We start from the raw sequence: 72,089 nt of genomic DNA, 5'->3' as shown, positions 1-72,089 counted from the left end.
CAGGGAACAACATGGAACCAGGGAAAGAAATGGCAAAGGGTGCCATTTGGAGAGACTAGGCCTTGCTAACAAACTATGGAATTGTATGTAAAAGCAGAGACAACCTGCTGGAGAAGGCTCAAATGGAAAGGGAGTTAGCTGGTTTGCAGGAGAAGCTTTTTATTGTGCATTGTTCAAACTGTTCTTCAGTAGAGGAAGATAGAGAATTTCAGGTGATGGAAGAAAAAGTTGTTGTTAGTTTGGCTCACAGGAGGTGAAAAGTTAACAATAGGAAAGTGAATGCAGCTCTTGCACAGCCTGGGCTTGATTTGGGGCTAAACACAGGCCAGGAGGACGTGTGGGAGGAGAACGAAACAAATGAGGAGGCTGAGGTTCCGCCAGTACTAAGAAGGAAGCAGGAGAATCAGGGCTCCCCACACTTGGGAGGGAATTGAGGATTTTACTCAGAAGGAGGTCATAAATACTTTGAGTCAGTTCATCCAACGGATTGGAGAATCATTGGTATCTTGGATGATGGGAATTAGTGAAAAAGATAAATTTCCTCAAGAGAGAAGAATAAATAGCCAGCAGATTCAGAGTAGATTGACAAGAAAAGAATTTTTTACTGCTCTATTGAGAGCAAGAATAGATTTTGGAAGAATAGATGGCATTCCAACTAATGAAATATATAAAATGCATTCTGGGAAGAGGATTGATTTTAGACTGAACAGAGAGGTAGGAGTTGCCTCTGCACATCATTCGGAAATATTGTATCCAGGTTCATCATACTTGCTGGGAGAATGGGGGATTGGCCAGGCCTCGGTTCAGATTAAAGAGGGTGTACCTCTAGTGAGAATGATGATGCCAGGACTGCAAATTGGAAAACAGTAAACAATGGTGAAAAGTGCTATGATAATGAATTCAAGGACTCCATAAGCATGGCTGACCCTATATCTACCCTACTTCGTTATTTTTTTCTGTTTCTTTTTGCCTTTTTCTCTGTTCACCTTGTTTGTCAGATTTGTTTTCTGCAGACCTAGTACCCTCCTCCAGTAGATACCTCATTGCTCAAGTTGGATGCCATCCCCTATCTCATGTGCTGTGTGACTCCCGGACCTAGTTGATCGACTCCAGATGCCGGCTGAGGAACTGACTCCTTGACTGAGACCTTTTGGGGCACAGACAGCGCTATGTCCAATATCAGCAGGGAGTAGTGATGGAAGAAGAGACCTTTACCCCTTACCCAAGATTCGAGGGGGAAATGATGGAGAGCTTGTTCTCTAGTTCCATACTGAGATATTATTCTATGTACTTATGTTGTGTGATTCCTGTTGAATTGCAAAGTTTTGTTGACACCTTGCTAAAATATTGCTTTATATGTTCATTTTTCTGTTATCCTGTTAAAGTTCTGTTGATACCAGTTGCCCCATGGACCCAACCTATGTATCGAATACAAAAGATCTTGGGGCAGCATGTAATGGGAATTTAAATGGAAAATCTTTCATATTCATTAATAGGCCCACATGGCCTGCCTGGGTCACATGGAAGCTTAAGTAGCCTGTGGAGGGAGGAGTTTGCTGAATGGGTTGAACAGGAAGAGGCAGAGCTGAGAGGAACTTAGTCTTGAGAGCAATCAGGGTGAGAAAAGATGTAGGCTACCAGCAAGCATGAAAGATTTTGTGATTGTTTGTGATTTTGCTTAAGGGAGCCTGCTTGTGATTTGTTTAACGGATCTAGTTCATGGGAAACCCAGCAGGGGAAAGACTTGGAAATGGTGTTGTCTTCTGCATTGTTATTGTGTATAGATTTTTGTTGCTTTGATGGATTTGGGTCTGAATAAATGTTTTGGTTCTGCCTTCCACGTGTAGAGTCTGTGGTATTTTGCAATCCAGAATTGTGCCAGGTTATTCACGGCTGCTGTAGGCACTGTGAACATCATCTCATTGGTGCTACGTGCCTGAGGACAATAATTTGTACATAAGAAAATAATGCCTAAGACTAAAAAGAAAGCTAAAAATCTTTGGTTTGATTGCAAACATAAAGTGGTTAGGCTTAATGCAATGGAGTCCACATTCTTCCAGATACTAAAATCAGTCAAATGGGGAGGAAAATTGCAATGTTACTTGTTCATAATATTCAGAAATCAGGTATTGAAAAACTTGAAACAAGAAAAAAATGGGATAAAAATTGGAAATTGCAATAGAAATCCATTAAATATCTTTGCATAGTTTAATTTTTCCCTTAAGGTGTTTTTTTAACATGTCCCCCCAAAACTTCTTTAATAAAAAAAGTTTGATTTCAATAATCTGACTCATCGACCACATGTAATAACATATGCCTCAGTGTAAGACACCTCTGTCACCACTCTACTCAGAAGGAAGATACATTTCACCTTTAGTCATCTGGAGACAATATTTGTCAGTGCATTATATAACTTCTGATGTCTCTTGGAGGTATTTTTCTTTATATTATTTTGGTCACTGTGTATATTCTGTTGGTTTTCCTAACTTTATCTTGAATTAGTTCATATATGCGTTCTCAAGAGTCTCTAAATTCTTCATACTCTTCATGACAAAGTTTTAATATCTACGTCCCCTAAAACTTAAATATCACAACTTGTTCAGTCATTCTGCAATCAAAAGGTATCCATCCTCTCCCCATTTATTTCATTCTTATTTTATATATAACTGAATTTATGGAAACTTTTCCTCAGTCTCTAACACACTTGGGTATACACACATACACATATATGTACACATATATGTATATGTGTGTATATACATATATATATGTATATGTGTATACGTGTATATATAGCAAACATATATGTATGTGTGTGTGTGTAAAATGTATATATGTAGGTATGTGTATATATGTATAGTGTGTGTCTCAAAAGTTAACATAGTTTTAAGTTGCCATAGCTAATGTTTTATAGGCAACTTGCATAACAAATAATGAGATAACAGAATCAAAATATCTGAACAATTTAGTAACTTTTTCAGATTAGATCCAAATTTTTTAGATTGGTTGGACAAGCTCACAGCTTTAGCAATCAATCAATAAGCTCTTAGGAAACATACAAGATCATAGATTTCTTGCTGAGTAAGACAACAGATGTCATTCAGGCTAACCTCTTTGTTTTATAGATAGGCTATTGAAGCTCAGAAAGTTTAAGTAACTTGTCTTAGGGTCACAGAGCACATCTGAGAAAGGATTCAAATGTTGTCTTCCTAGCTATAAATCTAGAACTCTATTTATTGCACCATCTAGCTGCACCTATTATGTTTCAGGCACTGTGCTAGGCACTGAGGATGCAAAGATTAAAAAATAATTTAAAAAAGAAAACCAGTCTTTCCTGGAATGGGCTTGCATTTCTCAAGAAGGAAATTATTTATATGCAAGAATGCTCACAAAATGAAAGATATGGCAACTTGTACCATGGTAAGAAAGGTATAAGTGTAGTCCTGATCTGTTTTCCAGAGACCAGTGTAGTCAAGTACAGAGAGAATGGACACCACTATGCTGGTCACTTGAGTGGGAAATATTTACCCAGTTTCTTCTCCTTGTCTTCCAATAACTCTCTTAAGCATCTCGTTTCTTAATACTGTTAAAAAGAGGCAAGCAGGTCTTCCTGAAAAAAAGCTGATTAAGTGGCTGTCTCTATGCCCATCTACAATCTATCATCTCAAAACATCTAGGAATATGCCCCTTTCAAAAAAAGGTAAAATTAAAAGAAGAAAAGTAAAGTTATGAAATTCTCAAAAGGAAATCCCTGTAGAAAAAAAAAGAAGAAGCAGAGAGTCTGAGGACATGATCAAACAAAGAAAAATCCCTTATACAACGAATAAAAATTATGTCGCAAAAGGGTTATAGGAGACATTCTGAGAATAATAGATACGATGGTATAGATAAAATGATAACTCCCTAAAAAAGAATGAAAAGATGATATTAATCTTCAGTGATTGCAATGTATAGTGGAATAATTGAAGAAAAAGATAAGGAGTGAAATTAGAACTCAATGAAAGAAATCCAAAAGAATACTAAATAAAGAACATAGAACAAAAATGAAAAGTCATCAGCAGGCAGAAGACACCTTGAAGAAGAGAAATGAGACATAAAGCAAAGGTCTAAATATAAGACTGACTAGAAGAAACTCACACAATAGAATTGGAAAATAGGAGTTACCTATACATTTTTCAAATTGAACTCAAAGACTCATAGAACAATTGCAAGAATTTGGACCCATCATAAAACATGATGTTGGACAAAAATGCCTGGATGCCAAATTTCAGGAAGTTATAAAGCAATATTGCCTGGAAGAATTAGAAGCTTCCATGTACTCCATTTTTCTCTTCATTAGCTTTTTGGACCTCTTTTGCTATTTTGTCTAGTCTATTTTTTAAGGTGTTACTTTCTTCAGTAATTTTTTGGTTCTCCTTTACCAAGCTGTTGGTTTATGTTTCATGATTTTCTTGCATCCCTCCAATTTCTCTTCCTCTGCTTCTCTTATTTGCTTTTCAAAATCCTTTTTGAGCTCTTCCATGGCCTGAGAACAATTCCTATTTTTCTTAAAGGCTTTGGATTTGAGAGCTTTGACTTTGTTTTCTTCTCAGCATGTTTTTGATCTCTTTTTTGTCACCAAAGTAAGTTTCTATAGTCTGCTGTTTGCTCATTTTCTCAGCCTCTTATTCGATTTTTAACTCTTTGTTAAGGTAGAGCGTTGCTTCAAATGTGGAGGGTGTACTGACCCAAGCAGCAAGGATTTTGTGCAGCAGTTTTCAGAGATACTTTAAGAGACCTCTAATTTTTCAGTTTTTCCAAGGTGGTATGATCTAGGGAGAGGTATTTATTCCTCTCCTGACCTGTGTGCTGCTCTGTGAGTGACCAGGAGCATTCTCTTCTACCTTGTAACTGCTGCAAGCTCTGCTATGCTAATGTCCCTCTTTGCCTCAGGACTGCCACCCAGGAGTCCAGCCCAGATCTAGGTATGGGCAAAATAACAGAGTCCTACCTCAGTCCTAGCAAAGAGATACCTGTAATCTTCTTCTGACCAGTCGTTCAGTCTCCTTACTGTCTGGACTGAAATCTCCAGAAGCAACTGCTGCTGCCACTACTGGTGCTGATTCAATCACTTGCAAGACCTGCTCCTAGTTTACTGAGGCCTGGATTGTGCTGGTACAGCCTGCACTGGACTGCCTTCTCTCTCAGACTGGTGCAACAATTTTCCTAATTTGAAATCCCACCACGTATCCAATATGTTGTTATGGGTTACCATTTATACCTTCTCAGCATTTCTCCAATGTCTCTCCCTCTTCACCCACACAGCTATTACCTTTCTACCGGCCCTCATCACCTCTTATCTGTATTATTACAATAACCTGCTAGTTATCTCTCAATTCTTTGCCCACTACAGCTCATCCTCCAGTCAGCTGACAAAATGAATTTGCTAAAGCATAACTCTGCCCATGCTACCTCCTATTCAATAAACTGTAGAGGCTATCTATTAATAACAGGATCAAATATTAAATACTTTGCTTGGCATTTGCAACCACTTACAACCTGGCCTTTGTCTACTTTTCCAGGTTTCTTATGGCACTGCCCTCTGTCCACGCTGTGATCCAGCTGTCCTATCCTATTTGTTATTCCTCCCTTATGACTCTCCATCTCTACTTCATGCATTTATACTGGATATCCCTCATTCCTAGAACCCTCTTCCACCTCACTTTCACCTCCTGAATTTACTGGCTTTTTTGAAGACTGAAGTCAAATCCTACCTTCTGCAGGAGATCTTTTGTAGTCCCTCCTACTTCTAGTACCTTCTGTCTGAGATTACTTTCCATTTGAATGGTATATAGGTTATATATGCATAGTTATTTGAAACTTGTTTCCCTCATTAGAATACGGGCTTCTTCTGGGCAGGATCTGTTTTTGCCTTTCCTTGAATTGCAGTATTTAGCACAGTGCCTGTTACAACGAAGTTAAAAATGTTTATTGACTGATTGCTAGATTAATTCATAAACATTTCAGGGTTTGGGGAAGCAAGACACTAGCGTCTTGAGTAAAATATGGCTCTAATATAATCATGACAGACATGATGGTCTTCCTTAGAGGAATGGTTGCAGGAGAGTATATAAAGCAGAACTCTCTACCACCACCTCCATTGTTGGTCCCTGGGTCATCCTTGCTCTACCTTTCTTCTTCTTTCCCATTCATGATAGTGTATTAGTACTGTTATAATGGAATATATCCATCTGCGTTTAGATCCCATGGTTTGTCTCTGTAAATTTTGGTAATTCAGGGAGCTGGAAAACTGACTTCAATAAAACAAATTCTGAGAACTCATCACCATTGAAGAAAGCTTGATGCAGTTGCTTTTCATTTTGCTTGAGATTTGTAACTCTGAAGGATTGTTTATTTCTGCTTTATCAGTTAAGTATCTGTGTAAGGCATCAGCACCTTCATGAAAGCAACTCTCAAGGTACTTTACAGTTTTTCTCTACTCTAAATTGAGAGATTTCAGGTGAGAACTGGTCTAAAGTAGGTTCAAATCTACCAATGGTTAGGTTTTGATGAACGTTATTTGGTGAATGTGAAGGCCATATTGATGTTTGTTGTTCAGTTATTTCAGGAGAATCCAACTCTTTGTGATCTTATTTGAGGTTTCTTGGTCAAGATACTGGGGTGGTTTGTCATTTCCTTCTCCAGCTCATTTTATAGATAGGCAAATTGAAGCAAACAGTGTTCAGTGACTTGCCCAGGGTCACATAGCTAGTAACAGTGAGGCCAGATTTGAACTCAGAAAGATGAGGTTAGGGACAAAGTATGCATGAATCTAGTTTGGTATGGACTCCTAAGCTAGTGGAGCATATGTGAAATCCAGTAGTAGCTAAGCGTCCAGGCATGAGGATTCATCATGGCCCTAATGAAACATGAAAGTTAGTAGATATCAGCTTGTGTAGTTGCCTGAGAGCCCTGGATCTAGAATAATCCCTACCATGGCAGCATTTAGGATGATGGTATATGATATTGATAAGCCTTGTATAGATTTGATAAATGTGCTGGAATAATTCTGAGCTACCAATCAATGGCAAAAGCAACCCAGAAGCCCCCAAAACAGCCCATTAACACAGGAGATGAATGTGATATGGAGTAACAATATCCCTAGAGGCTTAACACTTTTTAAACATAAAGAGACTGAACAAGGCACTCTTTAAATCTCTTGCTCACCTGGAAATATTTTGGAAGGGGACTTTGGCCTTTTTAAGTTTGGATCTTTCCCAGGTCTCAGTTTGACAGAGGCAACTCCCATTCAGAGATTAAGTCAGCTGTTGCTTGTCTTTTATTCTAGAAGTGAACCTTGACATTAGCAAGGTGAAGCCATTACTTGTCTTTAAGTGAGGGAGAGCTGTGCAAAGTCACTAGCTTCAGTCTCTCCTCCAGAATCATCTGGGTTCAGTGGCAAGATATAGAACAGGATAACTGGAGATGACCCTGGATGCACTACAAGCTGAGACCTGGGAAAGACTTAAAAGAGGCCAGAGTTTTTCACTACATCCTACCCCTGGATCCAGATGGCTCCAGAGAAGAGAGTGAGGTTAATGACTTTGCAAAACCCTGCCTCACTTAAATCTAATTCACTTGCAAATCATGACATCATCTACCTGATGCCATGATCGTCTTGGAGAACAAAGGAGAAATAACAAACAAACAATAAATGATACTTAGTAACCCTTAGACCATACTGTCCATGGAGATTTCTTAGCGAAGAAAATATCAGTTGGATTATAGATTTATGTCAGCTGTCATTAAGTTATGAACCTTGTCCTTTGTGTAAAATGTGCCTTATCACATTATTCAATGGTGATATGAAGGTATTACCATTGACAAGATATTCTAAAACTGTGATCACTTCTTTTCCAGTCCCCTCCTGACTCTTTAAACTTTGTCACTATGCTTTACGTGCCTTCTCAATCAAGAAGATTCCTCTACCTCTATGGTTCCCTCCTCTCAAAATCTCCTATTTGAGGAAGTGTCCAAGTAAACCACACTTGACTACCTTCCAAGATTCCCTTTCAATTCTCCTTATTTTATCACTTAAGCCCACTACCTTTTCACCCTGGAAGTTCCCATCATTCCTACAGGATACTCCCATCAGCAAGTTCTTCCTGGAATCCCTATTTTGAGGAATTTCCCAGGCTAGCCATGTTTCACTCCTCTATAGGCAACTTTCCTGACTCTCTAGACTCCGCCATCATGCCCCTGAATAGATACTTCTTCTGCATACATTTTCAAGTCCTTTATCTCTCAGATTTTTGCATTAGAATTAAAATTTCTTGAAAGGGGGCAGGATTATCTTTATTTTGTTTGTATTTGCGACACATCATTAGTACAATGCTTAGAATACAGTAAACATTTAAAAATGCTTGTTGACTTGACTTTTATGGTTGAAAACATATTTCACTTAATTTTAACTCTCATATCTATACAGGTAAACAACTTGGAAACAACATTTTCTAACCTATTTAAGGATTTCCCAGCTCATCAGTGTCATTGGATGTTTAAATCCATTTATTTTTAATGGAAAAAATGCAATATCTTTTGATTAGTTTATAAGAACATTTGGTTTATATCAAGGAAAATTTATATTTTATATCAGGAAAAAAGGAATTTATTAGCTAATTTCAATGAAAAAATGACCGTTGGCTAACTCAATGACTATCCTCCCATAACAACATACTCCTTCTTGGTTAGCTAGTGGTGCAGTGGATAGAGCACAGGGTATGGAAACAAAAAAACCTGAGTTTAAAACCAGCTTCAGACACTTGCTGCATGACCCTGAGTAAGTCACTTGTTTGCATCACATTTTCCATCTTAAAAATGAGGATGATAATAGCATGTATATTCAATATCTGTTTTGAGGATAAAATAAGACAATTTTAAAGTGTTTAGCACAGTGCCTACCACATAGTGGAAAGCTAGGCAACTCAGGGAATAGAGCACCAGCCCTGGATTCAGGAGGAACTGAGTTCAAATTTGATCTCAAACACTTATTAACTATGTGACCCTGAGCAAGTCACTTAACCCTGTTTGCTTCAGTTCCTCATCTGTTCACTCTAGTATCTTTACCAAGAAAGTCCTCAATAGGCTCATGAAGAATTTGAAACAATTCAACAATTACTATATAGTTAGCATTATGCTGATAATAAGAGCTAACATTAAAAAGATTGTACTCTATGTTTCTATAAATATTAACTCATAATAAATATTATGACATATTTTTGGAGGCCTATTTTTCAGCTATCACTGAACTTAGGTCCATCCATTTGAATTACAGCAATCCACCATGTTAAACTAAGATTTTAAAAAATAACGAACCACAAAAAAACCCACAGTTTTTACAAAATAGAAAGAAAATTGATTATAATAAGTTATACAACAAATTTGAATGTCATTTAAATTATTTTTTGTACTGAAAAGAATAATAATTACTTTAGTGCTGCATTCCTTAGCAATTTTTATCATGGATCTCTTTTGCGGTCCAGTGAAGTCCACTGACCCTTTCTCAGAGTAATATTTTAAAAACAAAAAATAAAGTCCATGAGATTGCATACAAACCAATTATATTGTATCGTATTTATCACCAGACTCTTTTTAAGTTCATGAGGCCCTGCTTAAGAACCTATTTTCTATTGAAAATGCAAAGATAATTTGAATGGTTAAGACATAAAATAAGTTTATTTTAAAATGTTTATTTCACTTGTGTCTTTCTTCTTATCTGTTGTATAATATGCACATTATATGTCTAACAATATATTTCTATAGTAGTAGATTAGAAAAGTTATAAATAAATAATTGTATGTATATTGGAGTAAATGTACAAACATTTTTTACTGACAAAAATGTTGGAACTTCACTTATCTTGATCACTCCATGGTGACAATCACTTGATTTATATAATTGCAACCTGAAGACTTTGGACCACAGTCAATTCAATTCAATGAAATTTTCCTAAATATCTTCTATATGTGAATCCCTGGGCCAGATGCAGGATATTCACAAGCAACAACAATAATAAACAATCCCTGCCCCCCAAAGAGCTTCAATTCTACTGAGAGAAAAGAACATGTGAACAGATAGGCAAATACCAAACAGATGTGAGATAAATACAAAATATTATGGGATGGGCAGAACATAGGCCGCATGTCCTCAAAATGAAGAAACTTGTGTGCTTTTAAGTGTTTTACATTCCAAATACCATTTGGCCTAAAAATACTTCAAGATTTTTTTTCCCTAAGTACTAAGACTTTTCAGTGATCTAGAAAATAAAAAAAAGTCATATGTTTGTGAAGATCAATATCCTAAGAAATTATGGTTGATATATATTGTATATATGAATTATTACATTGTAAATCACTTCTGTGGAATAAATGGAAGGAGTTTGTGATGTTTTAAGTACTTATACATACATGCACGCACATACACACTCACGAAACTACGATCATCCTTTATCACACAAATCTTCCATTATAGAACAGAAGTGACATTAGCAGATAAGATTACGTAAAATTATATATACTTTCTCAGTAATCTATATGGTGATACTATTTGGAACTGGAATTACTTTTAGATTTCTAACCCACCATTTTAAAGTTGAGGATATGGAACTCAAAATCGAGAAAGAGTAAAGGTTTTGCCACAAGATTATACAGTTAGAAAATAGAAGTATGAGAATTCGAATTCAGTTCCTCTAATTGTAACCTTAATGATTTTTATGATTTTTGTCTATCGGCTACTTGCTGGAAGTTATATGTTTTTGTCAACAAAATGAGGGTGATAATATGGGTAAAACCTAGGTCACAGGGTTGGGATGAGGAAAACACTATATAAACCTTATTGTATGACAGAAAAGGGAGCTGTCATGATTTGTACTATCTTATTTGTCAGTGGAGTATTTTATAACTAACATCCTAAATCCTGTTCTTACATATGATTTTTGCACACATATAAGAACCGAAACATCATTGGTTCAGAGTACCTCTGGCTAGATTGCTAAACCTCTTTCAGCCCATATTAGTATATTTCCATCCTGAGATTTCTTTTCGTGGAAAAAAAAGAGGATTTTTTTTTAAAAGCAAAAACTTGGATGTTTCCTAAAGCAGCATTCAAAGCAATTAAATGGAACCTTTTAAACAGCATGATCTTTTTCACTCTCACAATCTCCTCTTTAGCCTTAAGTAAAAACTAAAAGAGACCTTTGAAAAATGATGATTTTTATATTTAATATGTGATCTTTTCATGTTTCTGCTGTTGTATGCTTTTGAGCTGTCGAACAACTATAGATATGTACCCAGCAGAAGGGCAAACTTGTCTTATATCCCGTGAAGAGGTGACTACCTGAAGTGTGAGTATGAAAGAAAGCAGAAGCATTCTCTGAAAGGTTTTACTACAGAGAATATGGGGCCAGGACCTTCATCTAACCCTGGATACACATTATTCTTAATAATGCATAGTGGTATAGTTTTTGCAGACTTTAAGTAGTGAGCTTACTAAAATTGACAATATTTTATAGAAACAAGGGGGAAAAAGTCCTATTTCCTGTATCTTTCACAGTTCTTTAATTTGAGACATATCACTTTTATCTCTTCTTGCTTTAACACCAGATTTGGTTTAATTAAATTTATGTCAAATGAACACATGAAACGAAAGGAAAATCAGAAAGCCTGCAGTTGCCCATTAGTGAGTCAGTGACTGCAGAGTGAAAGGCTTTTGAAGCCTGGCTTACCGCCAGAACAAGCTTGCAATGATGCTCAGAGACATCCATGATGCTTTGAAGGAAAGGACTTAGCTGACCTGAACCTGCTCAATGGAATCAGTCCAAATCCTCCTGGGCTGGATGTAAAATCTATAATAAGTCTTCTGTCTTCAACCATTTACCTGTCAAATGAAAACAGTAGGGGGTGTGAAATTACAAGTTTTATATAAAAATTAATTAGAATAGATCTATTCATTTTTATTATAATTAACTTTATTGGTGATCTTCACATTGTTTGGTTTATCTTTTTAAATACTATACAAATTTTTAAAAAAGCTATGCCATGCTTGTATCCCTTTTGTGAACAGCTGTACATGTATATGTGATATTTAACTTAAACTCAGCTAATTGAATGATCTGTCATCAAGACATCCATAAAAATTGTAAGCCTTAGGAATCTGCTCTTTGGAGGTCTGCAATCATCTTGTGACTTAAAACTCAGAGGGTATATATCAGATTGCACACCATCTTGGGGTGAACGTAAGGGTGTGAGGGGGAGAAAACTTGGAACTCAAAATTTTATGGAAGTGAATGTTAAATCCTAAAAACAAATAAATAAATATATTTTTTAAAAAAACATATGGTAAGTGACTTAATGCACATGTGTTTTGACACAGTAAACTATAAGAATCATGGATTCTCTTAGCCTAAGATTCTGTTCTCACATACTTTTTTTGCTGGCAAACACTAAGTCCTACTCTGAATACTTTCACATATGAAGGTGCTAACTGAGTCTTCCAATCAAAAGGTAGGCTTTTCCCTATCTCCCTTTAGACTCAAACATTCGCAGTTCCCTGAACAGAAATATTTATCTATGAATCCTTATAATGGATTACCTTAACCAAAGTGTCAAGCCTTTGCTGGAGCTCTAATTTTCCCATTTGTTTACTAAGTTTATTCCTTAGTCAACTATGATCTCATTTGGATATTTTTTATTATTTAGGCATGAAAATGTATGGGCAAACTTTTCACAAAGAGAAAAAAAAAACAATACAGTGGTATTCCAGCAGCTTTGCCTGCTCTGTATCCATGCACTAAAGAAGTCTTTATTTGGAAATAGACTGGGGGTTAGGCATAGAGAAAAGAGTAGAAGAAGAGGAGGACTTACAATTTTGATAGCACAATCTCCATTTGAGAAATCAAACAAGAAAAGGAAAAATATGTTCTTAAGAGATATTTAATTTTACTTAAGGTGGTAGGAATAATTAAATGATTTCTACCATTTGAAAGGTGGGAGTATTGGGTGTGATCTGATTTTATCAAAATAATTTCTTTTCCCTGACTTTCCCTGCTTGGTATAGTTCCCCTTTTATTTAAGTTTACCTTTTGCATCAGGTCATCCTGGACATATGCAAACTATCAGTCTCATGCCTCTGTAGTTACTAACCACTTGCAGTTTGCTGGAAATGAAAACTCAATATCATTTACACTCATTTTATTATTTCCTACTAAATATTGTACAACTCAAACCCCTATGTTGAAGAAAAACAAAGGTTAGAATGATTTCCTTTCACAACAGTATGTGTTAGGGATTTAAAATGGCCTTCTCTATCCCAAATCTTTCCAGGAATGGCATTTTCACAGCTGACTTTAGTAAAGCAGCATCTTTGAAAAGAGAATACAATTATGCACACAAGTATGGATGTGACATCATGGCTCAGCAACAGAAAAGTCTTTAATATCATGAAATCTATGAAACACACTCAGCAAGATTCTGCCACTTGCATTTAGTCAGATTTTCATAGTCTTTTCATTTTCAGGAGATCAAATAAGATATGAAATTACTCAGTATTTCCATATTCCATAGGCTATTGCACAATAATGTTATATAAAAATAAAAAGATGGATTTATTTTGCATTCACATGAAGTTTGATGAGGCCAAGAAAATGGATTTGTTCCTTAGCAAGATATAACTTTCTTGAAAATATTTTTAATTTTTTGTGGATCTAAAATAATTTAAGAAAAGTATAAAGGAATTATTTCAGGAATATTATTTCCCCAAATAATAACAGCTATAATTAAACAAAAGTGATTTTGTTAGCTTTTTTTCTTTCCCTTTTTCAATATCATCTACAGTCTGAGTATGTGTACATGTATGTGTGTGTGTTTGTGTGGATGTTTAATATTCTTCTAAATTCTCCAAACCATTCTCTGGGAATTCTTAGGGAAAGTTTAGAATTTCTAAATTCAGGGTCCATTGCAGAATAGTTAATTTACTGTTTTTAATGCTCTGAGTATCTAGGAGGGGATGGGAAGCTTAAGTAAATATTACAAAAACTTACATTTGCATAAATAACAAGGAATAAGGACTTTGGATTTGTTTTATGATGTCATTTTTGCTCAGGGATTTGAATTTGGAATATTTTGGCTGAATTATAAATATTGGATAATCCTAGGTTCATCCGCTAAATGTGCAAAATCAGACTCACTAAAATGGTGAAAATATGGTTATATGCTCAAGAGTTTAAAAAAATTAAATCATTTTTTGCTGGCTGCTGAAAAATAGTTTTCTACGCAACTCATTCCAAGTCAATCTTTACTGTATGGAAAACAATTACTGGTCAGTTCAGGCAAAACCTCCTGTTTTTGCCTCCATTATTGCAGGATTTCAGTAATTGTACAGCCCTGCATTTTCCTTTCGTTTGGCACTGTCCACCTGGCCCCTTGGTTCTACATTCTGAAGCAAAATTGCCAGAGGTCTAGGAAAGGCTATGCTTCCAGAAAAAAGGCACTTCAGGGCCAGGGTTTTGTGAGTACACTAAGCATTTAAAGATAAATAAGGGCCATAACAGAATGCTGTGGGCACCTTCTGTGCTAGAATCAAAGGCATTTCATAAGAAGTCAGTGTTTTACCTAAAGTTCATTTTTCTGGTTTCCCACTCCCTGGAATGAAGTCTCTAAAAAGGAATATAGAATATTATTGCACTAAATACTCTCATTTTGTTTCTCCCTGAAGAATGTTATCTGCAGGGAGAAATATTTGAGGAGTATTTTGAGCTCAGTACTACAGAGGTCCATCCCCAGAAGGATGCTTTCATTCTCCAATTAAGAAATAAACTTAGGATATTTTCAAAATTCTGTGAGGGTGTTAAAATGCTTATCTGAATATTCTCAAATCAATATTTGCCTTTTAGTTGTCTAAAATGACTCAAAAGACTGCTAGTGGGTACTATATTGGGGAATTCTAATTTCACTGTGGTCTGTACTTTGAAGTTTGGGGTATTGAAAATAAGTGGAAATAATAATTTCTATTATTCAAGGTTTTTAAAAAGTGTAAGGGAGGGAGATAAAGACCTTCCTTAGTTATCTGATTTGTACTTGAACTCCATAAAGATTCATAGGAGCATAGATTTAAAGCTAAAAATATTTGATGTCAGTTTATTCAGTCCCTTTATTATGTACATGTATGTATGTATGTAGGGCAGCTAGGTGATGCAGTGGATAGAGCGCCAGTGCAGAAGTCACAAGGACCTGAATTCAAATCTCACCTAAGACAGTTGATACTCACTAGTTGTGTGACCTTGGGCAACTCACTTAACCCCAGTTGCCTCATCCTGGTTCATCTTCAGTCATCCTGATGAATATCTGGTCTCTGGATTCAGATGGCTCTGGAAGAGAAGTGAGGCTGGTGACCTTCCCAGCCCTCCTTCACTCAAAACAAAGTCAAGTGTAAGTCATGTCATCATTTCTCTGATGGCTTGGTCTTCTTCGGCAATGAAGGATGAACACACACTAAGTTAATAGATAAAAATATAAACTCAATTTTATATGACACTTTTAAGATTTGCAGAGGACTTTTGTCAAGACTCTTCTGTGAGGTAGATATTATTATATCTTTTGTTGGGAAGGTGGGAAGAGAGAGAAGAAGCTAAGCCCTCCAACACCAAACCGAAACTACTTTCCATTGTCTTGACTTATCAATTCCATTTAATTAATGTTTATTAAGTTGTACTCTCTGCCAGCTAGGTGTTGGGGAAACATAAATAAAAGTGAAATAGCCATTGTCCTCAATGAAAAATAGAAAATAAATATCAAGTAGTTTTAAGTCAAGAGCTCATTTTATTCAGCTACCACCACAAATAAGGGTGTCTGATGTCAAAGTCTTGTCAAAGAAAAATATAAGAAATTCTGATAATGTGGTTTTATAAACTAACAAGGATGATTCTTAACCCTCATCAATGGAGCAAAACATATTCAGAAAACATATGAAGTTGCCTATTGTATAAATGGCACTGTGTCAGGTGGGGAGCAACAGAACATAGTTAAGATTAAGCATCTTTATCTTCTATAAAGGGGTAATACATCAATACACATACTACATAATATTATACATACAGTACATTAAAGAGAAATAAAACACAGTGCTATCTAAGAACTCAGAAGGAAATTTGTTAGCATATGAGGTTGATTGAAGGCTCCCTAGAGAAAGCAGCGCTTGATTTTGGTTTAAAGCATGGAAGGAATAAGCATTCATTGAATGTCTACAATGTGTCCTGCATTGATGTCACGAGTTTTGCAAAAATCTTATTTGATCCTCACAACATGAGGTAGTTTATATTTATATGCTCATTTTACAGTTGAGGAAACTGAGGCAGACAGAGGTTAGATGACTTGTCCAGGGTAACATAGCTAGTAAGCACATAAGTCCAGATTTGAATGTGGGTCAAGTCATCCATAGTACCATGTAGCTGCTTCAAAAGATAGACAGGAATTCAATGAATCAAAAGAATGAGGGAGGGTATTTTAGGTTTAGTTACTAGACTAAAATTGACACAAAGAAGGATAGGACTGAAGTTTCAATCTGATGACAGGAGAGTAACAGAATCATAGCTGGGATAGGAGAACTGGAGCCTAATCCCAATGAGCAAGATTTGAGAAGATGGTAATAACATTTGAAGCCCTTTAGCAGTATAGAAGTATCTTAACCTAAAACTTAGCAAAAATAATCAGTAAAAATAGGAAGCTACCAGTTGGCATATTAATGCATCCCTGACTCTCTCTTCCTAACACTCCTCAATCTCTTCAAACCTCTCCAGTCAGCAGGATTTGTAGGGGACATACCATGCTGTTGGCCTCAGGACAGCTTTTGCTCCTGAGTCTAAGTGCAAAATGTGACGGTACCTGCTCTGGGGAGTAATATGATATAAGGGTTTTGCCAGATCATAGAAAGTATGGAAAGAATACTATGGAGTACAGTTTGAATGTTGCTCAGTGAGTAATAAGGAGTCATTGTAGTTTTTGGATAGAAAAGAAACATGAGCAGATCCATGGATATGAAAGATTGTTCTAGCAGCAATATGAAAGATGAATTGAGGAGGTAGTGGTAATGGGAATAGAGAGGAGGGAATTGGATTCAACAAAATCATTACAGGGTTAAGACTAATGGGAGCTTTTGAACTCCCCATGAACTTCAATAGTTGATTTTTACCATGAAAATGAAGTCAACTAGTCAAGAAATCAGCTTAAGCATTTGAAGTCTAGTGAGAGCCAATTTTTCTTTTACACTAGTTGCTTGCCAACAGACAGGAAAAAAAAAATATATCCAAAGTTTTTAGACAGATACTAAATTGTGGAGGCTGTATCCTAATCCCAGGCATCTTTTCAGTAAGGGATCCTCCGTTTGAAGTTAAAATGAGATGACCTGATACAATTTCCTCCTAAAATAACAAACAAGTTTTCTACCTTACTGTTCAAATGTCGGTTAAAACTGTGCCAATCAGCACAGATGGTGAGGGGTAAGAAAGAGAATTTCAAAGATTCTGTTAGAAAAAACAATTTCCAATAGAACAATATGTGATCATTTTAATTAGAGGAGATTTTCTTTTCATACCTTAAACTTAAAATTGTGAAATCATTTTACCTGACTAAAGAAATTCTCTCTCTCTTTTTTGGTTCTATATTTTTTTTCTTCCACAATTTTAGTTATCTCCAAGGAAAGGCTACGTAGTGTCTCTAGAAATTTAATAATAATAGCTTGCTTAACACGGATAACTAAGTTAGTTAGAGGTAATTTGAGGAAACAAGGAGTATTTCTTTCTGCCTTCAAACATCTCCGAATGTATTATGTTAAAGCAAAAGGAAATAAATTTCAGAGTCCTTTCTGCAAATAGGAGGTTGTACAGTTTGACAACGTCACAGCTGCCCCCAACACAAAAGGACTGGGTCAAAAGAGAAGGAACACTTTGCGTGTTCACTGGCAAATTCTGGAATTTCTCACAGCAGGGTAATTACAACTTAAAACAGGGATGGACCAAAGGGAAGGTATGGGGGAGCGGAGAAAAGAATCCAGTTAACACAGTTTTCTTGATATAGATCCATATTTTAAAGACACAGTAAGATAAGAGAGAGTCTCATCTAGAATGCCTAGCATGTTTTCTGGAGTTAATATAGCTCTGAAAAGATGAATGCTTGTTTTTCAGTGAAGATGTGGCAAATTTATAACTCCCTACTTTTTTACATCTTCAATTTTCTAGTGCTGGGATTCGGGAAGGAATGGGCGAGTAAAGTCACTTACAGTTTGCAATTCAGCTGTCATGGGGAAGCTTGCAGTAGGCATGAGCAAAATGCATGGTGAAGAATATTATGTGGCTCAATATTATACGGCAAAATCGAACTTTGCAACTGCTTATGCATAATTAACTACCTGGGACTAGCTTACTCTGGTGTTCCACTTTATAGAGTAATAAAAAATTAAACTAAAAATACAGACTCCTAGGTAACTGTAGCCACAGTAAAACTCTATCTTCCTTTGCAGGCTTATTATTTCCCATCACCGAAGCTGACATCCTCTGTGAACACACATTTTTGCATATATTTTGTTTATGGGAGAACCATGGCATTTTAGCCATCTCCTGCTGAGGGCCCTCTATACCATATGTTTCTGTTTTTCCTCATCGTTGTGATGTGATCTCTTTTGACTGTTACATGCACGTGAAAGGACAGTGGGCTTTTGGGGGAGAAGAAGCCATGCTTTAAGAGAGTACACGTCAGTTGGCCTTCAGCTGTTTGGAGATGATTAGATCTGACAAGTGTTGTAGCTACTCGTCGTAATGGATGTCTCTGCTTCAGCAGAGGAGAGGTGAAAAGGATGTAATTCCCAGTGAAAGAAAGCAACATGAACTATTATTTAATTACTGCCTAATATAAAACTCCCTAGGAGTCCCTTGTTGATTTACAGGCTTGCTTCTTCCTTTATTAATGAACAATCTAGGCTTTTAATGCCTTACAATTTAGCCACACCTGTTATAGACAGGGGAGAAGGGGAGTGTTGCTCAAATATGTAATGTGAAGTAATCCATTTTTGCTAGTGCTTTCAAATGTATATTTCTGAAATTTTCAGCATTTTCTTGGACTTTAAACATAGCCGTTTTCACTTAATAAAGGATAGTGACTAAATTCATTCTCTGAAATCGTAGCACCTTTCATTTTGTTTCTAAACCTAGTTTAAGCTTATCCATGCAAATTCTTGGTTATTCCCCATACTGACCTTTTCAAATTCCTCTGTTGCCAGGTTTTCTTCAAAGAATGAATCAAGAGTACCACTCACCTTCTTCCAACTTGCAAATGGATAAAACGACACACGCAGGAGGAATGGACTTGCCTGTTTGGTTGATTGTTTTTACAATGTGCAGTTTCTCTTGGTGTTGAAACTGACATTTGTCAACAACACACTGTCTGTACAGAGAACAGTCTCAGATGAGGAAATTCCTGCTTCAATCACAACCTTAAAAACCCAGGGGAAAAAGTAATGTACACATGCTTCTCATTGCCAAATGATAGATTTGCTTGCCATTTAGAAATAAGATATTTTTCCATTCCTTTCACAACTGAAAAGGATGAAGCCACAGTTTTACTTGTCCAATTCCATTTACACATTAGGCTATGGTGCATATTCATGATAAAAATGCTGAATTGTAACTATCTCTCTCTATATTCATGTGTGGGTGGTACCTGTGCACATACTGAATATATGTAGATTTCAGGCTACAAGGATGTAACCTGTGAGCCATCAAAGGACTTTATTGCTTCCAGTGCTGTTTTTATTTTGCAGTATGCAGCTTGACTCAAACACCATTATAGCAGCATCCATTTGGTTCCATTCTCATCTCAGTTTGTGGGGCAATAGCTTCACAGAATTGAGAATTCTAACTTTTAGCAGAATATTCGGTATTTGTTCATGGCAATATGTGGGGAAGGAATGAGTATGTCACTTATAACCCATGTCCTTTGTGTTCTCTATTCCATTTTTTCTTTCATCTAACCAAAAGATCATTTTATTTAGCATTCTGTAACCTCTCTGCTTTTTTTTTTTAAAGTTAGCCCTAAACTTTTTTTCCCTCGAGATAGGTTAAGTTTCTAAAGTTACCTGAAATTTTATTATGATTGTGGCAGAACTCATTGCTGTATAATTTTAATAATATGGTTCTTTGTTATCTCTACTTAAAAATAAAACATTAAGCCCAAGAAAGAAATATGTATAACTATATCTCTTTTTGTTAGAGTTTAAGGAAAAGGCAAATGAAAGAAACCATTTCTGAGAAAACTTTACCTATGTCCCCTGTATTCAGGGTTTTCTGAAACTTTGGTCTTTTTAGTTACAAATTAACACTGTTTACATAGGCAAATTCAAGTGGAAATTTGAATTGTTATCTGATAATTCATACCAATATAGTCATCTGATTTCTAGAAACATATTTATTTACTGATTTATTTGGTCTGGACCTACGATTTTGTCACTGAAGGAAATGCAGAAACTCCCTACAATGATGAACTGAAATGATCAGTTTCAAATGCCGTTTCATAACTGATAATTGTCTAAGGACCCTGAGAGGTTGTAACTTGTCCAGCATCATACAATTAGTATGTACCAGAAGACAGCTTTGAATCTGGGGCTTCCTGACTCTGATGCTGGCCCTCTATCCAATGACCCGCTGTCTCTCAATATTAGGACAATCTTTTTTTCCAGTAAGAATCCTTGATACTAGGAGAAATTTGTTATATATTAAAATGAGACAGACAAATAATTATAATGATATTACTTTACATTTGGCTGTATAACAATTAGCAGGGTCATATTTTTCTAAGCGTTTTCATAGTTTTCTTATTTAACTTTTTTTTTATTAAACAGAGGTTCTTGACTTGGCATCAGTGATTTTTATCTGTCAATCAATAGATATGTATACATATTTATATATAGATATATGCATATATACATATTTGTGTGGATACCTATATGCTTATATGGATATATCATATAGTATTTCCTTTGTAATCCTATATATTTTGCTTTATTATTTAATGATATCATTCTGAGAATAGGTCCTGAGGCTTCATCATACCGTCAAAGAGGTACATGGTATGAACAACATTAAGAAAGTCCACTTCATAATAACCCCATAATGTAGATAGAATGGTAAGTAATGTCCTTATTTTACAGATAAGGAATGTGTCACTCTGGCTGTGTCCCCTTGCTCTCCACTTCCTCCCCACCTTTCCACACAGGATCAGTAAATACTAGTAAATAAGGAAATTCCTGGTTAGAGAAAGAAAAATCTGGGAATGGATGGTGCAAAGAAGTCACCCAATGGCCAGTTAGACTGTTACCAAAATCCTGTAGTGTGGGTGATAGCCAAAAGAAGAGGGATGATCTGTTGGGCTATCAAAGTTCAAAGCAGAAGGAAATTACTTAAGGTAGGGTGAGTAGATATGCAACGAGTACAGAAAACTCCATGCTTTTGTCTCAACTGCTTCATCAAAAACTAAGGCTTTATATTCTGGAGATGTGCCTGCCTCCATATGACGATAATGTCATTTCACATGGGCAGATCTCATCCTTCTTTCCCAGCTGACTCATCCTCCTTTGATGAGTGTGTATATTTCCTAACGTGCTATGTCAGCTCAACACTCCATGTCACTCTGTTTTTGAAGAAACAGTGTGGGTGAATGCCCACAGGAAAAAAAAAAGTTGTTGTATGGGCATCTTAGACAATTTCTGTTACGGGCAGAAAACATGCCACATTAAATACTTTGAGCTAACTTAGTGGGTTAAAAGCTTAAACTGAAAATAAAACTTTGGAAAATATCTCCTGATGAATCCTATCTTGAAGTAATACTTTTATTCTCCACAATGTTCTGGAACACACAAACAAACACAACACATATGCATATATACATACATGTATATATGTACATATATACATACATGTGTAAATATACATATATATATATACATACACTCATTTCAATCATCCATGGTCTAAATTCAAGTTTATATAGTCCAGTACAAGACAAAACTATAACAGGTATGGAAGTTTGTTCTTTTCCAACCTTCATTTGAATAAATTTACAGAAAACAGTAAACTGGCAACATAAAACTTGGGAGATGTAGAGTTAATTTAGCCTTATTCTCTTCTTATTCTCTATTGCGAACACATTATTTTTGCTATTTTTCTCTCTAAATGTTTTTTTGCAAAACCCATTTGTAAGAAGAATTACTGTCCTGGTATGGCATCTGTGTTCATTCACAGTGAGAGGTTGGCATAATCCATTTGGAGTGTAGCATGAACAAAGCTTACTTTGATCAATGATGGATAAAGTCCTCTTCAGCTCTGATGTTCTATTAATTCTAGGATCCTCTGATCCTACCTACATTTTCTTATATTTTGCCAATCCTCCCCATGTCTTTCCATAAACTCCCTATAAAGGATCCAAAAAATATACTTATGACTTCCTCTAGGACTTTCCTATTGAATGACCCCATGAGCACTAGTCAAATACTGAGGTTTTCCATCCAATGTATCCCATTCTTATTACATGACTGGCTTGCTTTCTTTCCTAATTGTTCATACACTTGATGGATGATGCCTTTTGTCAAAATACCACTGATTAAATCTGAGGGGAAAACAGTCAACACTTTGACTATAGGAAATAAAAAAGTCAGATTTTTTTTTTGAGATAAGCATCTTAATAATAATTTGATTGGGGAGAATGAGATCAACTACTTAAAAGACACTGTATTTTCAATACAATTCATCTTCTCTCCCTTTAAAGATTTTCCTTGCATGATTTATGGCATTATACATGTTTAAAAGAGGAGTGAATAATGAGATTCTCCTCTGAAGATGGATATAAAATTACCACAACCTGACATCATTGACAATTCAGCAGAGATCCCATCACTTACAGCCTGGAAGAACTCACTACTGACACCCTAGAATCTTTAAATTCCCTTTCTGCCCACATTTTCCCTCTTTAAAATGGAGATTCTTTATCATGGTTCTCGGTATTCAAATGGTATAAAATAAAGAAAAAAGTGATCAAAATTTTCAGGGACAGGACAAAATCATGATGTTTAAAGTGGATATCATAGCAGGAGTTAGAATCGTTCTTCTACTGTGAGTATGTTCATAGTCTGAGGGATTTTTTAAAAAATTAAACAAAGTTTGTTCTATATAAATATAATTTTAGAAGAGGAATATCATTTTCCAGCAAAGTGGAAAAAAGCGTGATTTACACTGTTAACTTCATCAATCTCCAATTATCTCTAATAATCTTATTAAATTATTACACACATGCATTCTAAAATACATATGCAATTTCAGTGGAAGTGTGGTATAGTGATGGGAAAATTGATCAAACTGGAGTCAAAACACTTGGTTCCAAATCACAGTTTATCCAGTTTTGTGACCTTAATCAAACCACTGATCAAGGCAGTGTGTAAAATTGGATAGAGAGCTAGATGGGGAGTCAGAAAGTAGAGGGTTTTAATCTTGCCTCAGTTACAGATGAGACATATGATCCTGGATAAATCACTTAAACTTAGAGTCAATTTCCTCACATGTAAAATGTGAAGATTGTATCATATAACACCTAATGTCCCTAAACTCCAAATCTATGATCATACAAGTTACTTCTCTTCTCTCAGACTCAATTTCTTCATTATTCCTTATTATTTTCTCCTCATTCCTGGGGATAATAGTCCTTATATTACAAATATTTAGATACAATCTGCTTACTTCTGTATAACATTTCATTATAATAGAATTGAAATAATATTCCAATATAAAGTTCCATTTATACTGTCTTTCTGAATTAATCAGTATTTTCAGTTAAAACAACTAGATAGTTAAGACCAGCTTGACCTTGTTAAAAACAAAGAAAAAGCACCTCAATTACTGTGTTATTTATTTCTCCTAAGGATGAATCAACCTTCTCATTGACCACATTGTGAAGAGTGCTTGAAATGCACTAATTTTCAAAATCATATTTAAGACACACTTGAGCAACCAATATGCATAGAGGCACTTTGCTTATGCTTATAAGAAAACTATGAATATATATCAACTGTCAATATTCCTCTTTTGCCATGATGTCAGTCTATCACTATTTGTAATATATACAACATAAATACTTATTTCTGTACTTCCTAAGTGGACCAACCTCCCTCTGTAAACAAACTATATTTTCAGTAATATCTGGGGAATTGCCCAGAGGTAGGGGGAGGTGAAATAAATTAATCAGTCAATAACCAAACTTTTTAAAGCACGTTCTATATGCCTGACACTGCAGCTTGGCTTTGGGGATACAAAAGCAAAAATGAAATCACTCCTCTTTTCAAAAAAAATTTACATTCTAAAGAAATGTATCAATCAATAAACACATTCCTAGAGAATATATAAGAGCAGGGACCGTTTTGTCTTTATCTTTCATTAAACAATAGATAAATTGCTACACAATTCAAGTTCATTAAGAAGACAGATTGTTTGCTCCTTCTTTGTCTTTGACTGATTGATTAATAGAGGTACTTTTTCTTTTGTACACTAAAAAGGTCATTTCATGACTACTTCTTAAAGAGGCCTGTTCATTCAATGAACGTTACCTCCCTATAAGTGAGCACCTGAAAAGTTCAGACTAAAAAGGCCAAGGTCTCCCATTGCATCCTGGGCAATCTCCACTTATCCTGATGAATACCTGGTCAATGGACTCAGATGGCTCAGGAGGAGAAAGTGAGGTTGGTGACCTTGCACAGCTCTACCTCACTCAAAACAAAGTCAAGTGCAAATTATGTCATCATTTCTCTGATGTCATGGTCTTTTTCAAAAACAAAGGATGAACACAGACGGACAGAATGGAAATATAAGTGAAATCACTTGTATCACTTGAGCAAATGCTCAAGGTCATATGGTAATGTCAGAGGCAGAATTTGAATTCAGATTCTCTTGAGTTTGACCCAAGCAAAGCTGTCCATAATACTGAGATGTCCCTCTTTAATTAATTTGCTACCCTTAAGCTACAAGAGAGTTAAAACTTCTAATGATGAGTCTCTCCAGATTTAACTTGCTGATATCTGGATAGGCAGAGTCCATAACCAAATCTCTACTATAAAATATGTCGTAATTAATACAAGCTGACAGAGCTAAAGCTCCATTGGCATAATCCACTGAGAAGTTCCACACAACAATGAATATCAGAACACAATATAAAATAAAATGAAATTATAACTACATATATATATATCAAATGTGTGTTTATGTGTATGTATATATGTGTGTGCATGTGTATGTATGTGTGTGTGTTCTGAATAGAGTCCAAAAAGAGAATTTATTTGGAGTTTCTAGTCCAATGTGATGCCTAATATTTGAGGTACTTGAATGTTTCTCTTCCTTTACTCAACCAGCAAGAATGTCTTTCTGTTCACATGTTAGTGATGTATTTTGTACAATTGTTCAAAGATAGCTTTAATGCCCAGAAAAGGCAAGAGGTGGCAGTCAAAACAGTTATGAATGACGACCCCAAAAGCAACCATAATTTGTTCATCTTCAATGAAAGATGCATGACTAGTTCCTCATACAACTATAACTAGCTGGGAAATAGCAAGTTATAATTTAACATACACTACTGCATGAGCAAAAGAAAAACCTTTGAGATTTCGTGCAAATTTTTCCCTCTCTTAATCATGGAAAGTACAAGAACGTGGTTTCTTGTTTCATTTGTGGGTCCACTCAAACTCCAAACAGATCTGCAACCATTACAAGCACATGGCATTTGGTCAATAGTGTGGAAAAACCTCATTTACTGACTGGCCAGACAGTTTTAAAACCTTCAGATTTTTCTAAGTCTAGGTTATTAACTGTCTGACTGTAATCACATCTTCACCATAGGGAGCTTCAAAAGCTTTTCATTTGCATTGAATCAGTTGCCTTCCTCCCTGTCTTTTTCCCCCTGGAAATAAGCTTAAATAATTCAACAAACTGCACACATGGCTAGTGATTATTGAACCATTCTGAAACACTCGAGGCAAATAGACCATTATGCGGTGGGAATTAAAACTTTCCTCACAGTCACTGGGAGGGTATTCATATACAGTAAATATTTTTAATTTGTAGCACTTATATAATGTATCCAGTTCTATTATAACGTGAACTCATCTAGAAATGGAACACCAACAGTGTCCAAAAGCTATCCTTGGAGGCCATCTGAACATCCATTCTAAGTGGAAATCTCAAAATTGATTGAGGTTGGCTGAAAAGAGTTTACAATCCAGCTAAAGGTAGACCGTGAAGTAGAGCACTACATAATCAATTTATTTTTGAAAGTAATTCATGGCTATTTATTGCCATGATTATGTTATGATTCACATCTTACCAAGAGATTTGACATCTTGTGTAGTTCTGGCATAGATATATATAGATCTATATCTATATCTATATCTATATATGTGTGTGTGTATATATGTATATGTAAGTATATGTATATATGTATTCATATATACACACACATCAAATGAAACTCAACTAAAAGAGGGTCTAGAAATGTCCCTGTAGTTATATCCACTTGAAATCTTTATATTATTTTCCTAAAACTGAGTGCATTTTATTTTGTATGATCAATTGTGTTAACAGACTATGCTTTTGTAATATGAGCAACTTGAAGGCAGGACTTTCTTTTTATCTATAGCACTTCAGCACCATGTTTGGTGTGAAGTAAATGCTTAATAAATGCTCATTGATGAACTACAGATGCTGAATGAAGGAGAAATTCTTATTATTAGCATTCTAGTAACTACCACTGAATGCCATAATTTTGCAAAAGGGAATGCTGGTCTTGAGAATATAAAATCCTTTATACAAGAATATCAGAGAATATTTAGACAGAATATCAAGAATCTCATGTTTGTTTTGGTTCAGTTACGATTTTATTGGTATAGAGAACTCTTGCAGTTAAAATTCCTTCCCTTGATGGAGATAAACTTGCCAACAATTTAGAACTCTATTAGTATTACTAGGGATACTGGGAAGTTAAGTGATTTGTCTAGAGTTATGCAGACTATATCAGAATCGAGACTTGATTCCATATCTTCCAAAATATAAATCTTTTGCTATCTCCATTACACTAAGCCATACTGCCTTTTAAATCTTTATGTATGAGAAAAATAGAAAGAATGAATGTGAATATGTTTTTGTTATAACAATATAAATTATTGCAGTTCAGTATCACACAATTTAATAAAGTGTGTCCACAAAATTGGAAGAACCAGCTAAAAGTATTTTCTATTAACTTTAAAGTCTTAATCATAATTATACTTTTGCTCCTGTTATATTAAATGGTATAACTGTGGCTTTCGTTAATCATGAAGCTATTAAAAGCTTCTGTATAAGCTAATATTCACAAACCATGATAAGGATATGAAACACTAACAATTCTATAGCATGATTTTATATATAGAAATTAAAATATTCTCCATACTTATTTCTGAGTTGCTGCTTATGATCAGTGCATGCTATTTGCTAATCTTGTGATATATTTGTCCATATTATGTTGAAAGATTCAGATGTGACTGAAAAAATTGGTATGTAAATAATAGGATTTCTGTGGCAAACGCCTCAGACATCACTGATACCTTTATAAAAGCCTCTTCTTTATTCAATGTTCTTTCTGGATACATTTTCATCCAAGAGCCTCTTTAAGTCTATTTATTAAATACTAAACTGAAGCCTCATTCACTTTTTCCTCACTGTCCATAGCTAGCCATCAATCTTTCACCTCTTAACACAATTCTAGCATATAGTAAATGCTTTAGAAATACTTATTGACTGATTTTGAAATTCATCTTCTATTATTTCACCTATTCCATTCCACTTAATTTAATTTAACATATTAAGATTATTATGCTAATTTAAGTAGAGAGGCAGGTTATGGAGAAATGAAAGAGGAGGAATGGAGAAAGAATAAGCTTCAGAATCAAAACAACCTGTGTTCAAGAATACCTCTAATACACATTGATTCTAAGACTTTGCGTAAGTTACTTAACATCTCAGTGCTCTAAGTCAGCTCTCTAAGACTATGTTGTAGAGCAGGTACTGGATTGGCATTAATATAGGGAAGACACCATTGTCCCCAAGTCTCTACTCTTAGGTCTAGTTTCTAATAACATGTGCTATAACAATATTAAATGCTAGGAACAGAAAGATAAAAAATATGTATTTGCTGTCATCACAGAGTGTAGATTTACCTGAGTAGTATGGTTTGGAAATAACATGATTATTGATAAGCAAGCATAAAGTATGTAGAAGGCAATACAAAGTAATTTTGAGTTGGAGAGAACATTACCAACTGAAGTATAAGAAAAGGGCTTCTATAGAATGTAGAACTTGAGCTTAACTTGAAAAACGTTAAGAATTCAAAGAGATGGTTAGGTTGCTCCATTCCTGTTCATCACTTAGATGGTACTGGATTGTCCCATTCCCCAGATATGGATGTAGGACAGCAATTGTGAACCACTCATCCAAAGCAAAACAAGGAGGGACTGTAGTCAAAAGGGAAAAAAAATAGTTTAAACTGGTAAAGCGGTGACTAGGACAAAGTTATACATGTGGGACTAAGGAATAATCTGGAGTGAATATCCAAAACTGAGATTCAAGCAGTGAAAGCATCAGGACTATTTGTAGACACACAAATCTTGATGGATCTGGCAAGTTTTAGAAGCAGAATCAGGCATCAGTGAAAAGTTCATGCAATCAGATATGAGGGATTAGGTTACCAGGCACAAGATATTCAAATGTAGGCTAGGGGAACAGGCAAACATAAGGTATAGGACACAAACAGTAAGAAGCAGTTTGATACTATGTCAAATGTCAAACAAGACTAGAGATCTTAAAATACTTTTTACTAAGGGCAAAATTGGTCCCTGGATGTGAATGGAACTGAATCTGAAGGTAGAGACAAATTGGGTAGATCTGATTAAAGGAGAGATTAGGAACAGAGTGAGCAAAATGTGGCAAATCTTCAGAGATGAGAATATTAGATCATCTTACTTGTCTCCTGAGTAATCTGTTTGTGGGCCTAGAAGCCATAGTTAGAACCAGTTGATTCATTTAAGATTGAGAAAGAAGTAAAAGGCTGCTTATTGCCACCTGATTTATTTAACTTATTTATATTTAATTAAATTTGCATACATTTAATTTGTAGGCATTTATATACATTTATATATACATACACATATACATTTACACATACAATTATATATGTCTAATTTAATTTATATACATATTATATTAACTGTGATTCCAGGTTGTATGAATCAAAAGCTAGAATTAAATGCTCCAACTATCCAGATCATAACATTGTGATGGCACAAAGTGAAGAGGAATTAAGAAGCCTCTTGAACAGGGTGAAAGAAGAAAGTGTAAAAGTTGGCTTGAAACTTAACATAAAGAAAGGGGGCAAAAAATCCTAAGATCTTGGCAACTGACCCCATCACTTCCTGGTAAATAAAAGGAGATGAAATGGAAGTAGGCTCAGATTTTATATTCTTGGGCTCAAAGGTCATTGCAGAAAGTGACTGCAGCCAGGAAATTAAAAGATTGGACAGTATACTAAAAAGCAGAGACATCATCTTGTCTACAGAGGTGTTTATAGTCAAAGTTATGCTTTTTTGTTTTCCGGTAGGAATGTAGGTGTGGGTTAGACTATAAGGAAAGAGGAACACTGCAGAATCCATACTTTTGAATTATGGTGCTGGAGAAGACTTTTGAAAGTCCTTTGGATAGCAAGGAGGTCAAATAAATAAAAACTTAAATTAATTCAGGTTATTCACTGGAAAGTCAAATGTTGAAGATGAAACTTAAATACTTTGGCCATATAATGAGAAAATGGGGCTCACTGGAAAAGACTCTGATGTTGGGAAAGATTGAAGACAAAAGGAAAAGGGATAGCAGAGGATGAGACTGATAGATAATATTATGGGAAAAAACAAACATGAGCCAGGACAGACTTCAAGACAGAGTAGAACATAGAAGAGTCTGGTATGCTTTGATCAATGGAGTCACAAAAAATGAGACATGCAGAGCTGTCTGCTGCTGTTTATCTTTCATTATGAAAGAGGACCATGACATCAGGGAGGTGATATGACATGCAAGTGAATTTGATTTAAGTGAGGGAGGACAGCATAAAGTCACCAATCTCACTTTCTCCTCCAGAATCATTTGAGTTCAGTGGCTGGATATAGATCAGGACAATTGGAAATGGCCCAGGATGCAGTGGAGGATATTAGCATTTTCAAGCCAAGATCCTTAACACATCTCAGTTTGACTGAGGCAAACTCCATTCAATGATTAAGGCTTAATAAGAATTAAGGCAGAGAATGACCTAGTCAAAAATTAATTAATTAAAAAATCAATTTCGGAAGGGAAGACCCTCAGGGTTTCTGGCCAAAACCAAAACAATTGCTATTTTCAGTCAGGGCTCAAATAATGACCAAGTAGGGATTTGTCTGGGAATTGTTGTCCAATCTATAAGAAGCTGAGTGATTTGAGATTAAGGCTGGTGTTTAAGAAAAAAAAATGTTTCAGAGATTAAAATTTACATTCTCTTTGGGCACAACACTCACAGGTAAATGTATGATGCTCTATGTGTACAGTACTAAGGTAAAGGAAGGAAGGAAGGAAGGAAGGAAGGAAGGAAGGAAGGAAGGAAGGAAGGAAGGAAGGAAGGAAGGAAGGAAGGAAGGAAGGAAGGAAGAAGGAAAGAAAGAAAGAAAGAAAGAAAGAAAGAAAGAAAGAAAGAAAGAAAGAAAGAAAGAAAGAAAGAAAGAAAGAAAGAAAGAAAGAAAAAGTCATGTTGCCCATTGGTCCAGTTCTAGTTTGGTCTGTAGCTTCTTTTCTACTCATGGAGGACACTGTGTGTCCTTCTTTTTCAAAGATGACCATGACAATAGGGAGGTGATACCATAACATACAGTGAATTGAAGTGAAGAAGGGTTGCCTAAAACCACCAGCCTCAATTCCTCTTCCCCAACCATCTCAGTCCAGTGACTATATATAGATCAGGACAACTGAGATGGCCTAGGATGCAGTGGGGGACCTTGGCCTCTTCAAGCTAAGGTCTTTAATAAATCTTGCTTTGACTGAGGCAGTACCCATTCAGTGATTAAGGCTTAATAAGAATTGTTAAAATTATAAGAACATGAACCAGGGCAGACTTTAAGAGAGTGTGTAAAATGGAAGGGTAGTGCACTATGGTTCATGAAGTCATGAAAAATCAAACACAACTGAACGACTGAACAAGAACAACAAAGAGCAGCATCGTTTTACTTGATAACTTCATAACTGATAATCTTGTCTTGCTAATGAAGGTGACGCTGATAAACTGAACAAGAAGACTGCTAGAACAAATGTGTCAAGCTAAATACCCACTCGTAGAGAAGGTGAAATGCAGGTAATACTTTGATAATTTTTTCAGTAATTACATTTTATTTTTAATTTTTTTAATATTTATTTCTTCTCTCACCTACTTCCTTCTGCTCCACCAGAAGTGAAAATATTTCTCATTCTGCATCTTCACTCCATTATATTTTTGTCAGGAGATGGATAGCATTCTTCATCAATGGTCATTTGAAAATCTAGCACAGAGTGAATGTAATTACTAAACAGTAACTATTTCTCTTTTACCCAGGAACGCTGAGTGTCTTGCCCTCCCAGTTTGATTTTTTTTTATATTTTCTTTTCTTAAAAGGGACCATCCCTTGAGTAACTACTTAAAGAGGTCTATTCGTTGAATAGGTGTATCTCACTCAAAATGAGAGTCTGATAAGACCTTAGTTTAAAATGGCCAATGTCCCACATTGCATCCTGGGTCATCTCCAGTCCTCCTGATGAATATCAGGCCACTGGACCCAGATGACTCTGGAGGAAAAAGTGAGGCTGTGGACCTTGCACAGCCCTCCCTCATTTCAAATCAAAGTCAAGTATTAAGTCATATCATGATCTTGATGTCATGGTCTTCTTCAATAACAAAGGACAAACACAACCTGATCGTTGCTTTGATAAAAATTCTTAAGTCATTCAAAATTGTTTATTTTAACAGTGATGATCTTAATAGAATTAATTGTTCTTGTTTTTCTTCACTTTAGGTTGAGTATAAAAAACATTTATTAATCATGTATTATGTGATAGGCACTAAGGTTACAAAGAAAACTAGTCCCTGCTCTTAAGGAGCTCACACTTTAATAGAAGAGACAACATGGGGGAAAAATTGTGTACAAACAATATGTATGTGTGTACACACACATATAAATATACACATATGCATACATACACTTATCTATATGTATATATTGAGATGGGGGAGGAAGAAGAAGAGGAAGAGGACAGAGAGACAGACAGACAGACACAGAGACAGAGAGACAAAGAGAGAAATGGAAACTAATCTCAGAGGGAAGTTATTAAGGAGAATTGGGAAAAATTCTTGCAGAGAATGGTACTGTAGCTAAAACTTGAGGGAATTCAGGAGGTGTACATGAGGAAGAAGACAATTTCAGAGATGAGGGACAGCCAATGAAAATTCAACGACTCCCATGTTGGAATGTAGTTTACTAGAAACAGCAAGGATGCCAGTGTCTATGTGTAATAGAATACATGGAAAAGAGTCAAGTTTACAAAGACTGGAAAGGTAGAAAGGGGCTAAGATATGAAAGATTTTAGAACTCAAACACAAGATTTTGTATTTATTCCTGAAGGTTATATGGAAGCATTGGAGGTTTTTGAATGGAAGGAACAGAGGGGTGACATAGTCGGACTTATGCTACACTACACATTAGTCCAAACAAATATTCCTAGTTTTCTTTGAAATAATCTGCATTTTCATTTCTTACAGAGCAACAATATTTTATTATATTCTTATAGCACAAAATTTTCAGACTTTTCCAAAGTGATAGACATCTGCTTAGCTTCTGTTTCTTTGCCCCTTCTATTTCAAAAAAAAAAAAAAAAAGACCTGCTATAAATATTTTTCTACATATAGGGCATTTTATTCTTTCTTAAATTTTCTTGGAACTCTGCTAAGTGCTATGAATGCATAGAAATACAAGCAAACAAAGCTAGTCCTTGCCCTGGAGGAGTTCACTATCTAATGGGAGAGACAAGATGAAAATAAATATATAGAAACATGTTATATTCATGATAAATAAGAAAATGAAAAGTAAAGGGAAGGTGCTAGAATTAAGAAGAATTGAGAAAGTCTTACTACTGACGGTTGGATTTTAGCTGTGATTTGAAGGAAACTAGTAAGCAGAGAAAAGGTTGGATTGCATTCCAGGCATGGGGAATTGGAAGAAAATACCCGGAATTGAGAAAACAGAGTACCTCATCCTCCTAGGAGATCAGGGTCACTGGACTGAAGATTAAAGGGGAGGAACAGTGGACAGTGTCAAAACACTGGAAAGGTAGGGATGTGGCAGATTATAAATACCTTGAATATCAAACAGATGATTTTGTATTTGGTTCAGGAGGCAATAGGAAATCACTGGAATTCACAGAGCAGGGAGATGACATAATTAGACCTGCACCTAAGGAAAATCACTTTGGTGACGGAATGAGGAATGGACTAGAGTGGTGGGAGACTTGTGGCAGGCAAATCAATCAGTAAGCTCTTCTAAAAATCCAGGTTAAAAAATATAAAGAGCTACACTAGGATGATGTCAGTATCTGAAGAGAGAAAGTGAAATATTAAAGAGATGTTGAAAAAGTGAAAATAGGAGGTGTAGGAGGAGAGAGGAAGGGCTGAGAGAGAGTCAGGAGTAAAAGAGGACACCAATACTGGAGTCTGAGTGACTAGGAGGATGGTGGTGCCCTTAATAGTGATAGAAAAATTTGTAAGGGTGAAGTTTTTAGGAGACAAGACAGTAAGTTCAGCTTTGGATGCACTGAATTTAAGATGTTTGGAAAATTAAAGTTTGAGATGTCTGAAAGGTAATTGGAGATAAGACACTAAAGGTCAACAGACTGATTAGCACTGGATAAGCATATTAGAAAGTCATCAACAAAAGGATGGTAATTAAATCTATGGGAACCAATGAGGTCGCTGAGTGAAGTATAATACAGGGAGAAGAGAGCCAAGGACAGAGTCTTGTGAGACCCCCAAGGTAGAGTTAACAACAGTGTCAACGTCTGTCAAGAAGTCAAGAAGGAGGAAGACTGGGAATGTGTCATTGATTAGATTTGGTCATTTTGAAGAGAGTGATTTTGGTTGAAAGTTGAGGTCACAGGTCAGAATGCTGAGAGCTAATAATAAAGTGAGATGAGAGAAAGGGGAGTCACTGTTGTAGAGTGTCTTTTAAGAAGTTTAGCCAGGGGAGGAGACAAGATGGTGGAGTAAGACAGACCTGAGCTAGCTCTCTCTGCATAGCCCAAAAAATACCTGCAAAAAATGACTCTAAACAAATTCTAAACCAGCAGAAGCCACAAAACAACAAAGTGAAACAGATTCCCAGCCCAAGGCAGCCTGGAAGACTGACAGGAAAGGTCTATCGCATGGACTCAGAGTGGAGCACAGCTCAGCTTTTGCTGGGCTGCAGGGCAGGGATAGGACTGGAGCAGGCTTCAAGGCATGGAATCACAGGCAGCAGTTGTTGTTCCCAGATTTCTCAACCCATAAACGTCAAAGACAGCTTCAAAATTCAGTGAGCAAGCTATTTCATCAGGGTGAGAAGGGGGCAGGGTCTGGCCCTAGCCCTGGCCCAAGGGCAGTGGCAGTCACTGCAGCACAGTCTCCACTTTTCAAGCCCTAGGTTTTAAGACCCTGGGGGAATTGCATGGCTTATCTGGATCTCAGCCCTGAGTGGCAGCCCTGGGGTAAGGAAGAGCACTGGTGTGGTGGAGCCAGTGGAGGCTCTGGAGAGGGAATACCACTCCCAAGTAATAGCCACAAAAGCTTGTGACTGTTTCCAAACCAGAGCCCAGGCCAGGAGAGGAGTAAACTTCTTTCCTTTGATTGTGCTACCTTGGAAGAACAGAGAGTTTTCATGCCCCTAAAGTATATACCCTCCACTTGACAGAAGACTCAAAGGTCCAGCAACAGGATGGGAAAATGCACCAAAAAGGAAAACAAATAAGACTATAGAAGGTTACTTTCTTGGTGAAAACTTATATTCTTCCATTCTTTTGAGTGAGGAAGAACAAAACATATTATAAGAGAAAGACAGAAAAGTCAAGACTTCTGCATCCAAAACCTCCAAAAACAACATGCAATGGTTTTAAGTCATGGAGAAGCCTAAAAAGGATTTTGAAAATCAAGTAAGAGAAGTGGAGGAAAAATTGGGAAGAGAAATGAGAGTGATGCAAGAAAATCATGAAAAGGAAGTCAACAGCTTACTAAAGATGACTCAAAAAAGTGAAGAAGAAAATAACACCTTTAAAAATAGACTAACCCAAATGGTAAAAGAGATCCAAAAAGCCAATGAGGAGAAGATTTCTTTAAAAGGCAAAATTAGCCAAATGGAAAAGGAGGTTCAAAAGCTCACTGAAGACAATCGTTCTTTAAAAATTAGAATGGAGCAGATGAAATCTAATGATTTATGAGAAACCAAGAAATTACAAAGCAAAATCCAAAGAATGAAAAAGTAGAAGACTGTGAAATATCTCATTAGAAAAACAAACCACCTGAAAAACAGATTCAGGAGAGACAATTTAAAAATTATGGTACTACCTGAAAGCCATGATCAAAAAAAAAAAAAAGAGCCTAGACATCATTTTTCATGAAATTATCAAGGAAAACTGCCCTGATATTCTAGAACCAGGGAGCAAAATAAATATTCAAAGAATCCACTGATCACCTCCTGAAAGAGATCCAAAAAAAGAAACTCCTAGGAACATTGTAGCCAAATTCCAGAGTTCCCAGGTCAAGAAGAAAATATCGCAAGCATCTAGAAAGAAGCAATTCAAATACTGTGGAAATAGACTCTGTATAACACAAGATCTAACAACTTCTACATTAAGGGATCAAAGGGCTTGGAATACAATATTTCAGAAGCCAAAGGAACTAGGATTAAAACTAAGAATCACCTCCCTAGCAAAACTGAGTATAATACTTAAGGGGAAAAATGGGCTTTCAATGAAATAGAGGACTTTCAAGCATTCTTGATGAAAAGAACAGAGCTGAATAGAAAATTTGACTTTAAAACACAAGAATCAAGAGAAGCATGAAAAGATGCACAGGAAAGAAAAATCATAAGGGACTCACTAAAGTTGAACTGTTTACATTCCTACATGAGAAGATTATATTTGTAACTCTTGAACCTTTTCTACATATTTGAGTAGTTTGAGGGTTTATATACATATAAATAGTCAGAGGACACAGGGGGAGTTGAATAGGAAGGAATGATATCCAAAAAAATAAAATTAAGGGGTGAGAGAGAAATAAATAAAATATATTTATTGGGAGGAGAAAGGGAGAAATGGAATCGGGCAAATTATCTCTCATAAAAGAGGCATGAAAAAGATTTTTCAATAGAGGGGAAAGGGGGAGGCAAGGGGGAAAAAGTGAGGCTTACTCTCATCACATTTGACTTAAGGAGGGAATAACATGTACACTTAATTTGGTGTGAAAATCTATCTTACACTACAGGAAAGTAGGACAAAAGGGGATAAGTGGGGCCTGGGGGGATGATAGAAGGGAAGACAAATGGGAGGAGGGAGTAATTGGAAGTAAACACTTTTGGGGAGGGACATGGTCAAAAGAGAATAGAATAAATGGGGGGCTGGATAGGACAGAGGGAAATATAGTTAGTCTTTCTCAACATGACTATTATAGTAGTCTTTTGCATAACTCTACATGTATAACCTATATTGAATTGGTTGCCTTCTCAGTGGAGATGGGTGGGTAGGGAGGAAGGGAGAGAAATTGGAAATCAAGGTTTTATGAACAAATGTTGAGAATTGTTTTTGCATGAAACTGGGAAATAAGAAATGCAGGTAATTGGGTATTGAAATCTATCTTGCTCTACAAGAAGTGAGAGAAGACAAGGATAAGGGAAGGGAGTGGTGTGATAGAAGGGCAGACAGATTAGGGGAAGGGGTAATCAAAATGCATGGTGTCATGCAGTGAAGGTAGGGTACAGATGGGGAGAAAATTTCTTATGGAAATGAATATTGAAAACTAAAAATAAATTTAGAAATCATTTTAAAAAAGAAGAAGTTTAGCCATACATGGCAGAAGAGATATGAGTCAATGGCAGAAATGGAAAGACATAGGCCTAATAGTGATATGCTTGTTCTTTCTCATGGTTTCTCCCATTGCTTCTAATTCTTCTTTACACAATACCTAATATGAAAATATTTTTAACGTGAATTTACGTGTATAGCCTATATCACATTACATGCTATCTTGGAGAGTAGAGAGGAGGGGAAGGGGGAGAAAATTTAGAACTCAAAATTTTATGGAATTGAATGTTTGTAAGCTAAAAATAAATAAATAAATTTATTTTTTAAAAAATGGTTATATGTCAAAGGATATGCACAGTTTAGTAAATTTAGGATCGTAGTTCTAAATTGTTTTACAGAATAACTACAAAAAAACCACTACTACCATTTCATCAGGGAGTCTTTTAAATGATAATTACTCCAACATTTGTCATTTTCCTTTTCTTGTCAACCTTGCTAATCTAATGAGCATAAGGTAAAGCTGAAATTTGTTTTAATTTGCTTTTCTTTAATTAATGATTGGGAGAATTTTTTTCATGCAACTATCTTCAGCACTGTGTATTCATACCCTTTGACCATTTATAATGGGCAAAGTTATTATTCTTACGAATTTGAATCATTGTCTTACTTGCCTTGGAAATAAAATGCTTATCTTAAAATGTGGTTTGAGTTTGATTTATACATAATTTCCTCCAGATTGCTGTTAATTTTGCAACAGATTTGATCGCACTAGAAGATCATCCCCCAGTGAGTCCCTGAATTTGTCAGTACTCTTCTTCTGTTTTGGGACAGTCATTTCACATAAGGACGCCTCTCTTAGGAGGACAGAACTTCCCCTTTTGACCCTTGTTTTCTAGGACTTGGTTTGTAGTGCCTAAATCCCTACCAGTGAAGCAACTGTCAAAAAGGAAAGTCCCTATCTAGAGACCAGTTTGTGTCTAAGGAAAGGCCTTTGAGCTATTCAGAGACATTGGGAAGAACAAGGCGCTTAATGAGTTTGATTCCTATGAATAATGTGTCATAACAGTGGAAGTCAATTCAATACTCAAGTTTTATTGATGAAAGTATAGAAAAGAGCTGGAGAGTAGGGGGAAGGAAAGAGGGGAGATGAGGACATGAAATTCAAGTCAGACACAAACATATTAACATAGAATTAAATTCATTTAAATGTGACACTGCATTGTGGAACACAAGAGCTCAGATCTATTCAAGTGATCCATTATTTGGTCAAGATAATACAATTTAAAAACAGCTGAGCTATTTATTCATTTAAACAAATAAAATGGTAAAATATGGTTTCATAAAACACTGAAGAAAACCAAAATGATTATGACAATTTCATTATGTGGATAATGGGGAATGTGTTAAACGGAATCAATCAATCAATCATTTAGTGAGAAAGCAATTTGAAAAGGCCTAGGATCTGATAGGAATTGTGCTGTATGCTGGCAATACAAAGACATAAATAAAATAGTTTCTGTACCCAAGGAGCTTACATTCTATTAAAGGAGACAACTTTTATATAATTAAGTATAAATACCAAGTTGTTGTTGGGTTTTGTTTTTTGGGGGGGAAAGGGTAGTTGAAGGCTAAGTGATACATTAATACCTGTAGGAGTCATGAAGGACTTTATGTAAAAAGACCATACTTCAGCTGAATTTTGGAGGAAACTAGAAACTCTAAGAGACTGAGATGAGTATTTGTTGCATTCCAGGTATGCAGGACAGCCAGTGTAAAGATGTGGAAAGGGAGTTGAAGTACAATGTGTTGGAAGTAGTCAGGGAGTACTGGTATCAACTCAAGACAATTGTTAAATGTCCAGTATGAGCATTTACACTTTGGGAATCAGGAAATATTATAAATAAGGATATGATTTATTGTTTTCTTGATTGAATGTAAGAAAGTGAATGGAGAAAATGTAATAGTAATGCAGATTAAATTTAAAAGTGTGACACATATTACTTTTTTTTTTTGATGGATAAGACAGTTGTTGAACATTTATCAGCACACTCCTGGGAGTAGCAACAGAACTTATTTAAATATTATACAATTAATACTTCTCAGAGCAATTAAATTTCCTCATTAGTTGAAAGAATTGTATTCTACCAAGAGTGTGAAAATTGTTAATTTTTATTAGGATTTTTAAAAGGTGCAATTTTGTTTTACTTTCATTCCTTAAACTTACTGTATATTTTCCAGGTGACAAAAAGGATCCTCCCCCTGCTCCCACATGTAAAACTATGTGACAATTCAGGGCATACACAAATTCCAGTCTCTGAAATAGAAAGCTCAATAGGATCTTCCCATCAGTGAAATGCAGTTCTAACTACTATACTCATGTTCTTCATTTTTCTTTACACTAGTAGCATATTCTAAGTCTTAGGACATTTCTTTGGTCACATGTACCTACTAAGAATCAAAAAAGGCTTTTAAAAATCTAATGTCTATAAAAAGTATGCCTATAAGTATATCTCATGTGAACAGGTTTATTAACTTCTTCAAAATGCCACAAGGAAAAATTCACAGCATAAAATTTAGGTGGATTTAATATTTATCTTGAGATCCCCTTAATGACCCTGGAAGGTATATTGCTAAATTGTAAAGTCCATAAGGGCAGGTAGCTTGCAAACACATATTAAAATATGTAAAGATCACATGATTAACCAGATGGTCTCATGCTTGAATATGTTCTCTCAAAAATATTCCTGATAATCCATGTAATGAAGCTGTCATAATATTCATTTCATTTTAATTTAGTGTTTTTATGAGGTCATGTTTTATCATGCTATAAAGAGTTAGGAACAGCTTTGCCACTTTCTAGCCATGTGACCTTAGCCAAGTTATTTTCCATTTATAGATCTATAGAAGTTAGTAAATAACTTGAGACAAGCTATAATTTTCAGATGGTATAATTTAGTACTTCTAGTGAAACTAGAGTGACTCAGAATGTCTGACCTTGACCAGACTTAACCAAACTAAACTGGTTTCCTTTCCTTTAGCTGTTTACTGGCTGCTCATTATTCCCTGCCTTATACACATATTTCATTGCTTTTGTTGTGTTTTTAAGTATGTAATTTTTAAGAGTAGATTAAAGGATAGAAATGTAGAGAATTTGTATCCATTAAAAAGTATGGAACAATGACTTTAGAGATGCTGCCTTTTCAGGATCATTCAAAAGCACCTTGAAAAAAAAAAGGATCAGTCTCATGAATTTAATTTGAGTTTCAAAGTTATCCTACTTATCCATATTCCCTTATAACCTTCCTTCTTTCATCTTCTGTGCATTAAAAAACCATGCCAATAACATGCTTTTCTATTTTTTCTGTTTTTGTCATTATTGTCTCTCCTAATCTTTCTCTCCTAATAAACTTGTTATTGTAACAAATACATGCAATCAAGGCAAAAAAACATGCATTGACTATTTCCAAAAATGTAAGTTTCATTTTTTTCCTTTAGTCCATTACCTCTCTGTTAGTAGGTGGGTAAGCATATTTCATCTTCATAGTCTATGATCATGGTTGTTCATTATATTGATCATAGTTATTAGATCTTTTCAAACTAATTTTCTTTATGATCTTTTATATGATTGCAATCACTTTTATATGATTATAACAGATTTCAAGCTATTCAGTAAAAATCTACACACAAATAATTTACATATGGCTATAGATCCATATGATATTCTGCACATCCTAAAGGTACTCTAACTCCTTTGTTAAAAGGGATTACATTCAAATAAAATTCAGATCTTGTTTTGATTCTAGCTGGGAAAGACACCTTTACAAATTTTCTCTTGGAGTTATTATCTAGAAAGGGTCTCAACAAAAAGCAGGTTAGAATTCATGGAATGAGCAGTTATTATCATTTATCATAGAAATAGTTTAGCTTGTCTTGTGTGATGATTGTCATTACCATTCTGATTTGGGAATCTAAACTTTATATTAGTTTTTTTGTCCTTCATTTATATATGGTTCCTCTTAGCACATTGCCATCACAAAAGTAAAAATAAATGAGAAAGTATGTGAGTAAACATAGGGGAAAAAATCTCTCTGCTTTTGAGGCAAATTGATAAAGAGCTATCTATATTTTGCAGGTAGTATACATTAGCACAATGGATTTCATATCTTTCTTTGATCATCAAAACATTAAGTCTGAAGGCCTAGAGAGAATTAAATAAACTCAGGTCACAAATTCAGTGAATCAGATCAATTTTCTCTGAAAATAGAACCTCAAATTAGTAAATATTCAGCTTGGTGCAATCCCTTGCATTTACTTATTCCAACTTTTATTTAAATTCATATTGTAATTTTAGCTTTGGAATTGGCCTAAGCAGTTTTATATGGAAGTTTAATCAGATTAAAGGTAAAACTAATCTGATTAGTTTTTTTTTTTTTTTATGAAGCCAACTTGCAGTTCTACTAATCAGCTTCTTAGTCTTGTTTTTTTTTTTTGTCATTTTCTGTCAAATTGAGTGTTTTTACTTGTTCATTTATTCAAGGATCTAATCTCTCCCAATTCACCAAGAAATCTCTAAGCATAGATCTTCATCTTATTCCAAAGCTATAATAAAAATGTTGTTTTATAAATTCTTTTAATATTTGTTTAAAAGATGGCTCTCCACATTGTGATTAAGATATGAAAATACTTTCTGGAAATTCTTCATGATTCAAACCTTGGTGTACGTGAAAAGGTTCATTTTCAAATTTCCCGACCATTTTTCTTTCTACTCCATTTCCAAAGTGTTCTTATCTGAATTTTCCAATTTCCTATTGTAAAACTAATATGTGCTTCTTTAGGGTCATGAATCTAGAAATGGGAGGAACTTCAGCACTTATCTATTTTAACTATATACTAAATTTTACAGATGACAAAACTGAGACAAATAGAGGTTGAGTGACTGGACACAACAGAGGTGGGATTTGAGCCCATGAACTTTGACTGTGTAACTAGTATGTTTTTTGATAAAATATGCCCACTTCTACAGGAACCATATCAAAGCATAAAATATCCATGAAATGATGTCATATCCTCATCGGGTATGAAAAAAATAAAACATCAGAAAGGTTAGCTAAGTTACCAAAAATAAATATACTAACAAATTCATATTAAAAAATAAAATCTGATATTATTTGGTTTTGAATTTTATTAATAGCAATAACCTTTTTTTAAGTGTGTTTCAATCTATATTCAGGCACCATCAATTCTTTGTCTGGGGACAGATAGCATTTTTCATCATAAATCCTTCAGATTTGTGTTAGATCATTGTGTTGTTTAGAATAGCCAAGTCATTCACAGCTGACCATTACACCATGTTGGTGCTACTTTGCACACAATACACAGTACATTTCGCTTTGTATCAACTCATGTAATTCCTCCCAGATTTTTTGAGAACATCTTGGTCATCATTTTTTAAATAGCACAATAGTATGCTATTATAATCACATACAACAATTTGTTCAGCCATTCACAATTGATGGGCACACCCTCAATTTCCAATTCTTTGCTACCACTAAAAGAGCTGCTATAAATATAAATAAATACATATAAGTCCTTTTCTTCATTTTGTTTTAAATATCTTTTGAGATACAGACTACTAGTAGTAATTGTAAGTCAGAGGATATGTATGGTTTTATAACTCAAGGACATAGTTCACAATTGCTCTACAGAATGGTTGAATCAGTTCACAATTTCATCCACAGTTCACTAATGTCTCATTTTTTCCCACATCCCATCCACCATTTGTCATTTGCCTTCTCTGTTCAATTTGCCAATCTATTAGTATGATGTAGTATCTCAGAATTGTTTTAATTTGAATTTCTCCCAATAATAGTGAGTGAGAGTACTTTTGAAAAAAAATGTGGCTAAGAATAGCTTTAATTTCTTCATCTGAAAACTGTTCATATCTTTTGATCATTTATCAGTGGAGGAATGATTCATTTTTAAAATTTGATTCATTAAATATTTGTGAAATGAGCCTTCAATAGAAAAACATGCTTGAAAATTTTTTCAACAGTTACTATTGCTAACTATTTTTCTCTTCAACCTATCCTTCTTCATTTGTTCATTTTTCTTTCTCCTTACATCTTGTCATTTTTCAAAAGTGTTTTGCTTCTTCCCTGCCACTGTAAAAGTTTTGTCTTGCCTCCTTTATTTTTCAAAATTAATTAATTAATCAATTTTTAGTTTTCAACATCCACTTCCACAAGATTTTGAGTTCCAAATTTTCTTCCCATCTGTTCTGTCCCTCCATCCTGAGAGAGTATACATTCTGATTAACCCTGTCCCCCAATCCACCCTCCCTTCCATCACACCCCCTTTTCTCTTATCCTCTTCACATTCTATTTTCCTATAAATCCTACAGATTTCTATATCCCATTTTCTGTATGTCTTATTTCCCAGATGCATGTAAAAACAATTGTTAACATTCATTCTTATAAATTAGAGTTCCAAATTCTCTCCCTTCCTGCCTCCCTACCTACCCCTATTGAGAAGGCAAGCAATTCAATATAAGTTACACATGTGTAGTCACATAGAAGTCATGTTGTGAAAGACTGTATTTTCCTCCAACCTATTCTGCCCGCCATTTATTCTATTCTCTCTTTTGACCCTGTCCCTTCTCAAAAGTGTTTACTTCTGATTACTTCCTCCTCCCATTTGCCCTCCCTTCTATCACCTTTCCCATCTCATTTTCCACTACTTTCCTGTAGGTTGAGATACATTTTCATACCCACCTGAATGTGCATGCTATTTCCTCTCTAATCAAATGTGATGACAGTAAGGTTCTCTCTTTCCTTCTTACCTCTCCCCTCCTCCCTTCCCCTATAAAAGCTATTTCTTGCCTCTTTTATGTGAGAGATGATTTATCCCATTCTATTTTTCCCTTTCTCCTTCTCCCAATATATTTCTCTCTGATACCTTATTTTTATATTTTTAGATATCATCCCTTAATTTTCAACTCGCCCTGTGCCCTTTGTCTACATATATATATATGTATATATATATATATGTATGTATGTATGTATGTATGTATGTATGTATATATGTACACAATCCATCCAATTACCCTAATACTTAGAAAACTCTCATGTGTTACAATTATCTTTTCTTGTAGGAATGTAAACAGTTTAACCTTATTAAGTCTTCTATGAATTCCCTTTCCTTATTACCTTTCTGTGCTTCTCTTGAGTCCAGTATTTGAAAGTCAAATTTTCTGCTCATCTCTGGTCTTTTCACCAAGAATGCTTAAAAATCCTCTATTTCATTGAATGATCATTTTTCCCCCTGAAGTATTATATTCAGTTTTGCTGGGTAGGTGATTCCTGTTTTTTAATCCTAACTTCTTTTACTTCTGGAATATCATGTTCTAAGCCCTTCAGTTCTTTAATGTAGAAAGTACTAGATCTTGCATTATCCTGATTGCGTTTCCACAACACTTGAATTTCTTTCTGGCTACTTGTAATATTTTCTCCATGACCTGAGAACTCTGGAATTTAGCTACAATATTCCTAGGAGTTTTCCATTTGGGATTTCTTTCAGGTGGCAATTGGAGGATTCTTTGAAAATCTATTTCACCCTCTGGTAATTGAATATCAGGAGAGTTTTCCTGGATAACTTCTTGAAAGATGATGTCTAGGCTCTGATTTTTTATCATGCTTTTTAGATAGTCCAATAATTTTTAAATTGTCTCTCCTGGATCTATTTTTGAGGTCAGTTCTTATCCCAATTAAATATGTCACATTGTCTTCTAGCTTTTCATTATTTTGGTTTTGTTTTATAATTTTCTTGATTTCTCATGAAGTCACTAGCTTCCATCTGCTCCATTCCAATTTTTAAGGAATTATTTTCTTCAATGAGCTTTTGTAACTTCATTTTCATTTGACCAATTCTACTTTTTAAGGTATTCTTCTCCTCATTGGCTTTTTGGACCTCTTTTGCCATTTGGGTCAGTTTATTTTTTAAGGTGTTATTTACTTCAGCATTATTTTGAGCCCTCTTTAGCAAACAGTTGACCCATTTTTCATAATTTTCTTGCATCACTCTCATTCCTCTTTCCAATTTTTCCTCTACTTCCCTTTGATTTTCAAAATCTTTTTTGAGTTCTTTCATGACCTGAGACCAATTCATATCTTTCTTGGAGGCTTTGGATGTAAGAGCTTTGACCTTGTTGCCTTCTGGTTTTATGTTTTGATCTTACTTGTCATCAAAGTAAGATTTCATAGTCTTTTTTTCCTGATTTTTGCTCATTTCCCCAGTCAATTTCTTGACTTCTGATCTCTTTGTCAGGGAAGTTCTCTGCTTCCATTGGGATGGGGGGTGGGGTATGCACTATCCCAAGTATCAGGGGTTTGCACACCTGTTTTCAGAAATGCATCTAGGGACGTGCAAATTTGCAGCTCTTCCAAGGTTGTATGATCAAAAGAGAGGTGTTCATTTCTCTCCTAGTCTGTTCTCTGGTCTGTGAGTGACCTCAAGCACTCTTTTCTGCCTTGGAACTGTGAGGATTCCCTCTCCACTACTGCTACAAGGTTGATCAAGCCAGCACTCTTTCTTACCCTAGGACTGCTACACAGGGTTATGACCCAGATCCAAGCAAAACAATACAAGAGAATCTCCCATCAGCACTGGTAAAGAGGACCCTGCTATCCCTGCCCCCTCTGCCCTGATTAGCTCCTCTATCTTCCCACAGTCTATGCTCCTGGAGCTCCAGAAATAACCATTGTCACTTTTGGTGATACAGTGACCACTATGGGGTCCACTGCATTCTCTGTCACCCCATGGCTGGGACTGGACCATGCTGCTCTCTCACACAGGTTGAACAATCTTTTTCAACGGACCTTCCAAGTTATCCTCACAGTTTTAGAATCAATAAGTCAGGAAACCACCACAGCTGTCAGTGGTTCAGTCCCTGCAGCCTGCTCTGGCCCCTTCTGTGCCAAAATGGGCTGCTCTCTGCTACTAGACCAGCACAATAGACAATTCTTGTCAACCTTTCTGGCTGTCTTGGGCTGGAGATTTGCTTCACATTGTCATTCTGTGGGTTTTGCAGCTCCGTAATTTGGTTAGTCACTTTTTACAGGTATTTATAGGGGTTTGGGGGAGAACTCAAGCAAGTCCCTGCTTTTACTCTGCCATCTTGACTCTTCCGTCTTGCCTCTGTCATGTGAGATGATTTACTCCACTCTACCTCTCCCTTTCCATTTCTCCTAGTACATTCCTGTCTCACCCCTTAATTTTATTTTTAAGATAGCATCCTTTCATGTTCAACTTACACCTGTGCTCTCTCTCTCTCTCTCTCTCTCTCTCTCTCTCTCTCTCTCTCTCTCTCTCTCTCTCTCTGTTTCTTCTGACTATAATAAGAAATGCCTTATGAGTTACAAATATTATTTTCCCATGTAGGATTCTAAACAGTTTAACCTTATTAAGTCTGTTATGATTTCCTTTTCTTGTTTACCTTTTTATGCTTTTCTTCATATGCTTTTCTTTTAAAAGTAAAATTTTCTATTCAGCTCTAGTCTTTTCATCAAGCATGTTTGAAATCCCTCTATTTCATTGAATGTTCATTTTTCCCTTGGAGGATTAGACTCATTTTTTTCTGGAAGTGATTCTTCGTTGTAATCAGAGCTCCTTTGTCCTCTGGAATGTCATATTTCAATCCCTATGGTCCTTTAATGGAGAAGCTGTTAAATCTTGTATTATCTTGATGGTGGATCCACAATACTTGATTTGTTTTTTCTGGATGTTTGAAGTATTTTCTTCATAATCTATAAACTCTGGACTTTGATTACGATGTTCCTGGGAGTGTGCATTTTGGGATCTCCTTGAGCAGGTGATTAGTGAATTCTTTCCATTTCTACTTTTCCCTCTGATTCTAAAATATCAGGGCAGTTTTCCTTGATAATTTTTTGAAAGATAATGCCTAAGCTCTTTTTCTAATCATAGCTTTCAGGTAGTCCAATAATTTTAAAGTTGTCTCACCTGGATGTAATTTCCAGGTCAGTTGTTTTTCCAATGAGATATTTCATTTTTTCCAGTGTTTTAGTTTTGTTTTATTGTTTTTTGATTTCTCGTAAATTCATTTGCTTCCATTTGCTCAGCTCTATTTTTTTTTTAAATTTTTTTTTTGGTGAGCTTTTATATCTACTTTTCAATTTTCTAATTCTACATCTTAAGGCATTCTTCTTCTAATTAGATTTTTGGACCTCTTTCCATTTGGCTTAGTCTGTTTTTTAAGGTATTATTTTCTCCAGTATTTTTTGTCTCTTCTTTACCAAGCTTTTTTCATGATGTTCTTGAAATCCTTTCATTTCTCATCCCATTTTTTCCTCTACCTTCTTTGATTCTCAAAATTCTTTTTGAGCTCTTCTATGACCTGAGACTGTTCCTATTTTTTTTGGAAGCTTCTCTCTCTTGATTCTAAGAGTAAAGTGTGTGTGTGTGTGTGTGTGTGTGTGTGTGTGTGTGTGTGTACACTGCCACATGCATATATACATAAGTGTATCTATGGTTGGTGGAAAGGATAAATGCCTATTGTTTACCACTCTATGTCATGAAACCCCCGAGGTCTCCTTCCTATTTACACAAAATTAGTCACCATTACACTATTATGCTCCACCCCCATATTGCACTTTATATTCCTATATATGATATTCCAAAGGAGGAAAAAGTGTAAGGTAGTCATTTGACAGATGGGGAAACTGAAACTGAAATAGTCTGATGGTTTAACGATTGCAAAGCAAGGCAGAAGTCACTCCAGTTCAGGACTTCATTGATTAAATATTATTACCTCTTGCTACATTTTCATTGTCTCAGATATTTCCACTGTTTCATGGTCTATAGTTTTAAGTTCAGAGTTCCATTCCCCTAAATATGTAAGAGGGTAATTCTTGTAGCCTCATGATTATCTTTTCTATATGAAGATTACAGTCTACCTTTTTCTTTATTTTTCAAGAATACTTTTTCAAAATTCATGTCCCTGAAATTAGGTGTCAGTCAGTAAGGAGGTTGACCATGGGTACCTCTATTTTCTCTTCATAATTCCTTCCTCTGTCTTCATGCCTCAATATCATTAACTCTTAAACATGAAATATGTACTAAACATGAAGTAAATGCAATAATAATCACCACACTTTTCTCAATAGAATGAAGAAAAGGAGTTTTTAAAGTAAAAGAAGGAACAATCAAAATATTTCAGTTTACCCCTCAATAGGAGTCACATTTCCCCTCAATGCAAAGAATGTCAGTTAGAATGGAGACACTTATAGAAATCTAGCAGGGAATCACATGAGTAGGATAATCCACATGGTACAAAAACTCAGAAGTCTGGACTGTAGGCATTTATGTTCTTAGTTCCCTCAAAGATACTCTGGTTCACATCATGATGCTTCTTTATTTGTTTCTTCCCTTATGATCATTCATCAGACAAAGCTATTCATGCTCTCAAACCAATGTCTAAGTAATAAACTCCTCTAATTTACAACTATATTTAATAGGGCACGAAAAAGTGTTATTTTCCTTTACAAAGACACACACATGTATATGTATATATACCACACACATACACATATGCATGTATATATGTATACTAAACAAACATAATATTTTACATACATGTATGTATCTATATGTATATATATTTGTTTGTATTTATATGTAATCAATAAACATTTAAGTGCTTACTATATGCTAGGCACTATACTGTTTTGAATATGTGTGTGTGTTATTTCTAGGATCCACGTACACATACATTCATGCATACCCACATGTATTTCAGTGGTTATATTAATGATAGGAAATTCCTTAAGCCAGAAAACTTGAGACCACTTCATGTTGGCTCTATGGGCAATGTAAACAAGCTGAGTCAGCTCTTCATTCATCAGGACTCTGCTTTAGCAAAGCAAAATATCTTCTCAAGTACAGATCACAAGACATTATATGCCAAGTCTGTGATTACTCCATTTTCTTTTTTCTTAAACTATAGAGGGAATAGAAGGGAAACCTGTCGTCTCAGAGATTTCTCTTCTCCTAGGATACAAACAGAAAAATAATCTAAAACAGCTCTGTCAGGTAGTTGATTTCTGATCTCCTCTAATCAGTACAATAGTGGAAGAACCATCTGACCAGTCTTTTTTCAGTCAGTCAGTAAGCCATGTGTCTTTTCTAATCATCAGTTAGCTTCCCCAACTGGAAGCTGCTTCTCTCTTCAGATTGTGCTCTGTCTCTGTGTTCTTCTAATTCCTCCAACTTACTCTCCTGCTTCTCTCTCTCTCTCTCTCTCTCTCTCTCTCTCTCTCTCTCTCTCTCTCTCTCTCTCTCTCTCTCTCTCTCTTCCACAAGCAGTACTTTATAGTACTCAACTGCAACTTTAAAATACTAAAAATAGCTACATGCCAATGAACAGATGTACTACAATGCCATGAAGTCATCTTTATCTCATTCATTGTTCTTTCTTCAATCATACCTTCTGAAAACTTTCATCTGAGGGGCAGTTCTTTATCTGGTCTTCACAAGTCTGTGTTCCTTCTCAAGATTTTATCTGAATTCCTTCATCTTCTATTGATTTTTATCAACTTTTCTTATACAAGTTTTTTTTTCCTTCCCCTTTCAGGTTCCAATAGTTCCACATACAAAAGGAGCAATAAATTTATACAATATTTAACGAAGTCCTTGATATTGTACAACCCTGACTACCCTTTTCTTCCTGAAAATTAAAAATATGGTCAACTTTCTGTGAGATATCAGGTAAAAGTTCATTGAGTTTAAGCTTAGAACAATGGGAATTTATAGATGCTTTTAGTCTGGTGTTGCCAAGTTCAGATAGAAACAGGGGACACTAAACTATAAGAATCCCTGGAGGTGCACATTTGACTTAAAAAACATATAAACATTATCTTTATTTTGTTAAGCATTTCACAACTACATTCTAATCTGATTTTTCTGTACTTACTAGCCATGTGTTTGATATTTCAGCTTTCAACCAGTTATGACATTTTTAAATAGAAAAAGAAGCTACTAAACTGTCCATAAGGATCTGTGTAGACCACATATTAACATCATATGTGTTCTACTGCATTTTTATTTATTTTATAAAATATTTCTCAATGACATTTTAATTACATTCTGCTGTCTTTGGGAGTATTACCAGCAAGGATCACACCATGGGGGCAATGCTGCCCATGGAACATATATTTGGCAACTCTTCTGTAGTGCAACACTATTATTGTATAGATAAGAAAAGTGTGACCCTGAAACACTATGATTTGACAGGTATCACACTAATAGTAAGTAGCTGAAACTGAATTTCAATTGATATGATCTCACTTCAAATCCAGAGTTCTTCCCATTGAAAACTTTTTCAATTTGCCTTATGTATACATATAATGAACAACAAAAATAACAATAATTCTATATATTTTAAAATATATTTACTATACATTTTCAAAGGATTTGTAGGGTGCATTATCTGTCTTGTACTTCATTTGTTACATGTACATATAATTTAAAACGTATGAACCTAGAGTGGGGTCAGCTAAGATACAAGATGAGGGAGAAGAATGAAACTTATCCAGATTTCCCACCTCCTCTCAAGACTGCCATTAGTAATAGATAAAAAAGAACAACTACACCATTTTCTTTATTTTAAAGAAGAGCATTTTACTTGAAGAGGCCAATGTTAACTAATATAATTCTCTGAACTTTCAAAAACCCAACCACACAAGTTTATGGAGTCAGTTCATTTTCAACCCAGAGAGAAAAGTACCTTATTAGGAAAAACACATGAATGTGGACAAAATAATTGCCAAACTCAACCTTAACCCAGACTAATGAGCTAAATTTAGTTTAGAAGGCTTACAGAATGTTATCTTTGCAACTTATTTTTACCTCCCTTCAATATTTGGGAATAAACAAAATGAGGGGTAGTGGTTAAGTTCTACTTTTTTGGGTAGATTTTACTGCAACTATCCTCTCTAGATAGAGGAGAAATTATTGTAGAATAATATTTTCACTTTACCTTTCCATCTTTTCCCCTCTCCTCTCAAAAGTTTAAAGAATTTGAAATGTGGGATAGGATGTTATATCCCTGATGCCAGGAACTTCTCATCCTTTGTGTTGGTTTTGTTTGTCTTGTACAAATTATGTGCTAACAAAATATTTATTGAATTGAGGAAAGACGAGAAAAGTCAAGTGGAATTTTGGTTTTTGATATCTATATGTAATATTTATACCCCTCTTTGGTGATATAATGAAGAGAAAACTACACTTGAAGTCAGAAAGATCTGATTAAAAATCTTTATCTCAGATACTTATTATCTATGTGTCATTTAATCTCTTGAAACCTGTTTCCTCTTCTGGAAAATGGTAATAAAAAATAGCTCCTACCTCATAAAGTTGTTTAAAAAGCAAATAGAAAATAATTAGTAAGTCTTAAAGTGGACAGCTTGTTGGCACAGTGAATGAGAGCAGCGGGCCTGGAAAAAGAAAGGCTAGATCTCAAATATGGCCTCAGACACTTACTAGCTGTGTGACTCTGGAGAAGTAATTTAACTCCTGCACGCAAAAAATAGGAGAGGAAATGGCAAACTACTCCAGTATCCTTTCCAAGAAAGTCCTCTGGACAATTGGTTCACAGTGTTCTTAAGAGTCAGACATGACTGAGCAACAACAAAACCTTAAAGGACTATAATTGTGAGCTAGACCCAATGGAATAGATGGATTGTCTTCATCCACTTACCTTCAAAGCACTCTTGTCAACTTCCAATTAACTTTAGCATCTTGTTACCCTTCTCAAAAATTTCAAAACCAATATTTGTAATATCTCTAAAATCCTGACAATATAATTCCTCAAAGTCATCTACTTTTTAGTCAATTCATTCATTAAAACATTTTTCAACTTAAACTAATTTCTTTCTCCACCTCAACTTCATTCACACTCTGACATGGACATTCTTAGATATACCCCTCTGCCATTCTATGAAATATTGAACCTTCAACACTCAAAACTTCAAAGTTCTAATCTTTGACTACAGCCTATCTTTCCAAATCTCCAACTTCTTCATTGACTATAAACCTAATTTCTGACTTTATAGCTACCTCTGCTACTCTAATTTTCTGTTCTCTTCATCTGTTTGTCCTCTACTTGCTTTCACTTACCTATTCATAACAAGCCTTTACTCCATATTTGGCTGCATTAACAATGTTCCATAAGTCTCCCTATGGTCCCTACCATCTTAACCTATCATTATTCCCAAATTCAGTTCATTAGGGCTATGTAACTGTGGTCATAAAATTATTATAAATAAGCTTCTAAGCAGAGAAAAAGTCAAAACTTAGAGCTAGTTTCTCTTTCTAGACAGCGACATTATTCTCATGTTAATGCTCACTACTTCTCAACATTTTACTCTTCTTTTATTGACTTCCTATCCCATATGTGCTGTTTCATATCTTTTCATCTTCCATAAATTCTCAAATGCAAAACCAACCATCATAATTAAAGCAGAAATGAGAAACTGAAGATCTTTTTAAAATTGTGTTAAATGATGGAGAATGGAGAAAAGGATGAGGACATTTGGATTTGGTGATTAGGAAGTTAGTGATGAATCATGCTGCAAGCAGATTTGGTAGAGCAGTATATGGAGAAATCAGATTGAAAGGACTGAGGATGGATTGGATAGAAAGAACAAATCCATGTAGCATGTACACAGATTTTCCAAGAAGGTAAGCAATGAAATGGAGGGGAGATACGAGAATGCAGTTGATTTATATAAAAAAGCCAAAGAAGGCATCTCTTAAAGTATTATCTTTGAGCATTAAAAAAATGAACAGTGGAGAAGGAGAGTTTAAAGGTTAGTATGAAAAGTGGTAAGATCGGAAGAAATGTCCTGAGAGAGACTGGAAACAGTAAGATCAATTGATTTTTGTCTCTTGGGAATGAAAAAAATCACTTAAATCCAGGCATTTGTGTAAGACTTCCTTCCCAAGGAAATCCTCTAAAATCTCATTCTGCGAGATAAAGGAGGGTTTAAACTTTAATATTCTTTTCCTACCATGATGGAGGTCACCTTGCTTCCAATGTGTTTCTTCTCCAAAGAGTTTTACCTCATGATTCTGTTTTCCATCAGCCAACTGCACTTTACATCTTCTTAGCTCTACTTCATGCACTTCACTGCTGTGGTTTACAAATATCTTTGTTTCTGCTCTTCTGTCCTACATCTATTCCTTTTGTTGACTCCAGGCTTACTAATAACCCCCCACCCCTCCTGCTTCCATTGATCACCATGATTGTCATTTGTCAAAGTTCCATCCTTTGTTACTGTTTCCACTGTTTTCCATAGCTTCCACGTGCTGAAACTTTATCCCACCAATGCTATTATCCATTTCTGTGGTCATACCTTCTCTATTTAAACCTCTGCATTCACTACCTGAGAAAGATTGAACAAATTATGCATGTCAATTTCATGGAATATCATAGTTTTGTAAGAACCAACAAGGAGGATAGTTACAAAGAAATCTGAGAAAACTTTTGTCGACTAATACAGACCAAAGTGAGTAAAACCAGAAGAAAAAATGCAATAAAAACATTGTAAAAAAGAACACCTTTAAAAAGTTTAGGAGCTTTGTTCACTTCAACGATTAATTGTGGTACAGATGGCTAATAATAAAGAATGTTCCCTACCGTCTGCTAGCGAGTTGGACTAAGTATGTAGAATACAACCAACATCTTTGGACATGGTCAATATGAGAATTTATTTTACTTTTGTTAAAGGACTTTGATCCTTCCTTCCTTCCTTTTTTCCTCTCTCTCTCTCTCTCTTTCTCTCTCTCTCTCTCTCTCTCTCTCTCTCTCTCTCTCTCTCTCTCTCTCTCTCTCTCTCTCTGTCTTCCTCTCTTCCTTTCTTCCAGGTTAGGGGAAAAGAGATAAAAATAAATCCTTGGTGGTTTAAATAAAAAAAATAAACTCATTTTTCTACCATCAGAAACATTCTACAAACTAGTGACCCCTTGTAACTATGAGCTCACTTTCTACCACTCTTTCCATGCATTCTGTCCTTCAACCAAACTAGATTACTGATCATCCACTGTATATTATCTCCTATTTCCTGTCTCTAAACATAACCAATGGGGATCTCAAACTCAAAATGAATATATCATAACCTCAAATGATCTGGAGCCTGGTGCTGATGCCATCTACTAGTCTAGATCTGTAAGACTTCTTTGTCTTACAGATGATTAATCTGCCTTCTATTAGTTCCATACCATCTCTTTGTGTAAAACTCTATATAAGTTTGATTCCTGAGTGACTTGGGCCTTGGATTGAAGTATATAACTTATATATCCTAGTCACTAACCTTCCTACAGAGCTGGGGATAGTATGAGGAGGGAGGGCAAGGAGAGGGCGGGATTCTGTTCCCCAGTGGCATCTTTTGGAGGAAAGGAGAAGTGATAAACCTCACCCATGTTGGAAGGATCACTGGTAAATTTTAGTTTTATCATACAATCTGTCTGTCCTCCTCTCATTGTTCCTATCCCTGTATGGTGGTATACTTTTTGGCCAGTTCTCTTCTTTTTCACTCTGAAGGATTTTTAGTTTCATGTAACATAGAGTATTCCGTATTATTTTTTCATGGACAATGAACCTATTTATAAGGAGTTTTCATAATAGTTTTGCAAAACTGAATCTCTGGAAAATCTGATCAATTTTCTAAATATTTCCAAAATCTAGATATTGAGACATAGTGAGTATAATATATCTGGATAATTCATTGCATATTGTACTTCTTATCTAGCTACTTTGACATTATAAGGACATGGCTTCAGATTCTTAACTACATGTTTAAACCAAAATCAAAATATTTCTGCTAAAAATATGTCATTCTAGGAAATTGTATGAAGTACAAAATATCTAACAAACTAAATGTAGCTTAATCTTTGTGAAATTAGCATGTGGATAAGTTCTTAATTTAATTCCACTGCTGAAAACATTCATTTTCTCCTCATCTACTACTGAATTAACTTAAAAGTTTTCAACAACATATTTCAGCCTCTCCACAATATATTGCCAACATATCTTTTAGTCTTATCTCTCATTACTCATCTGTGTTCTAAATAAGTTACTCTCACTGTGAAGACAGCCTCTTATACTCTAAGTGGTATAGGTACAGGACCTGTGATATCACTGGGATGTTGCCAAGCCTAGAGGCCTGTATTGGACTACCCGAGTCTTTCTTACCTGTCCCAGGTCTTCGGTTGGCCAAACCAGATAAACGTATGAGAGAAAGGACGTTCCAGAGTCGAACAGGGGTTGAGCTTTATTTCAGGGTCCAGGTTACAAACGCAGGGGGGTCTTCCTTAGGAGGAAGAGGGGAAGATTTCCTAAGGAGGCTAAGCTTAAGGGATTGGAAGTAGAAGTACAAGCGGGGAGAGAGGGGGAGGGAGAGAGAGGAAAGAAAAGAAGCTGAGCCCTACTATCCTCTTTGGCTCCACACGTGCTAAGAGAGAGCTTTCTGGCTTCCTCAATCCTACTTAATCTTCAGCCACACAGTTTGCATCTCAATACCGTGCTGTTAGGTAACTAGGTGTGCTCCAATCCGAGACGACCTCGAGGGCAGGGAGACTCCACCCATCACGTATCTCCAGGGGAGAGGCGGAAATACCCGAGCTAGCCGAGCTAGCTCAGTCTGACCTTCTCGAACCCCCACTGTTCATGGAGGGCCTCGTAAGACTCTAAGATTTAGAAGTCCCACTTTTACCCGCCCGAGACCGTCCACACGGAATTGAGCTTCCAATCCCAACAGGATGTGGAATTTACTTGTGAGAAAATTCCTTCCACTAATGTGGGTCAGCATCTCCTCCCTAATTTGTAATCTTATGGAAATACCACCATCATTTAGAGTTTATGTGATGTGTTCATGTGGTTATAGAGTTGATATTTATTAAAGATGGTAACTGAATACAGGTCTTTCTAATTATGAAGCAGAATACTACACCACACCATTTTCCCAAACTCAATTGTTTTGTTCTTGCTCTTCCATCTAAATGGTCTGCATTTAACCTTTATTTATACCTCTCTAAAAGTTAATCCTTCTTTAAGACCTAGCTTCAATAATACTTCTTTCAGGAAGTCTTCTTGAACGCGCATGCATGTGCGCACACACACACACACACACACACACACACCATTCACTAGATGCATTTTTTCTGAACGGCCATAGACCTTTATTTGTATTTATCTCCCTCCTGATTACCTTTATATTTGTATCACAGTTCTATGTATACTTAGACTATTATCCTCTACTCCAGTGTAAGCTTCATTTAAATAGAACCATATTTATCTTTGAATCTTTCTCAGCACTTTCTGCCTAAAAGAAACTCAATAATTATTTGCTGAATTGAATTGAACTACTTATATTGATCTAAACTTCACAAGATCAAATACTGAAAGGAAAAAAAGTAAAGGCCATATGATTATCACAGAACTTTACCAAAGAAATACAGATCTGTTAATCTGACAATTCCTATCAAAAATACTGTCACAGAAGTAAGACACACAACTGGCAGTTCCTGATTCAACATACGAAACATTGAGGAATAATAAGAGGAAACTATGGCTATGCTTTTTAATAACAGCAATAATAATAATTCTGTAGCTTCTAGGCAATGCTCCATGCTCACTTCATTACACAGTGATGTGTGCCTGAAAGTGCCACATAATTCTGTGAATCTGCAAGAATGCATCTTGCCCCCTGTACAGTAGAGAAAACAGAACCATTTCTCTCTATAATAAAGGAACAAGGAGAAAGGGCTTTCTCCTTATATTATGAACAAAATAATTAGTGTATTAAGCAATTTGTGTTTGTTAGACAGTGTGATTGTGTAAATCAGGGCAATAATTCATAAGGCACAAGGGCTACTAAGTTAGTTATTCAGCAACTGGTTCTTTGATAGCACCTTGGGGGCCTGATTTTCCATTTTTCATTTATTTTCAGTGTGCACCTGTTTAGCTATTAAGAATCCTTTCCTCCTCTGTTATATTTTATCCCTCCATTTTGCATTCTTAAAGTAGCAAATGATATTTAACAGCTAACACAGCAATACTGCAAATTAAAGAAGTATCAGTGAGTGTAAGAAAGAATTCTTAGGAAAGATGAGGAATCATTTCGAAATGGCATGTTTTGATTTTACACTAGTGTTAAAAATTAGACCATTTGCAATTTTAGCAATTCATGAATATTAGTGTTAGGGATAATTAGCAATTTTACAGAAATATCCCTCTCAAAAAGAAGTGTGTGTGTGTGTGTGTATGTATGTGTGTGTACGTGAGGGCATGTGTGTGTGTTAAGAGATACAAAAGGATCATTCATTTCACTGAACTTTGAATAACTAGAAACAACTTCATCTGATCTTCCAATTTAGCTCCATTCTCACCAATCTAGCCTTGCCTTTAATGTGACATTCTTGCCACATGTGGCAATGCAAACTTGGCATGAAGAGGTTTTAATTCAGTTGAAAAAATATTTCAGTTTATCTAAGCAGAACCCTATAAAGGCAGCATTCTACATTGGTCTGAATATACGTTATCACAGTAATTTCTTTTGGCTAAGAAGAAATGAAAAACAGGAAAGATTTTGCCACCCACCTCTATCAATGGTATGCCACCATAGAGTCAGAAAGAACAAAGATATCTCAGAGAACTGACTACTAGGAAATAGAACACTTTATTAGAAGAAAAAAATCTTTAAAATTTTGAGTTTTCCAAAGTAATACCCCTGATTTTTGGAAGTCAGTTTGAATTAAATAATTTCTCTCTCATTTTTGTTCTGAGAATTTGTTGGGAGATTTTTAGCAAATGTATCTGTTTTCATTCCTTGGCCACTGGTCCTCTATTTTGGGAAAAACACCCCCTTGGCTACTTAGTATATAATTTGGGGGGGGGGGTCCAATATGGAGAGGTAAGGGAATAAGGGCAAACATCTTACTGTAATTAGCCTTGGTGATAATGGGTTCACATTTGCCATAACCTGATCACTCTAGCATTCTAAATAGAGTATTTCTGTTTTCTGTCCAAGTGAAAATAGACTTTACTATATCTATCTTTTAAAAAAAAAAACTAGTATCCTGTTTAAAGGAGAAATGGGGCAGATTTCCATCAATAGTTTAATGACATTTACATATGAATAAGCTTCCTTTATTGGCCATTAAGATGTTTATCAAAATGATGTTAATAACTACATCATTTGACATTTGATTTTGATATAAAATGACATTTACTTGGTACCCAGTTTATTTTTTTTCCTGATTAAGACAACTCTCCAATTCATATGAGATCTGTTGGATAGCAAAGAACAACTTGGCCTAGGAGAGAAAGATTCATGTTCTTGGATCCAGTGGTCTACTCTACCATGGTTTCATTATATGATATTACTAAGTAATTCACTTCTTTCAAGTTTTATACTATCTTCTAAGCAATGTTCCAGGCATTCAATTTTGATGCCTTAGCTGGTTTTGTTTCTGTTACATGCTGTTTCTCATTTTCCATTTTCCAGTGAAAAAATAGACATTCTCAAGACATTCTCAGAAAATGATGAAGATCATGAAAATTTTTCCAGACATCAGCCCTTAAGCATACAGATCATATTTATATGGTAGTATAAGCAATAGTTGAGGAATGGAGTTGACTAGTTTTACATGAGCAAAAGCTGTAGCAGCATGCAAACTAAATCCCTTATATTAAATAGTTCATTTTTATTTCCCCCCACTTCACAGTATTTTGTTTTTTTCCAAATACATGTAAAGATAGTTTTCAACATTCACTTTTGCAAGATTTTGACTTCCAGATCTTTTTCTCCATCCTTCCTCTTCCCCAACCCCAAGATGACATGTAAATTGATATAGAGTATACATGTATAATCATATTAAATGTTTCCACATTAATCGTGTTGTAAAAGAAAAATCAGAGTAAAAGAGAAAAACCATAAGAAAGAAAAAAAAAACAACAATAAAAGAGAAAATAGTATGGTTAAATTTGCATTCAGACTCGATAGTTCTTTCTCTCAATATGAACAGCATTTTCTGCCATGAGTCTTTTGGAATTGTCTTAGACCATCATATTGCTGAGAAGAGCTAAGTCTATCAAAGTTAGTCATTACCCAATGGTGCTGATACTGTGTAAAAAACTTTCCTGATTCTTTTCACTTCACTCAGCATCATTTCATGTAAGTCTTTCCAGATTTTTCTGAAATTCTTCTGCTCATGATATCTTATAGAAAAACAGCATTCCATCACATTCATATATCACAACTTGTTCAGCCTTCCCCAATTGATAGGCATACCCTCAATTGCCAATTCTATGGCAGAATAAAAAGAGCTGTTGTAAGTATTTCTGTACGTGTGGATCCTATTCCTATTTTAATTATCTTTTTAGAATACAGATTTAGAAATGTTACTGTTGGATCAAAGGGTATGCACAGTTTTATAGCCCTTTGGACATAACTTCAAATTGCTCTCCAGAACAACTGGATCAGTTCACAACTCCACCAACAATGGATTAGTGTTCCAATTTTCCCAAATCTTCTCCAATATTTATTATTTTTTTCATATTAGCCAATCTTATAGGTATAATGCGGTAACTCCATGTTGTTTTAATTTGAATTTCTCTAGTCAATAGTGATTTAGAGCACTTTTATATGATTATAGATAACTTTGTATGATTATAGATAACTTTATATGATTATAGATAACAGACAGAAAACTGCCTGTTCATATCCTTGGAAAATTTACCATTTGGGGAATGACTTTTATTCTTATACATTTGACTCAGTTTTCCATATATTTTAGAACTGAGGCTTCTTATAGAATAATAGCATTGCATCATATTCAATAGTACTCCATTATATTCATATACCACAACTTATTCAGTCATTCCTCTTTTGATAGGCATGCCCTCAATTCCCAATTCTATGCCAGCACAAAAAGAGCTGCTATAAATATTTGTATATATGGGTCCTTTTCCCCTTTGTATAGTCTTTTTTGGGATACAGACCTGGAAGCGCTATTTCTGAACCAGAGAATGAACAGTTTTATAGCCCTTTTGGGAATAGTTCCAAATTGCTTTCCAGAATGGTTAGATCAATTCACAACTTTACCAACAATGCTTAAATGTGTGAATGTATGAATTTTCCCACATTTTCTCCAACATCTACCATTTTCTAGTTTTTTTCATGTTAGCCAATCTCGTAGGTGTGTTGTGATATCTCAGAGTTGTTTTGATTTGCATTTCTCTAGTCAAAAGGGATTTAGATAATTTTTTTCATATGACTATATATAACTTTAATTTCTTCATCTGAAAACTTTCTGTTCATATCCTTTGACCATTTATCAATTGGGGATGGCTTGTGTTCTTATAATTTTGAGTCAGTTCTCTATACATTTTGGAAATGAGGCATTTATCAGAGACATTGACTGTAAAAGTTGTTTCCCAGATTTCTGCTGCTCTTCTAATCTTGGTTGAATTGGCTCTGTTTAAATGTAAAATCTTTTAAATTAAATGTAACCAAAATCATCCCTTTTGCATTTTATATTGTATTCTACCTCTTGTTTGATCTCATACTCTTCCTTTTACAATAGATATAACAGGTAAACTATTCCTTCCTCTCCTTATTTCCTTATGGTATCATGTTTTATGGCTAAATCATATACCCTTTTTGACCTTATCTTGCTGTATCATGTAAGGTGTTGATCTATGCCTGTTTCCGCCATGCTATTTTCCAGTTTCCCCAACAGTTTTTGTCAAATAATGAGTTCTCATCCCAGAACCTGAACTCTTTGTTCTATTAAACAATGTATTACTGTAGTCATTGATTAATGTGTTTTCTCTACCTAACCTATTCCATTGATGCACCATTCTGTTTCTTAGTGCCACATAATTTTGATGATTGCTATTTTGTAATACAGTTTTATATCTAGTATAGCTTGGTCACCTTCCCTTGCATTTCTTTCCGTTAATTTTCTTGGTATTTGTGAACTTTTGTTCCTCCAGATGAATTTTGGTATAATTTTTTGGTAGTTTGGTATGATGCTGAATAACTAAATTAATTTGGGTAGAATTATCATATTTTTTATATCAGCTCAGTCTATCCATGAGCATCTGATGTTTTCCCGATTATTTAGATCTGACTTTATTTGTGTGAAAAGTGTTTTGTAATTGTGTTCATAAAGCTCCTGTGTTTGTCTTGCCAGGTTGAATCTCAAATATTTTATATTGCCTTTTGTTATTTTAAGTGGGATTTCTCATTATATCTCTTGTTGCTGGGCATTGTTAGAAATGTATAGAAGTGCCAATAATTCATACTGGTATATTTTATATCCTGCAACTTTGCTAAAGTTGTTAATTATTTCAAGTAGTTTTTTAGTTGCTTCTCTATAATTCTCTGAGTATACCATCATATAATCTGCAAAGAGTAATAACTTTGTTTCTGCATTCTAATTCCTTCAATTCCTTTTTCTCCTCTTATTTATAAAGGGAACATTTCTAGTAAAATATTGAATAGTCATGATAATGAATATCCTTGCTTCACTCCGATCTTATTGGGAATGCTTCTAGCTCATTCCCGTGACATACAATGTTTTCTTGTAGGTTCTCTCCTTATCATTGAAAGGAAAACATCAATTATTCCTTGTAGCAGAAAACACCTTAATACATCCAGAATGACCTACTAGAAGGCCTCTGAGATCTGCTTTTCTAAAAGGGTCAACAATCTTCTTTAATCACATATACCAACAGGGAAAATATAAGCAGAAGGGTAAGACCTTTCTATACCCTATTGAGTTTTGTATGTTACGTCTCCTTTGAGCCACTTCTGATGAGAGTATGGTTCACTCACTCCCTCTCACTTCTCCTTTCTTCCACTCCACTTTAACCTTTTTCTTGTCTCTTTTATGTGAGACAATTTGCCCCATTCTTTCTCTGCCTTTCTCCCAGTACATCCCTCTCTCTCACACCCTAATTTTATTTTTAGATATCTTCCCTTCATCTTCAACACATATATGGGCACTCTATATATACTCCTAACTACCCTAACAATTAGAAAGGTCTTAAGAGTTGCAAATAATAGCTTCCCATGTGAGAATGTAAACAGTTTGACCTTATTAAATCCCTTATGATTTCTTTTTCCTGATTACCTTCTCATGCTTCTCTTGCATCTTGTATTTGAAAGTCAAATTTTCTATTCTGCTCTGGTCTTTTCTCAAGAATGCTTGAAATTCCTCTATCTCATTGAATGCCTATTTTTTTTCCCTGGAGGATTAAACTCAGTTTTGCTGGGTAGGTGATTCTTGATTGTAATCCTAGTTCCTTTGCCCTGTGGAATGTTATATTTCAAGACCTCTGATCTTTTAGGATAGAAACTGCTGAAATTTGTGTTATCCTGTGGCTCCATGATGCTTGAATTGGTTCTTTTTGGTTGCTTGCAATGTTACGCTTTGAGTTAGGAACTCTGAGATGCAACTATAATATTCTGGGAGTTTTCATTTTGGGATCTCTTTCAGGAGGTGGTTGGTAGATTTTTTCAATTTCTATTTTATCTTCTGGTTTTAGAATGTCAAGGCAGTTTTCTTTGATAATTTCCTGAAAGATGCTGTCCAGACTCTTTTGTTTTATCTTGGCTTTCAGGTAGTCCACTGATTTTTTTTTTATTTCCTCTCATGGATCTATTTTCCAGGTCAGTTGCTTTTCCAAGGAGATATTTAATGCTGCTAAACCGCCCTCCCTCAATATTTTGGTTTTGTTTTATTGTTTCTTGATTTCTGATAAATTCATTGACTTCTATTTGTTCCATTCTGATTTTCAAGAAATTGTTTTCTTCAGTGAGTTTTTGGACATTTTCCATTTGGCCAACTATGTTTTTTATAACATCCCCCTCATTCTCTTTTTGGACTTCCTTTACTATTTGGCCTAGTCTATTTTTAAGATGTTATTTTCTTCAGTAATATGTGTGTGTGTCTCCTTTGCCAAACAGTTGACTCATTTTTCATGTTTTCTTCATATCATTCTCATTTCTCTTCCCAATTTTTCCACTGCTTCTCTTACTTGATTTTCAAAATCCCTTTTGAGCTGTTCCATGGCCTGAGATCAATTCATATTTTGGGATGTAGGCTCTTTGACTTTGTTGTACTCTTCTCCATGTATGTTTTGATCTTTCTTGTCACCAAAGTAAGTTTCTATAGTCAGAGGGTTTTTTTCCTATTGTCTGCCCATTTACCCAGTCTATTACTTGACTTTTTAACTCTTTGTTAAGGTAGGGCTCTGCTACCAGGGGAGAGGGCACACCGTCCCAGGCTTCAAGGGTTTTGTGCAGCTATTTTCAGAGATACTTCTGGGGTCCTATATTTTTTCAGTTCTTCCAAGGTGTTATGATATAAGGAGAAGTGTTTCCTTCTCTCCTAACTGATGCTCAGGTCTGTGAATAATCACAAGCATTCTTTTCAACCCCTGAACTGTGAGGAGGGTCCACCCTCCACTACTACCACAAGCTCTGCTGTGCTAGTGCTCCTTCTTGCCCTGGAATTGTCATCCAATACTGTTACCCAGATCCAAGTATGGGCAAAGCAACAGAGACCTGACTTGGTGCTAGCAAAGAGACTCCTTTATCCTTCTGATTTTTGTTTTACTCCTTAATGTTTTGAGGTTGAGAGCTCTAGAAGCAAATGCTGCTAATTCAGGAACTCCAGACATATGCTCTTTGTATGTGGGGGCCAGGGCTGTGGCTGGTGGGGCCCACACTGGACTGCACTCCATTTTCACCTAGGTACAACAGACTTTTCCTGCTCACCTTCTAAATTTTCTTTGGTGTCTGTGGACTAAGAGGTGTGGATACCATCACTGCTGCCATTGATTCAGTCACCCAAAGGCCTGATCCAGTGTTTACTGGAGCCTGTGCTGGACTCCACTTCTCTTTCACACTGGTGCAAAAGACCTTTCCTGTTGGACTTTCAGGTTTTCTTAGGCTGAAAATTTGTTTCACTCCATCTTTTTGTGGGATCTGCTACTCAAAAATTTGTTTTGAATCATTTTTAAAGTATTTGGAGAGCTTTGGGGCAGAGTTCATGAGTGTCCTTGTCTTTACTCTAGCATCTTGCCCTCCCCCCTCCAATGCAACCAGTTCTTAGTTTCATTTATTAGTTCAATAGTTTTCTTAATTTCAATTCTATTAACACCTCTCCTTCAATTTTGGAAATTTCTAATTTGGTATTTAATTGGAGATTCTTAATTTACTCTTTTTCTAGCTTTTTGTTAGTTGCATGTCCAATTCATTGATCCTCTGATAATATATATTCATGCCAGCATTTAGAGATATAGCATCTCCCCTAAGAACTGGTTTGACTGCATCCCATAAGTTTCAGTATGTTGTCTCATTTTTGTCATTGTCTTGGGTGAAGCTATTGATTGTTTCTATGATTTGTTCTTTCACCCATCCATTCTTTAGGATTAGGATATTTCATTTCCAGTTAATTGTTGGTCTATATTTCCATGACCCTTTCTTACATGCAACTTTATTGCTTCTTGATCTGAAAATGATGCATTTAATATTTTTGCTTTTCTGCATTGGATTGTGAGGTTCTAATGCTCTAATACTTGATCAACTTTTGTGTAGGTTCCATGAACCAAAGAGAAAAACATGTATTCCCTTCTATCCCCATTCAGTTTTCTCCAGAGGTCTATTATATATAACTCTCCTAAAGTTCAATTAACCTCCTTAAATTCTTTATTATTTATTTAGTGGTTAGATTCATTTAGTTCTGAGAGGGGGAGGTTGAGGTCTCCCACTAGCATAATTTTGCTATTTATTGCTGTGATTCACTTAACATCTCTAAGTATTTGGATGCTATTGCATTTGGTGCATATATTTTTAGTATTCATATTACTTCATTGTCTATGGTACCTTTTAGCAAAGATGTAGTTTTCTTCTGTATGTCTTTTAATAAGATCTATTTTTGTTCTTGATTTGTTTGAGATAAAACTTGTTATGCCTGCTTTTTTGTAACTTCAGGTGAAGCATAATATATTCTGTTTTTTACCTTTAATGTGTGTATATCTCTCTACTTCAAAATGTATTTCTTGTAAACAACATATAGCAGAATTCTGGTTCTTAATCCACTTTTCCGTCCATTTTCATTTTATGGGAGATTTCATCCCATTCACATTCACAGTTTTCATTCCTGATTATATCTTTCTTTCCTTTCTATTTCCTCCTTTTTATATTTTTCTCTCTCCTTTCACTCTTTCTCTCATCAGCAGAGTTTTGCTTCTGTCAAAGTTTTATGTGAGGTCAGAAAGATGGATACTGTCAAAGTAAATAGAAAGCATCCTTCTAGAAAAAAAGTAAAGGCCTGTACTTGATGGCATAAATCCATATCATTGACTAAACATGTGGAGTGTTGAATTTTAAGGCATTCAGGGAAATAAAAAGAGACATAAAACAGGGACTCTGAACTTGGGATACTTACAACCTTGTTTGGAAATGAAGACATGTGTAACATATTAACAAGTGACATAATGGGAGGTTATAATGAAATAACTCATTTTTGTACTACTTTATTGTTAATAGAAAGTTTCATATGAATTATCATAAATTTGGTATATATCATATAAATTTGGTAGAACGAATTATTTTCTCCTGAAAGCATGGCCATAAATGGAAAGTATGGCTAACTTCCTCCTCTTCTCTTTTCTAAACACAACCAAGGATAATTTAATCTCCTTGGGCCTTAATTTGTTTATCTGTAAAATGAGGATGGATGATTTCTAAGGTCTCTTCCACTTCTACATCGATGAGCCTCTATGAGTCTCTAAATGACCCTTTCCCCCATAGTTTATAATAAAGAACAAAAAAGAAGATGCCAAAGTACAATAAGACTAACTGATATAACAAAAAAGTATGTTATATCTAATGTTCCACATTCATGTTCCCAAATCAGTATGAAGAAAGCAGAGGGCATATCTTCTTTTTCTTTGGAACAATCTTTGTAATTAAAAATTCCCAACATTCAATTGCAAATCCATCAGCAATGAATAGGTTTGCCTGGTCTTGTATATTTCTATTTGTTGTCTTTGTATTTAGGATAATAGACATATTTGATGCAAGTATTTTTTCCAGTTGAATTCTCCCCTTCTTATTCTGATTGAATTAATCTTGTTCATATTAAAAAAGAAACTTTTCATGTGATTGAGCTTTTCACATAACTGAAACTATCTTCTATAATCTCCTCTACAAATCATTTCACTAGTCAAAGCTGTGAAAGGTACTTTATTTGTTTCACTTTAAATTGTGGTAGATGATATTGATCAGAGTTACTAAATCTTTCATTTTTAATGATCATGACAATATTCCTGTTACTCTGTAAATTGTTTTCATGTTGGTCATTTCACTTTGCATCAGTTCATGTAGGTCTTCCCGAGCTTTCTGAAACCATCCTTTTCATTTCTTTCTTTTATTTTTTTACACTTTACCTTATGGTAATTATTTAATAGATTTTTTTTTTAAATGACACTAAAGTTTATACGTTGTCAAATGTTAGTAAGTAATCTAATTACAACAAAGGTCTTTAAATAAATAAATCTGGGAGTTATTTACATAAGCACAGCACCGCCCTCTTATGGTAACAAAAGGACCAATTTTTAAATTCAGCAAATACATTTTAGTTTAGCAAAAATCCCCTACTTCTATATAATTTATTTAGAAAACTTAAACAGAAAAGGATCATATTAAATCTTTTATTTACTTACAAATGAGAATCTAATGAATCAAAAGGTATGAGGAAGATTCATTTCATACGAGCCTCCAAATTAGTTTTTAGGCTTTTCCTTCTACTTAGTCATTAAATTGACAGGTTTAAACATTGTCAGTGTAAATACAAGATAAACATGATGCATGTTTGCAAAGCTATAAATGTCCACTTAATTTTTTTTTATAAAAAGGAGATAATGTAATTGAAAAGCTGATTAAAGATTTAGTCATTGCTACCCCAAGAAGAAGTATATTTTTATACAGGACTATTTTATCTCTGAAAAGTCACAAATGCAACCCCTGCCTTCAGGATAGCTGAGCAAAAATAAAGAGACTATAGTGAAAGTTTTGACTATCTTGTTAAACATTCTCAGGTTTGTCTGCTAAAATAATATTTCCAGTATACACTTTACTTATCATTTATCACATTAAAACAGAAGAGTGTTGATGTGTTATATGCAAAAGCCACATTATGAAGCTCCAGTTGATTGCTGTTTCCCACAAGTTATCAGCAGTAGTCTTATCTTCCATTTGGCACACATTTTTATGAAACTGTCCACTGAAACCCTCCTTGGGATGAGCCACCAGCAGATAACTGTTTTTCCATTTTTTTCATTTCTCTTCTACTCTTCTACAGAATGCAGTTTTACAATTCCTTTAGATGAAGACTCCCTCTGTCTTCTTTCTGTAGCTTCTGCAAGTTTTAATTTTCTATCTTCCACATCTTGTGAGTCCCCAGGCAGGGCAGGCACAGCCCCATGTACAGTCCATGTGGCACGTACCCCAGCTGCCCTCAGCTAAGAAAATTGGGGTGAGTGGTCTCCTTCATTTCTTACAATGCAATATTGTTTCATTTCATTCATATAACATAGCTTGTTTAGTCATTCTACAGTTGATGGGCTTCCACTCAATTTTCAATTCCTTGCCACCACCACAAAAAATGACTGCTATAAATATCTTTTCTACTTGTGAATCCTTTTCCTTTTATTGGATCTCTTTAGGGCCCATGTTTAGTAATAGTATTACCTTTTTTTGCATATATGTTTTCTTCTATTTTAATTAAGACAATGATTGCTCCTCCTGTTTTCTTTTTTGCTTTAGCTGAAGCATGATAGATTCTACTCCAGTTCCTTATTTGATCTCTGTCTCTCTCTGTATCTCTTTCTCTCTCTCTCTCTCTCTCTCTCTCTCTCTCTCTCTCTCTCTCTAAATATATATATATATGTGTGTGTGTGTGTGTGTGTGTGTGTGTGTGTGTGTGTGTATTTCTTGTTCACAATGTATTTTTCAAATCTGGTTCCTAATCTATTCTGCTATTGTCTTTCCTTTTATAAGTGAGTTTTCCCCCTCAACATTCGCATTTATGATCATTAATTCTGTATTTGTTTCCATCCCATTCTTTTATATCTGTCCTTCGTGTTTTTACCCTGGACCCTATCTGTTTTGCTTCTGACCACTTCCTCCTTAGTCTTCTCTTCCTCTTATCATCCTCATTTTATATTAGCCTATTTATCTTGTACTTTCCTGTTGTCTAAGATAATTTTTTTACCCAAATCTGTGGGTTTATATATCTTTCCCTCTTCAAACCACTTCATATGAGAGTCAAACATAGTCCAATCCCCCTTTTCTCCTCCATTGTATGAACTCTTCCTTGTGTGTCACATTAATGTGAAATGATTTTCTCTATTTTTCCTTTTCCTTCTCTCTTCTCCCATTGTATCCTTTTTTGTTACCCTTTCAAAATCATACCAATGCAATTAGATCACATTGGGTCTTTTGTTTAAATAATTCTTTCCAACTGCCCTAGGGATGATAAAGTTTTTAGTGAATATATTTCTCATCTTCCCACACAGACATATAGCCTTGTTTAGTCACTCATGATTTCTCACTCATATTTACTTTTTTATATTCCTTTTGATTCTTGGATTTGAATGTCTAATGCTGTATTCAACTCTGGTCTTTTCATCAGGAAAGCATGAAAGTCATGTGTATATATATATATATAGGTGTGTATATGTATGGAAATATATACATATATGTATGTGTATTTATGTATATGTGTATTATGTACATGTGTACACATGCATGCATATGAATATGTGCGTGTGTGTGCGCATGCATGCACAAGCATACATATATACACATACTCGTTGTGCATGTATGCACATGTGTGTACATGTTTATGTACATGTGTGCATGTATATGTTTATGTGTGTATATGTATAGTTGTATGTATATGTGGATAGATATATACACATTTTTTTATTTGTAGAATTATACTTAGTTTTGTGAATCAGGTTATTCATGTTCCTTTTCTTGCTTGTATATCATGTTCTAAGCCCTTTGCTCCTTCATCATAGTAGCTGATAAATCTTCTGTGATTGTAACTGTGGTTTTATGATATTTGAAAAAGAGGTATAATGGAAAATGAAATAAAATGAACTTGAATGTGCATTTTTAATGTAATGGAGGTGCTATTTGCTTATTCTCTGCTCCTTTCCAACATGTTAGTTTATTTCATAATATAACATAATGGGTTGATAATAAAGGCAATAGGCTATTTGTATATTTTACATAATATAAAGATGGTCCAAGCTCTTTTTTCATTGTTAGACATTTTCTGGTTTAATTCAAAGAGGAAACCAGCTATTGATTAAATGAAAATTGACCACAGTCAAGGTATCCCTTAAAATAAACCTGTCAACATAGAGGAAGCAGACCCACACACTCTCCATAGAGATACAGACATAGAAAAGAGCAGAATTTCTGGCAGAAATCAGCTTTAGAAAAAAACCTCCAACAGCAGAAAATAGAGCCAAAAATAGATATAAAAGAGAATTTGCCCTGGAAAGCAAATGTTAAACCATGGAGAAGAATAGATCCTGAGTCCACCAGCAGAAAACAAACAAAAAAACACACCTAGTGAAGATGCTGGGCCCAGGTGGAAACATGAAGATTGCATAAGAGGAAATTGGATTGCTTCAGTTCCTGAGTCATGAGTGCCTTGTTCCCTTCATTTATATCTGATTATAAGTGTACCCTAGATTTGTGTTTAGTCTTCCCACAAACTCTGTGTGCAAATGTAGTGCATAAAAGTGTTATCTGCTGGTTAACTATTACAGTTGAACTTACTGTAGAGGCTCATGTTCTTTAGTCTTGTTAGGATTCAAAAAATTTTGGAGTCAGGATACTGAGGTATTTTTGTGTCTCCTTCATCAAGCAGCTGACTCATTTTTCATGATTTTCTTTTATCAATCTCATTTCTCTTCCTAATTTTTCCTCTGCCTCTTTTACTTGGTTTTCAAAATCCTTCTGGGGCTCTTCCATGGGCTGGAATTATTCGTATTTTTATTTTGGAGGCTTTGATTTTCGCAGTTTTGATATTGCTCTCTTCTACTGAGTGAGTGTTTTGATCTTCCTTATTCCCATGTTAATTTCCTTTGTTCAGAATTTTTTCCCATTGTTCATTCATTTCTCTACCCTGTTTTTTGATTTTTCACTCTTTGATAAGATAGGCCTCTTCTTCCAGTGTGGAGGGTGCACTATTTCCAAGCTTTAGAGGTTTTGGGCAGCTGTTTTCGGAGAAACTTCTAGGGACTTGTAAGTTTTCAGTTCTTCCAAGTTGCTATACTCTAAGGAGGGGTGTTATGCCTCTCCTGGCCTGTGTTCTGGCCTCTGAGCTCCACAAGCACTCTTTTGTTCCCTTTAAACTTGAGGAGAATCCCTGCTCCACTGTAGTCACAAGCTCTGGTGTACTACTGCTCTTTCCCACTCTGGCACTGCCACCCAGGCCTGTGACCCAGATCAAAGTATGGGTAAAGGAACAGAGTCTTGCCTCAGTGCTAGCAAAGAGATCCCTGTAATCTACTTTTAATCATTTGGGGCTGATACGGAGAGTTAATCCCTTCCAGTTGGTGGAAAAAAAAGAGGATGAGATGGGAGTGATCCATAAAAAACTCCAAAAAAGTGTAGAAGAAGTTTTCAATATTTCCATCTAGAGGGGTGGGAAAGAAATGATAGAAATACAGATTATTTAGTGTAAGGTTTAAAAAGTTGGGAATGTTCTATTTGAATTATAAAACTCTTTCATAGATGGGTGGCACAAGAGCTCCACTGGGTGAATTGGGAAGGAGTTGAAAGGGAAGAGAGAGACTTCTCGGAGCCAAGATGGTGAAGTTAACAGTGAGGAACTCTTACTCTCCTTTACTGACCTTGAAAACCCCAAAAGATACCATGTCAGACAATATCCTGGAATAGCAGAGCCAGCAGAAAGATGGGGTGCAACAGTTTTTTGCTCAGGAGGTTAGAAGAATTAATAAGAAAGTTCACTCTTGCTGTGGTTAAAGGGAACCAGTACAGAAGGGGAGGCATCCAGGTAAACCAGCAGCAAGCCCCACCTAGGCAAACCAGCAGGAGATCCTGAGCCCTTGAGTGGTGAAGCCAGCAAGTGCCAAGGCCAGAACCCCCACAGACGTGTGCCTTCACACAGCCAGGGGAATTGGCACACATCAGCACAAAGAAGCATCACTTGCACTATGGACAGGCCTCCACCAGAGACTAAGTGTACCCTAATGTTCTGCTGGCTCTAGGGATAGCAATCCTAATCTCAGACAAATCTAGCACAGCCCTCAGGGAAGAGGAGAGCTCCAGCAGCCAGACCACCTCTCCCCCAAACCTCACACTGAATGCTTAACTGTAATCTCAAGGAAATGCAGAAAGACCTTATCTGGCTTTGCTACTTACCAGTCACCTCCAGCTCAGCACCAGGTAAGCCGCAGAATTATACCGTTTCCAGCTGCCAGAATTGGAGATCCCAATACAAAAAGTCAGTAACCAGGCCCCTACCCCACAGCATGCGAAGAATGGGAACCACGTGCCCCAGAAGTAGAGATCCACTTTAAAAGTCAGGAAAAAAGCAAACCCAAAGAACAATTTAGAAAAGCAAAGGCCATAGATTCTTACTATGGGGACAGGGAAGATCAAAATACAAATTCAGAAGAGGACAGCATTATCACTATACCCATATCTGAAACCTCAAATGGGAATATGAA

The sequence above is a fragment of the Notamacropus eugenii genome, chromosome 3 (genome assembly GCF_028372415.1).
Source record: "Notamacropus eugenii isolate mMacEug1 chromosome 3, mMacEug1.pri_v2, whole genome shotgun sequence".
Taxonomy (NCBI): Eukaryota; Metazoa; Chordata; class Mammalia; order Diprotodontia; family Macropodidae; genus Notamacropus; species Notamacropus eugenii.
This window is presented reverse-complemented; position numbering follows the sequence as displayed.